Below are 72,089 nucleotides of genomic sequence, written 5' to 3' on the forward strand. Positions count from 1 at the left end.
CTGGCCCCGCCTCCCACGCTGCGTGGGAGGCGGGGCCAGGGCACGCTGGGCGGGGGGGCGGGGCCAGAGTTGGCCCCGCCTCCCACGCTACTCCCACTCGCCCGTCTGGCCTTCCTAGCAGGCCAGAAAGCAGCGGAGGTCCCTCCAGGCCGCAATCGCGGCCTGGAGGGACCTCCGCTGCTTTCTGGCCTTCTAGGAAGGCCAGACGGGCGAGCGGGAGTAGCGTGGGAGGCGGAGCCAGCTCTGACGCCGCTCCCCCCCCGCCCAGCGTGCCTTGGCCCTGCCTCCCACGCAGCGTGGGAGGCGGGGCCAAGGCACGCTGGGCGGGGGGGGGGAGCGGCGTCAGAGCTGGCCCCGCCTCCCACGCTACTCCCGCTCGCCCGTCTGGCCTTTTCAAGCAGGCCAGACGGGCCAGGGCGCACTGGGCGGGAGGCGGGGCACCGTCAGGGCGGTGCCCCGCCTCCCGCCCAGCCTGACGGCGCCCCCCCGGGCCTGCGCCCGAGGCGGCGGCGTCAGCTGCCGCATGAGTGGGGCCGGCCCTGGATGCCACCTGATCTTTTGTGAGCCCTGCTGCCCGCGTGGCATAAATGACTCAGTGCAGTTGAGCATTGGGAGTTGGAACTAAAGTCTTCACTGATGCCACCTGATCTTTTGTGAGCCCTGCTGCCCACGTGGCATAAATGACTCAATGACTCAGTTGCACAGGGTGTAGTAAAAAGAGGTTCAGTTCCATCTTTGGCTGCATACGTATCTGATGGGCAAAGCTTTTTATGTGAAAAATGAACTGTGAAGGCATGTCTTGGGATTCAAAGTCCAAACAATTTATGCCAGAAAGGAAAAAAGTAAAACCCTTGAATTAAAATGCATTACAGTCAATAGGAATATTCCAGAGAAACTGGCATAAGAACTGAGGTCTTAAGAATTTGTTTGTAACAGCAAATGATTATCTTCATCTCAATCCATGTCAGCATTTCTGCACCCCTAGCTCCTTGACCTCCAACCCTTAACTCATCAACTTAATTCTATACCTTAGCACTCATTTGTTTTCTAATAGCAAACTGACACAGGGTGAAGACATAAAGCATTTCACTAGCCCTTTCTCCCCATTGGATTTTATTAGGCCCAGCCCTTTGTGACCTAGGTTGACAAAGTTGATGATGCTTCAGTTCAGATTAATCCTATTAAAGCAAATGTGATGATCTCAGAGGAAGAGGGTTACAGCTGGCAGCCTGAAAATGAAGGGGGGAGTTTGTTGCGTTGATGCAAGGCACTGCATTGGGGCAGGGAAGGAAAACATGGCTATAAGAAACTGGAAGAAGTTGCATGCAAGGCTTCTTCCACCAGTATAATGTTGTGATTCATGTCCTAAAGATTTATGACAAGGTTTAACAATCTGAAAACCAAAACAGAAAATGTATCTTTGTACTGATAGAATTTAGTGTTTGATGTTATGTGGGGCAGGTTAAAAATGACCCATTTCTTAAGATCCATTAGTGGTTTCCTTAATCAAGCTGACAATGCAAACAGGTAAATAGGATAAAAAGCTTCAGCAGAAGCTAAGGTGAGTCATTAGTTAAGATGAGGGGTGCTGTGAAACATTTTTGCCAATAAACTGGCCATGGTTTTAGTGACCTTCTGATGTGGTTAGCAGTGATGCTGTTAGCACCTACTAAATGAAATACAAACCTAAAAACCAAGGAATGGAGTTCAGATCAGGACAAGTCAGTTTCTAGGCCCATACATGTTCCATAGGATAATTTGCCAAAATGACTCAACACAGTGAAGGTTAAGAGCACAGAGCACAGAATCCTGGAGTTTGAAGAGACCCCAAGGCCATCTAGTTCAACTCCCTGTCATGCAGGAAAATATGATCAAAGCACTCCTAACAGATGGCCATCCAGCCTTTGTTTAAGAACTCCCAGAGGAGACTCCGCCATGTTCCAAGGCAGCCTATTTCACTGCCGAACAGCTCTAGCTGTCAGGATGTTCTTCCTAATATTGAAGTGCAATTTTTTTCCTGCAATTTGAATCCATTGCTCTGTGTCATTAACAAGAGGATCCTGTGCCTTTTCTCATCTCTTTCCCATTACTTCTTCCTTCACCTCTCTCACTTCCACACATATATACCAGAGTGTTTAAAAAATGATGGCCCCAATTTCAAGGCAATGGTTTAATGGTTTCATAAGTTAACAAGTTATCTTAACCATGTTATAAATGTTCTATATGTCTTCCACCTGCCGTACGGACGTCAAGACTTTTTCCTCAGATGTGTTTGGTTTCACTGCTCTCTTCCCCTTCCATAAGTAGTCTGTTTCTTCAAACTGTTGGTATCAACAACAAATGCTCTTTGGCATTGGCAGATCAATGCCAAAACACCCTTGAAATGTATACTGTACTGTCAGCTCACCACAGCCGCTCCTGAATGAACACACAAGACTCTCTGTGATATCACCAGAAACTTTTACTGTAGGAAACATGAACATCAGAAAAGCCAAGAATGGGATACTACGGCCAACCCTCCTTTATATACCCTCCCCCTCATTTGAACAGTCTCTTCCCGCTCAGTAAAACCCCGCGCAAATTCCCCGCCAAGTCCAGCAGCCGTTTCTTCTCCAAGTCCTGAGCCGCAGGTGTCTTATCAATGTCAGTGACCCTGAAACTCAGAGCCACATCCAGGCTCTAGTAGCAGGGTTCTGACATGGCGTCCTCCTCCCCTTCATCCTGGAAGGAAAAGATTAAACACAACTATTGTTCTCCGCCGTCCAGAGTTCCTTTATACTTTTTTAACAGGCTGCAATGGAATACCGGGTGTATCTTTCCTAGGTCCTTGGGTAGCCTCAGCTCATAGGTCACTTCGTTTATTCTTTTTGCTACCCTGAATGGTCCTATATAGCGTGGAGCCAATTTCTTGGATGGGAATCCCAATTTTAGGTTTTTTGTGCTCAGCCAAACCAGATCTCCTTCGCCCAATTTGTCCCCCTCTCGGCGCCTACGATCCGCAAAGAGCTTGTACTTCTTTTGTGTTTCCCGCAATGCCTCTACCACGGTTTGCCACCCTTGCTTGATTTTGGCCGGCCATTCCTCGTCGGTCTGGCCCTCCCCTTCCTTCCACTCGGGTAGCCTGGGGAAAGGTGCCACCTCCTGTCCGTATACTATTTCGAATGGGGCACGACCTGTGGCCGAATGTACGGCCCCGTTAAAAGCCATCTCAGCAAACGGTAGAAGGTCCGCCCAATCATCCTGTCTATAATTGGTGTACATCCTTAAAAATTGGCACAGTGTCTGTTGGGTACGTTCGACCCCCCCGTTGGTCGCGGGATGAAAGGCCGAGCTCAGGTTCCTTTCTGCTCCTAACAGCTGTAAGAATTTTCCCCAAAATTTTGCAGTAAATTGGACTCCCCGGTCGCTAATTATTTTGTCGGGACACCCATGTAGGCGATATACATGCTTCACATACAAATCAGCAAGTTTTTCAGCTGAAGGGAGTTTTGGCAGGGCCACAAAGTGTGCCTGTTTTGAGAATAGGTCCAATATTGTCCAAATGTATCTGTGGCCTCTGCTGGGGGGTAGTTCGCCTACAAAATCCATGGCTACGCATTCCCATGGCCTCATGGGCTCCACCACCTTCTGCAATAGCCCCTGGGGCTTCCCCGGTGGTGTTTTTCCCTCTGCACATAATTCACACTGCGTGACGTACCCCCTGGCGTCTTTCCTCATTCCGGGCCACCAGCATTGTCTGGCCAACAGTTTAATAGTCCTGGTGGGGCCTAGATGACCCGCACCTTTGTTATCATGGTACTTCCTTAACATTTCTCGTCTTAAACATTCAGGGATATACAATTTCTTATTTACAAACACCAAATCCCCACACAATTCTCCCTTTTCTTTGTTAGTTTGTAACCATTTGTCCATTCCATACGCTCGCTTCAACTCTTCCTCCCATATTTCTCCTCCCCCCGTGGAAATGGCAGTACGTTTGTTTTCTTTGGCCGCTTGTGCTCGAGTTAGTACTGCCAGGCCCCATTGCTTATCTAGGAATAGGCTCCCTTCAGATTCCTGAATTCCTCCCCCGTGCTGAGGCATCCGAGAGAGAGCGTCAGCGAGTATGTTATGTTTCCCCTGGAAGAATCTGAGTCTGAAATCAAAACGGCTGAAATATTGGGCCCATCTAATTTGCTTCGCTGATAGTTTACGAGGGGATCTTAGATACTGTAAATTTCTATGATCAGTCCACACCTCAAACGGTGTTCCACTTCCTTCCAGAAAGTGTCTCCAGCACTCTAGTGCTTTTAGAATAGCTAAGGCTTCTCTCTCCCAAATTGGCCAGTTTTTTTCTGTATCGCTAAACTTTTTTGACAGATAGCCACATGGCTTCAGGTTCCCCCCCTCGTCTTTCTGTAGCAGAACTGCCCCATATGCCCGGTCTGATGCATCGCAATGTAATACAAAGGCTTTAGACATATCAGGGTGCTGTAGGACAGGCTCCTCAGTAAAACGCTTTTTAAGGGCTTCGAAAGCTTCCTGGCATTCTATTGTCCATGTCAGTTTGGCCCCTGGGGCCTTCACTTTGGCTGTTTCTCCCCTGCCTTTAGTCTTTAACAAATCCGTTAATGGCAAAGTGAGGCGCGCAAAGTCCTTGATAAATGTTCTATAGAAGTTTGCGAACCCTAGGAAGGATTGCAGCTGCTTCCGTGTTTTGGGGGCTTCCCACCCCCTCACGTCTTCTACCTTCGCAGGGTCCATCGCCACTCCCTGGGAGGAAATCCTATACCCCAGAAAGTCTATCTGGTCTTTATTGAACTCGCACTTGGCAAGCTTCGCATACAGTTTTGCTTCTCTCAACTTTTGCAGGACTTCCCTGACTAGTTCTATGTGTTGCTCCTTAGTCCGAGATATTATCAATATGTCATCTAAAAAAACAAAGACCCCCTTGTACAACAATGGATGCAACACTTCGTTGATTAATTGCATGAACGCGGCACCTCCGCCGCACAAACCGAAGGGGAGCACACGATAATTGAATAATCCGAATGCACAGGAGAAGGCCGTCTTCCACCTGTCCTCTGGTTTGATCTGCAATTTATGGTACGCTTCAATTAAGTCCAATTTAGTGAATATCTGTCCCTCCGATAACTGGGCGATCAAGTCCTTCACTAAGGGTAGGGGGTATTTATTTACAGAACTGATTGCATTCAGGCCCCTGTAGTCAATGCAGAGCCTCAGCGTTTGGTCCTTTTTCCGCCTGAACAACACAGGCGCCCCTAGAGGGGAATTTGAAGGCTCTATGAAACCCCTCGCTAGGTTTTTATCAATGTATTTTCTCAGTTCCTCCTTTTCCCTAGCCGACATTGGGTATATTTTTGCCTTGGGAAGCTCTGCTCCTGGGACTAGCTCTATCTTCACTTCAACTCTCCGCTTCGGTGGGAAACTGTCTGCTTCCTTCTCATCAAATACGTCCACAAAATCCCGATACTCTGGGAGTAATTTATCTGCCAGTTCTGCTATCCTGATAGAGTCTTCCTCCCCCCTTTTCCCCGGCTCTCTCTCCACTTCCTGGCTCCCTTCTTCCAACTTCATCCTGAAGATCATGCTCTTATCCTCCCAGTTGATTTGCGGGTTGGCCTGCCCCAGCCATGGCATGCCTAGTATAACATTATAGCTGGCTATTTGTGATATCACAAATGACACCTTTCCTTCCCAACTCCCTATCTTACACTTTACATCTTCGGCACTGTACTTAGCTAATGATCCCGATGCTGTGGATCCGTCCAACTGCGAGAAAGCTATTGGGGATTCTAGGTTCGTTCTTTCGCATCCCAATCCCTCGGCTAATTCAGGGGAGATGATGTTCCTGGAACATCCACAATCCACAAATGCTTTGCAGGTTGCTTGTTTGCTGCCACTTTCAAGCTGAATGGGGACCACTATCATGGCTTTGTCCTGACTTACCAACCCCCCCGAGTGGTGCCTCATCGGTGGTTCTTCCTCGGCGCGTTTCCCTGCCACGGCTCTTGGTTTGGGCGGGCCTCCGCCTTCCCCTTTTCTCTGCCAGCACTCGGCAGCCCTGTGGCCCAAACGGCCGCACACGAAGCAGCCCCTCCTGCTGGTGCTCACGTTCCCTGTCGGCTCCGTTCTCCTCCCGGCTGGGGTTGATCCCTCCTTCCGGCTCCCCTCTTTCATCTGCGGCCGCTGCTGTAGCCCTCCTCGGTGCCTCCTCGCCTGGGCCAGCGATGTCTCGATGCGCCCCGCCAGCTGAATCCATCCGCGCAGTGTGTCAGGCTCATCACGATGCACCGCCCAGGAGAGGATCTCCCGCCTGAGACCCTCTTTGAAGAGTTCTATCTTTGTTACTGCAGACCATTCCGGCACCTTTTCAGCGAGGCATTGGAACTCCTCCGCATACTCAGATACTGACCTCTGCCCCTGGGAGACGGTCTTCAACTTCTCCCTCGCCCGGATCTGCTCCAGTGGATCTCGGAAACGGGTCTCCAGGGCCCCCATAAAGCGTCGGAGTGACCCCAGACATGGGTCGCGCCGCGCGTGCAGTTGAACGTACCAGCTGGCCGCTCCCCTCTTCAACACTGCACCAATGGCCCGTACCCGGCTGGATTCCGTTCTAAAAGTGTGAGCATTGTCCTCCATATAGCCCCTCACCGTGGTCAGGAAAAAATCCAGTTCAGAGGACTCTCCCCCAAACTCGATCCTTAGTTCCTCTCGTCTCGGTAGGGGTCCCTGTGGTGGCAATCCCCAATTCTCCGCCCGTCGCAAGCCCCCTTGCGGACCAGTGGGCCCCGCTGCTGCTTCTCTTGGCCCTGTGCCACGCCCGGCATTCGCCAGGGGCACCAGGGTCTCAGTTGGGAGCGTAGCCGGGATTCTCGGAGGCTTTTCCCCTTCGTCGTCACTCTCCTCCACCCGCGTCAGGCTTGTTTGGATCTTGGGCCGGGCACCGGGCTCCTTTCGCATTTCCCTTCCCTTCGGTGCTGGGAGGTCTGCAAAGCCCTGGCTGCTTCCCACGCTCACGTCCCACATTGAGCTAGCCCGAAGTTCCCTTCCTCTCTCCGGCTCCGCCAAAACCGCCAGGCGCTCCATCGCCCTCGACATCACTGCCAGGGTGGTCTCCATCGCCGACATCCTCTCCTCCAGAAACACCATCCTTTGTGGGCCTGGGGAAGGTGAACCTTCCTCTCCTCCGGTGCTGTCTCCCCGCACCACTCCACGCCTCTGGGTTACCCCATTTGGCTGGGCATAAGCGGTGGATGACGCCAGGGCCGCCAGCTGGTGGAACTCAGCGTCCGGCTCGGGAGTGGCCCTTTCCGACCTTCCTCCTCCTGCGCCCAAGAGCTCTTCATCCTCCACTTGCATGTTACACCTCACCGCTACAGCGGGATGGTGTCCGTATTCTTGGCTTAGTGTCAGCTCACCACAGCCGCTCCTGAATGAACACACAAGACTCTCTGTGATATCACCAGAAACTTTTACTGTAGGAAACATGAACATCAGAAAAGCCAAGAATGGGATACTACGGCCAACCCTCCTTTATATACCCTCCCCCTCATTTGAACAGTCTCTTCCCGCTCAGTAAAACCCCGCGCAAATTCCCCGCCAAGTCCAGCAGCCGTTTCTTCTCCAAGTCCTGAGCCGCAGGTGTCTTATCAATGTCAGTGACCCTGAAACTCAGAGCCACATCCAGGCTCTAGTAGCAGGGTTCTGACACTGTACCACAATTCCGGATTCATTCTTGCTGAACTGCAGAACACAAAATGCCTTGTATTGCAGGCTCACCGTATTGTGAATGACTGACTCTAGGGGCTGTTTGTGTGCTAGGAGAGGTATTTAGCAATAATCATTTAAAACTCTATGCCCTACGTTTTCAAGTGGTAAGAGTTTCATTCAGAGGTGGTTCATGGTTGCAGAGATATAGCAATTTCAAATCAGGTCCATCTTCTTAAAACTCTCTCTACACATATGCAAATATATGCATGTACATATGTATTGTTTAAATATTCTTTTTATAAATTATATATGTGTTTGGTATTTTGTGATTGTACATTGGCTATGTGATTGTACTTTGTAAACAAATATATTAGGACAACAATTTTATTTTACTTTAGGGCAATAGGAATTTAGCACAATAGCCATTCCGTTTCACATGTATTGCCAGAGATTCTACATCAGCTAGATCAGTGGTTCTCAACGTGTGGGTCCCCAGATGTTTTTAGCCTTCAACTCCCAGAAATCCTAACAGCTAGTAAACTGGCTGGGATTTCTGGGAGTTGTAGGCCATAACAACCTGGGGACCCATAGGTTGAGAACCATTGACCTAGATGGAGTGTGATACTCCATCCACTTGCTTCAGTGTCTGTGCCACTCATATATAGTGCAAGATGCAATCATCTATCCCTTTGATCTCATCTTAAACTCTCCTCCGATTGCTATCAATCGCTAGAGGAAACCACTGCTTCTTATCAATGGGTGGGGGAGAAGGTAGGAAAGTAATTCAGACATTGACAAACTATTTTATCTTGGCTTGGAGGAAAAAGGAAATTTGAGTGTGCTCACAGGTAAGAGTGCATATTTTCCCTTGGAGATATGTTGTCCCCCACACCGAAGATGACTTCAGACACACTTAGGACTTTATCACATGAGGCATGCAAATCGACATTGCAGCTGGACCATCACACAATGCTATGTGAATGCCGCTACCAGTTTCCTCTCCCCCCGCCATGATTCTCTCATCCCTTGGTATTTACAGGCAAAATCTGTCATTAGTTCCTAATCCTGCAAAATGTCCATTAGCTACTGCTTCTGTGCTGGCATGTCAGCAGTAACATGATGTTAAAAGGCAGGATTCTCTTTCCCTTCCTTGCTAAATTGCTATTCCCAGCTTGTTGTTTTCATTTCTGTTTTATATTTAATTTATACTTACTTTTTTGTTTTTAAATGCTGAAATCATACAATTGCACTACAAATAATAATGATAATAATAATAATAATAATAATAATAATAATAATAATAATAATAATAATAATAAAGGAACCATCCTAGTGCAGGAAGAAGGATTTCCAAAGCTGTGAATAGGTATGATTGCTAAGCCATGGAGTGCTGAACTGCCACAACTGTGATAAGGATGGGAGCTGCGACATCGAAAGCGTTCAATGTATGTTTTTTGTTATCTTTGCTAACACAACTATACACATGCATGTCACCAACAGGACTCCAGCCTCTGTTTGACATGGAAAAATACCAGTTCTTGTACTATATGATTGGAGAAGAAGGGAATTTTGACAAAACTGAGGGCAAAGTAAATTATTCCAGAGGCAGAGGTAGCTATTTGTAATGGAGAAAGCAGAAAGCCACAAACACTTCAACTACGGAAGCTTTAATTGGAAATGATCTCCAACCTTGGTGTTGCTTATTGGAGATGATGATATCTTATTTCAGGCAGTCACTGCTCATCATCAAAGATCCTTTGTTTGAATCAGGCCAACTTAGTAAAGAACACACCTCCTATAATGGTAGCGTCCTTGAAGATGGGGAAGAAAAATGGGAAAATATCAGTACCTTGATGACCCTTCTAATTAACCTGCCTGTTAAGCATTTAGTTTTTTAAATTCATGAAGATTCAAATTCCATCTAAAAATGTGTATTTTCCTCCCAAAAAATATAATATAAATAAGAAAGTGCCATTATACTTGGTTTTACATGTTAAACATGCTCTTTGTAATTTCAAGTCATTAAGTTATATTATTATGATTATAATAATTCATATCCAATGAATTGAAATAATAAAGCCATCAGTATCATCATACAATTGCATCATCCCAAGCCCAACTTGGCCTTGTAGCAGAATGAGGTGACAGAATAATACATTGACATAAAAATAAATGGAGAGAAAAAGCAGGATATACATAAATATAAGAAGAAATATCCACAAGAGGTACATCCCTGAATCTACTATGGAAACAGGAAACGATGAGAAACACTTAACCTGATCGAAATGACCAACTTCTGCCAGAACTTACCATAGAGTCACCATGGAGGACAAAAAAAATTCCTAGAGAGGTCTCCTCTCTAGCTCTTTCATTGAGACTCTAAGTAACATCTGGTGGAAGCCTACCATAGATTCACCCGGAGGACCTAGAAAATTTCTAGAGAACACACATTTTTGGATGCAGAATTGCAGATAAATGAAATCATTGTGGGGGGGGGGGAGCTACAATGATACAAGACCCAAATTCACTTCAACGACAGAAGTAGAAAAAATATCCTCCCTGGAGCTTATTGACCTCTTTATACTAGCTTCAGTTATTAATTATCCAATCAGTTTGCCACAAAGGAAATCAAATACATGTTCAGAAGATTAGCACACCAATGTTATGGTGATGGGTAAAATTCCATGATAAAGCAGCAATCATATTCAAATCCTCATTAGTTTGTTGTTTCTCAGGTGCACAAGGAGTCTTGGAACATATCCCCAATGGGCTCATACTGTATAATTTTATACTTCTGTTTCTCCCTACCTTCACCCCAGAACTATGGGTCCCCTATATATATTTGGAATCATTTCAATTACTCTCTCAGGCCCCTTCTACTCTGCCATATAAAATCCAGATTATCTGCTTTGAACTGAATTATATGGCAGTGTAGATTCATACAATCTAGTTCAAAGCAAATAATGTGGATAATCTGATTTGATAATCTGGATTATTTGCCATATAAAATTCAGGCTATGTTTTTTGAACTGGATTATATGGCAGTGTAGATTCATATAACCCAGTTCAAAGCAGATAATGTGGGCTATCAACTTTGATAATCTGGATTATAAGGTTGTTGAGAAGGGATATAAATAATTTATTTATTTATTTGTTTATTTGTTTATTTATATCCCACCACCATCTCCCAGAGGGACTCAAGGCAGCTCACAGAACACTCAAGGTGTTACATACAAAATACAACAAGAGCAAAAGAAAACATAGACAATAAGCAGTTAAATACAACTTCATAAATTCAAGAGGATCTACTGAGTTCTATCAGAAGATACAGCCTATAACATGAATTCACTAACATGTTCTTACACTCCCAGTACAGCCCGTCACTTCAGTGTAATATTATAGCTAGACAATCACCTTGTCTTTTTGTGCACCGGCCTCCTCCTCCTCCATGTCTTTTTTTCTTACTTCTCTTCTTATTTTTTTTCCGAAGCGTTTTACGACATCCAGATTTTGCACTACGATGTCTGTGATATCGTCGTGATCTTGACATTTTCTTTTATCTTACATCTGTGTGCCAGATTTCTGCCCCAAATGGGGCCAGGTGCCTGATTTTTTACTGGTGATGATGATCTGCTTCAAGTGATGTGTGGGAGGTTAACATGGACTTGTATTCACAGGACAGTGATTATGACACAGCAGTGACTTTTCATTTTAAGCACTACATCATAATGCTTATCTCATGATGTACTACCTGTTGTGTTCTTCAGCCTTAGAAATATTTAAAATGATACAGGCAGCTTTTTCATTATCCTTACAACCTTTCAGCAATCTTCTCGGTAGTGACCCCGGCTCTGGAATGCCCTCCCAAGGGAAATTAGGCTCACCTCCACTTTCCAATGTTTTTGGTACAACCTAAAAACTTGGCTCTTTAACCAAGCTTTCCAATAGATATAGAGCCCAAAAGGTTCAAATTGTAGACCCATTGGTTTACTCTCACTGAAAGCACTTTATATGTCTGGTTGGTTGTTATTCATTTTATGTCTATAATTACCATAACATTTTATTGATGTGTATTTTAGGGTTGATTGATTTTACTATGGTATTGTTATGTATTGATGATGCGAATTATGCTTTCCTTTGATACTGATGTATCTATATTTATTGCACCATATGCATTGTCATTACGAGTGCTTTGTAAGCCACCCTGAGTCCCTTTGGGAGATGGGTGAGGTAGAAATAAAGTTTTATTATTATTATCATTTATTCTTCTGTGCACCCTAGGCAACAAATTATGGTCTTTTTAATCTCCATTTATTCTGATTAATTGGAATAATTTCAAGTGACTTTAATTAGACATTTGGCACATATTTCATCTCTAGCATCCTATAAAATGACATGGAAACTGTGAAACCTTTTGGTCTATTTTTTGTGACAATGTGCAGGGGTATCATAATACTTGGTTCAAATTAAAATGGTATCTATATAATCTTATATAGGCTCATTTCTCTCCACAAGCATTTGAATGTGGAGACACATCCATTCAAATGCAGCCGTGGAAATATAAATAAGCCTGTTTCAGCTTCATGTTTGCCTGTCTTACTTCTGAAACATTTTCATGAGGGATGCAGAAAGGGAGAAGATCTTTTTGCTAGTGAAAAATTTTGAATTATTTTCCTAAAAAGTCCATCTATTGCCCTCTCTGATGTCTTGTGGAAGTAGAAATCTCTCCATATTTCCAAACTTATAAATCTTTCAACATATTTGTTATTGAGTTAATTGTATGATTATGTAGTTTAGTCAGGTGAACTTGTTTGCATTTTAGGGTTTCCGTTTGCTATCCTTCTGTGAGACAATAGTTCTTTCTTGTGTATCAACCAAACCTTCCATGACCATTAATATTGTACTAAAAGCCACTCCAGTAGTGTATTCAATTAACAAAGTTTCTGTCAAAGAAACTCCTTTTTATGTATTCTTTTTACACAAACCTCTTTGTCCTCTGTGTAGCTGGAGGTTTTTCACCACAACTGGTATTGGTAAAGGAAGACTGGAGAAGTGCACCTTTCAGTGACTGGATTACAGCAGCATGTATACAATAAACAACATAATAAAGCTTGAGTAGAAAAAAGAGTAGGATTCTATACGATCATAGCTGCATGTATTGGACTAAAACAGGCAAATTAAACAGCAAGTGCCTCTGGAATTACTTACTGATCATGCATATTCAGCCAAACATAGAAAGGATGGGATAAATATATGTATCTCAGCAGCTACCCAACATGTTTTTTTAAAAAAATAATAATTTAAAAATATATTTTGTAAAAAAAAACCCTCAAAGTGTTCTCTAGTAGGTTCAGAATGTCATACTTTCCTGACCTGTTTATTTCATTTCAAGTGTGCATATTGTTAGCTTTATAATTAAAAAAAATGCTAAAAACATGGTGAACTGCTCGTCTTTTTATGGTGCAGGAATCTATTACTAATCTACTTTTTTCTGCCTCTAGTATCTAATTTTCTGTTAAAATGTGCTGCAACATATCTGTTTTGCTGAGATATACTTGTACATCCAAATGAGAATAATACATACATATGTTTATGGCATTCATGAATAAGTACTGCCCATCCGACATAGGTCCAGAACTTGTTTATCTACTGGGATCTTGGAAGTGATGAAGCTTCTCTTTGGACATCAAGATGTTGTGGTCCTGAGTATTGCAAACCTTAGAAAGTAGACCCCCAACATAGAAAATTTAATTTGTGAGGTAAATTGACATAAGTAAACAACCCATAGAGTCTGACTTGCTCTTCCAGAATCAAGCTTCTAATTGAGTATCTTATAAATTCTAAAAAAACAACCTTTGATTAATGGCTATCGTTGGGCCATTGAGTCTATTGCAACATTAAATTAAATGCTGATAACACAAGAGCTAAAAGAACACATGATCCCCAGAATTGTTTCCAAGTTGGGGTGTGTGTGTGTGTGTGTGCATTCTATATATATGTGTGCTGGGGAATTTGAATGGATGGAAGCCATTGAATTCATGTCTTGATAGAGAGACTTTTCATAGCCGTCCAGTTGGCCATGGCACAAACAAAATACTGGGATAGTTAATACTTCGATTCAATCTAGGAGTGATCTCATGTTCTCATATAGAAAGTACATTAAGAATACTTTGTATATTTTATTTTATTTATTCATTTATTTAATGTATGCTTGCCTTTCTCCCTGATCATTGTGCAGACAGAATACTGAACTAGGCCTGATCTAGCAGAATTCTTATGATGTTCTCATGGATACATGAATATCGCCATACCGTGTTTCCCCGAAAATAAGACAGTGTCTTATATTAATTTTTGCTCCCAATGTGCTAGGTCTTATTTTCAGGGGATGTCTTATTTTTCCATGAAGAAGAATTCACATTTATTATTGAACAAAAATGAACATTTATTATATACTGTACAGTAGTTGTTATCACAAATCAACATAACCAGACAAACTGTGAATCCTATCAAGAATTTCTGGTTACTACCATTATTTCCATGTACAGCTGATATGTACATTTACTAATCCTGCATGCTCTGGTGTTCTGTTTGGCAGGCGCCAGGCATGCTTCCAAACACAAACTTTGCTAGGTCTTACTTTAGGGGGAGGCCTTATATTTAGCAATTCAGCACAACGTCTACTAGGTCCTATTTTTTGGGGATATCTTATTTTTGGGGAAACAGGGTACCTGCTATTTATTCTGGAATTTGTAGCTTTCCTTAATTTCCTATTTGAATAGTACTACTCAAGACTTTTTCCCATACCTCATTTACTGAATTTTATGGGGAAATCAGATGGCAATCCATTTATAACATTTCCTTGTTTGTTTGTTTTTTACTTTTTCATTCAGCCATTTTTGTTCGTTTTGTTTGTTTATTCTTTAATTTGCAGCCCACCTTTTTCTTTGGATGATATCCAAGGTGGCGAGTGGGCGGGGATCTGCAAGGAGAAAAGAATGGAGTTAACTGCATGATTTTTCCCCCAGTTGTCAGTATGATGGGTGCTGCAGTTGAAATCACTCCTTCTGAAAAATCCAGATTGCTTCATGATCACTCCATCAGAACAAAGTATGCCACATGTTCCCTCTCCCTTCAAACCTGATTTGTGCCGCCATCACCCCAAAATAAAACAGCAGTACCAGTCTGTGCAACGTGCACTGTCGTCTAGACACTTTTGCAGTTCTTCGAGAGCTATTGTTCTGTGAATTAGAGATTTCCTCTTTGGGTGAAAACATTGTGTCCTCAACCTTGAATTGCTTCCTGTTCAGCACAGCCTGTAATGGATGGCCTGCCCCTTAATTAGTTTCTGGCTGCGTCCCAGGGAGGGGAGGACTACGTTAATTGGTGGTTTCCTCTAATTTTAAAATAGCTATAAAAGGCCGTTAAATCTAAAGGATCCTAATGCAGTGTTATTAAATATTAGATGTAGGAAAGAACAAAGTGATAGGACAGATGATGGATTTAGCCCAAGGGCTGCTTCAGAAGTATGCTGGAAAGATACAAGGAGACATTTATTTCCAAACCCTGAATAAAATCCCACATTATTTGCTTTGAACTGAAATATGTGACAGCGTGGACTCAGATAACCCAGTTCAAAGCAGATATTCTGGGATTTTCTGCCTTGATATTCTGAGTTATATGGCTGTGTGGAAGGGCCCCAGAGTTTTCTGTATCCCTCAGTATAATATAAGCAATCTGAATATATAGAGGCATGTATTGTCTTGCCTAATAGCTATTGATAACGATATGTGTAACCACCATAAATTCTAACCTTATAAAACACAAATGAACTGTTATCTTAAAATGCCATGTCAGTACTTCTAAATTATCCTTGTTTTCTAAATTGAAGTTTCAGACAGATCCAAACATGTTTGCTGCAAATGTATATGTGTCTTCTTAGGTCTTCTAAGTCAGGAAGTAATGTTACAAGATTAGGGATGAAAAAAATTACATTAAGAAATTTATTTTTAAAAGGTTTTATTAAATCTGTAGATCGCAAGACTATCAGTGGAAACAGGTACATCTTTTGGTCCCCATTATCTGAAGGAAACCATGAACATCATATTTGTCATATATTTTTGAATTATGCATAAATAAATATGCACTACTAAAACACATATCTTTGAAAAACACTGCAAACACTTTGGGCCACAGGAAAATATGTAAAATGTATATACGAGGAATGAATGTTGCTAAAAGTGTGAATATTAGAAAAATCTCCTATCAAGATATCGTTTTCACAAATTTCCCTGTAGGAGGAAACAAAATAAGCTTTTTCTGAAGCCTTCCTGCATCTTGTCAGGGGATGTATACATTTTGCAGAGTTATTATACATAAGGAATCTTCAATTGGAAAACAAAGACTGGGAAACATATCAGATTATGTAAAAAGATTTGCTGCATCAGTTCTTGGAACCACAGTTTTCAAAAGGACATCACGATGCTGGACTGTATCCAGAGGAGGACAGCCAAGATGGTCAAAGGTCTGGAAACCAAGCCCTAAGAGGATCAGTTGAGGGAGATGGGTATGTTTATCTTAATGCGATATCCATCTTCAAGGCTGTACATGGAAAATAAACCAAATTTGTTTTCTTCTGCTCCAGAGAGTAAAAGCTCAACTAATGGATTCAATTTTCAAGAAAGGGAATTTCAACTAAAAATTAAGAAGAACTTGAGAGAAAAACTGTTTGGATTATAGTTCCTAAAATCCCTTACTATCAAAGTAGAGCTGATGACCAAAGCATCTATAATGCAACTTAGACTCAACCTGAATATCTTTAGATCAGCGGAAGTGTATCAAAATGCCACCAACCTCCTGTGCAGCCTCCCTTTCAGTGTTTTATTCTTGTCTTCATAATTTCCCATTATTGCTCCTTACGCATGCTGTACATACTGGTGCACACATCCCAAAGTAGTGGTAAGCACTTGGCCTTTTATCTCATAAATGTGCTCAATCACACACAGTTATTAAAGAGGGGGCATTCACTTCTGCAGCCTTTGGCAATGCAGTCAGGCAGTCCCACCTGGCTTTCAAATGCTTGAATGCACTTTCAACCATATTTCTCACATTATTATTTTCCTATTATAGATTGGCATCCTTTTGTACCCGTTCCCTCCCCCCACCCTGCAATCCCCATAACCCTCCAGCCTCCCCCACCCCTCTCCAACAATAAAAGTGAAAGTGCAGTTGTAAAGTGCAGAGGGTGCATGAGCAACATAGGTATCGGGTCTAAACTAACTAAAGTGTAAGGCAGACGGAAGGGATTATGATGGTAAAAACTAATTCAATAAAGTACAATATAGATTTTATAAGGTGCCAAAACAGGACCAATTAAGGATGATAAACTTGATAGATTAATCAAGGGGACCAGGCTTCACAGCATGTAATAGTTGTCATAGCAGCATTTAAAGGTCATTATGACAGCAATATATACATAATAAGTGAAACTCAATAAACAGTCTCTCAGTACAGCTATAGCCTTAGTTGTTATGATGTTAACTCAGGAGAGGGGGATCAGAATGAAAGAACTTTCAAAGCCACTACGGTTTGCTGGTATTTGTTTGTTCATGTTATCCCCGCCACAACCAGCGCCAAAAGTTCTAGTAGTAGTCAAATAGGCCAGACAGCCAATCCCGCAGAGCGGCCCTCTCTGCCGATCACCACCGCCAGCGCCGCCCCAGGGCTCCCACTCCATGCTCCGGTCTCACAAACCAACCAGTCTCCTAGGCTGCAGAAGATCGAACAGACCCCAACAGTACCAAATGGGCCAGCTGGTTACCCCAGCTTGGCAGGGCTATCCAGCAGGAGTCAATGGCCCAGTGAACAAAGCGAGGGCCCAACGGGGGCACCAATCCACCCACCAGCGTAACAACACGAGCCCTGAGGCCCAGCGCAGGGCCTCACAAGCCAGACTACATGTGTGCAGTCTAATCACCCTTCTTCCACCTGTCCCACTTCCCCAGATGATAAATATAAGAAATAGCCTGTGATTCAGTTGTTGTTCCTCTTGTCACTTGGAGTCCTGCAAAGATTCAAAAAAGTCTTGTGAAGGGGAAATCAGATCTCAAATAGCATCTGGCTCCATCCCTTTCACATGCAGTATCTTAGTACACATCACCACATGCAACAATCCCTGATTTCCATCCCTGGAGGTCATTAAACACATACCCTTTTGCATAGTGACATTTACCATGCAGATACAGGAAAGTTCCATTTCACTTTCAGATGATGGTGCTGGAAACCACTCACCTGCAAAGTTCTCTGACTTCCTTTGCATCACCAATAATTGTGTTGGAGAATGCAAAAGCAAGAAGAAAATGAGAGGGTACAGAAAAGGTGAAATGAAATTTGGTATAGAGGGCTTTTTCCTACATGAAAGAGGAAAGTACATTTTAATTTCACACTTACAGCCTAAACCTATGTAGGTTTTGATGTGGTTTAATCATAAGCATGTTTAATCCTGCAGCCTTATTTTTCAGAATATGAGTCAAATATAATTTGCTTTTATGTGGTCATGTGAATCCATCAATAGGAAGACAATGCAAACTTTACTCTCCCTCTTGTATTACTTATATTTACCAAGATGTAATACAACAGTTCTTCCCAACCTTGTGGCCTATCAATGTGGTAGTGTACATGTCCCATCACTGTCCAGCAAGGACATCTAGCAACCATAATTTCTGGGAACTATAGGAGATGTAACTCAACACATCTGAGACCAGGTCAAGAGGGCCAGGATAAGATGATCTGAAGTACATGAAGGAACACTAGAGACTGGTGTCAAGTATCACTTTGCAGAATAGATCTTTTAGGGAAATCCAAAACTTTAACAGATAATATCTTCATTGAGAACAATTAGTCTCAAAATCATATGAACAAGCTTTGGAAATGTAGCTGTGTGTTAAATTAAAAGGACTGATGATGGACTTGAGTATGAAACTGTTCTACATATTCTATAGTATAGTCACACCAGATTTGCAAGGAAATTAATCACAAAAATGGACATGAATCTCAAGAATATGTGCATTAACGGATGCTACTTTTCACTGCTAAATAGTTTACAGCTTTGTGGTTTTATGGCATTCAAATAGTAAGCATCATAAGGGACCATAAGGATCTCACATTTATTTATTTTTTATAAACAGGGACTTTATTTTTAGATTTCCATGCAATGTTGACTTGATTAGATCAGAAGAAAAGGAAAGACATCAGCAACAATGAGGGATGAGGAGTTCAATGCTATTTTTGTCTGGAAGAGCTAACTTTGATTCTTCCTTGTGTTGGCCAAGTTATCAAGATGACCTATAAAAGCTATTGCAAGCAGCAGTTAATTCTTATCATACCCATCATGAAGAAAATAATTCTGCTGATGACTGTGGAATACAACAGAGCCAAAAATAAAGGAGGTCCTGGATAGCTCAAATTGCACCATAGGCCCTTTCCACACAGCTCCATAAAATCCACATTAAATTGGATTATATGGCAGTGTGGACACAGATTCAGTTCAAAACAGATATTGTGGACTATCTGCCTTGATGTTCTAAGTTATATGGCTATGTGGAAAGGCCTTTATAGAAGGCCCCCAACTTGCTTTCTTACAATGAATTGCTCACTTTATTAAAGTTTTTAAATTAAATCATGTGTTGTATTTAGGAATGTGGACAGTGACACAGAGGACCATGTAGTATCCATTTATTGATTTGTATCTGCATGTTTTTAAATAACAAGTGTGAAAGAGATGGAACCCTCAAAGCAGCATTAAAACCATAGAACCTCTTTTTAACAGGGGACAGAGAATAAGCAAAACAACTCAAGACCTTTTTGCCTCAGTCCTCTCTCAAAAGGTAAACAGTGCCCACTTTGGGGATAATGGAGCAGATGATGCAGCAAGGGAAATGCAGCACATAATAGGTAAACAGGCAGCAAATAAATATCTGGCTCCTCTAAATGAATTCAAATCTCCAGGACCAGATGAAATATATCCAAGGGCATTTTAAAAACTGGTAGACGTAGTTTCAGAACCACTGGCAATCATCATTGAGAATTCCTAAAGTACAGGAGAAAATCCAGCAACCAACAGGAGGGCAAATGTTGTCCCCATGTTGAAAAAGGTGGGAAAAGATAACCTTTTCCAGCTGACCTGACATCAATACCAGGAAAGAGTATGGAGCAGATAATTAAACAGACAGTCTGTAAGGACTTAGAAAAGGAATGCCATGCTCAACAAGTGTTTCTCAACAAGGGTTTATTTTTTTATATAGAGAGAGCTACAAGTTTGGTAGATAAAGGGAATGCTGTGGATATAGTACACTTGATTTCAGTAAGTCCTTCAGCAAGGATCCCATGACATAAAGAAGCTAGTACAATGTGGGCTAGACCACTGCTTCTTAAACTGTGGTCCTGATCCCAAATTGCCCCCCACCCACCCACCCATCCAAATATCATGCTGAGATCCTCAAAATTTTGGCAACAGTAAAGGTTTTCTGAACATCACCTAGTAGCTATTTCAGACATTTAAACAAATCTCTTGTGCAGTGTTTACAGTGGTCACTGCAGAAGATACTTCAGCTGTACTTAATAAAAAGGATGATGGCCGTCCAAGTGTAGTGTCGTTGTGGTGGATGTGTAGGTGGCTGTGGATACCTATTCTTGACCCGCATCTTCTTCCACAGTGAGAATATCAGTTTCCAAGTGGAAGGTAGTTCCGGTCAGGGACTTGATGCGCCTTCCTCTTGAGACGTTTCTCCCTTAAGCCCTCCATTCATGCCTCTCCAAATTCTACAGCACTGCTGATCACAGCTGACCTCCAGTTAGAGTGCACAAGGGCCAGGGCTTCCCAGTTGTCAGTATCTATGCTACAGTTTTTAAGGTTGGGTTTGAGCCCATCTTTAAATCTCTTTTTATGTCCACCAACATTACATTTCCCATTCTTGTGTTGGTAGTATAGCAACTGCTTTGGGAAATTGTGATCGGGCATTAAGACAACGTAACTAGTCTAGTGGAGTTGATAGCGTAGGAGTATTGCTTCAATGCTGGTGGTCGTTTCTTCTTTCAGCACACATTTGTCTACCTGTCTTCCCAAGAGATTTGCAGGATTTTTCGGAGGCAACACTGATGTAATCATTCCAGGAATTGAGTGTGATATCTGTAGACAGTCCACGTTTCACAGGGGTATAGCAGGGTTGGGAGAACCATAGCTTTATAAACAAGTACCTTGGTATCCCTACGGATGTCCCAAACACCAAATGCTCCCTGTTTCATTCGGAAAAATGCTGCACTCGCAGAGCTCAGGCGGTGTTGTATTTCAGTGTCAATGTTGACTTTTGTGGAGAGGTGGCTGCCAAGGTAGCAGAAATGGTCAACATTTTCTAATGTTACGCCATTAAGCTGTATTCCTGGCATTGCATCTTTACACACCCTTGTTTGGGCTCATCTGCCATGTATGGAATCTCCAGCAAGAAATAGAGCAAAAAGGGGAAATTTTGGTTTCCAAATGTTGCTGGACTGCACTCCCCATCAGCCTTCACCACTGACAGTCTTAGTGATAGCTGGTTGCAGTTACATTTCAACACATCTGGGAGGCATCAGATTTGCGAAAGCTGACTTCATAAATCAAAAGGCCCCAGTTTAGCCATTCAGTTTAGATCTTTTATCAGTCCAGTGTTCTCATCACATATTTCTACAAAGGCATACTTCCAGATGAGAAGCACTTTGATAATTCAGTGGATGTTGATATTCAGTATTCCAGCAGTTTGTCTTCAACCTCAATGTATTTTGTGTCTCTTTCTCTAAGAACACTTTACAGCTGCATTGCAGCATGTTTACAAAGTGTTGGAACATTTTGTGAAGCCTTCTGAGATATAAAGGGGGAAGGGAGAAAGAGAAAATAAGGAATGTGGAAGTACTTGTAAGACTAACTGGGTTTTTTTTATTTTAGTATGATTTTGTGTGGATATCAATCCACTTATTGCAGTACACAGTGATATTAAACCCTCAGGTATAAAGCATATGTCTACAGTTGTGGGAGTGGGACAGAGTGTGTTTGGTTCCAGAAAGATTAGAATCATATCTTTTGTCCTGAATTTTCAACAAGTCTTTCAGATCTTTACAATGGTCAGTTAGTGTTGATGTGTGAAAGCAATACATCTGTTAACCAAACGTCCATTTCTTTGGGTCCAGAACTCTTTCACAAAAGATCTTTTTCTTATATGTGCAGTATTGAGGGCTCTTATATTAATATATGCAATGCACTATGAAGCCATTTTCATGTGGATTACAATGTGTGAATACAATTCAAGACAGCTGTTTCTTTTCTTAGTCTCTGTTTATAATTTCCTTGCTCAAGGATCATTACCTGTAAATCCCTTACTGCAGTGGTTCTCAGGTGTTTTTGCCTACAACTCCCAGAAATCCCAGCCAGGTTACCAGCTGTTAGGATTTCTGGGAGTTGAAGGCCAAAACTTCTAGGGACCCACAGGTTGAGAACCACTGCCTTACTGTATGTCCAGGAAGGTTGAAATGTTTTACAATTGGTTGTGAGGTACTGCCATTTCTAATATCAGATTTGTGTCCATTTTTTCTTTTAGCAAAGAGATTGCCCTATTTGTCCAATGTAGAGTTTAAAGGGATATTATTGGCATTTAATGACATATATTACATATATTACATTGGAGGAAGAGCAAGTAAATCCATGCAATAGCTCCCTCCTATGGAATCTTGGAATTTGGTGTTGTGACACCAGAGCTATCTGACAAAGAAGGATCTGACCTCACAAAGGTACAGATCTCAGAATTCTGTAGCATTGAGCCATTACAGTTAGTGGCACAAAACTGCTATACTTCTGTTGTCTGAATAAAGCCCCAAGTAGAAATGTAATTCTCCACTTATTTTCTTCTTGAAAGGAGTAACAATTAATTTTAGAATTATTACTGAAATAAAGCCTCCAAAAAACATAGTTTTGAAAGCCTACATGGGAAGCAAAGCAATTTCCTGCATAGACAATCCATCTATGCAAAACAACCACAAATGAATTTTGCACAGAATATGTCAAAATCTGCGCAAATTCTCATCTGTCCAGGATTTTCCTCTTTACAAATTAAACTTACATACAATATTATATTATTACCATAGCACAATATTGGCATTAAATTACTATATCAATTAGGAGCCCCAGTGGCGAAGTGCGTTAAAGCACCTTTTCCTTTACCTACTATATCAATATGTTGTAATATTATTAGTAATATTACATGTAATATATAATTAATATTATTATATTGTATTAATTAGTATTATATCATATTACAATATAATATTATCAATATTATATGTATATGCAATATATTAGGAGCCCCGGTGGCGAAGTGCATTAAAGCACTGAGCTGGAGACCGAAAGGTCCCAGGTTCAAACCCCGGGAGCGGCGTGAGCGGCCGCTGTTAGCTCCAGCTTCTGCCAACCTAGCAGTTCGAAAACATGCCAATGTGAGTAGATCAATAGGTACCGCTCCGGTGGGAAGGTAACGGCACTCCATGCAGTCATGCCGGCCACATGACCTTGGAGGTGTCTATGGACAACGCCAGCTCTTCGGCTTAGAAATGGAGATGAGCACCAACCCCCAGAGTCAGACATGACTGGACTTAACGTCAGGGGAAACCTTTACTTTTACCTTTATGCAATAGACTATTATTATATATTATTGTAAATTATATTGTGTGTGTGTGTGTGTGTGTAGATATATATATATAGCATGTTACTGGGGGGAGGGGCCTCCAGCTGATGCAAAGGAGACAAGATGGAACTGTCTTCCTGGCTCATAGCAACCCCATGCATTAATCACAACTAAAGTAGAACAACTGTGTCACGTGTTGAATGCTGAGTCAACAGAAAAGAAAACCTAACAGATTCAATGTAGCTGCTTTAGCTAGAATTAGGAATTGGGTTTAGGACTTTGTGAAATGATTCCATACATATTGACCTATATTTATAGATACAGCACAGAATATAAATGTTTCAATGAAATATATAAAATAAACTCTGCTTACACAACTATGACCTGAATATAATTAGCCTTTAGTATTTATAGATTCTGTGTTCATGGATTCAACTTTTTTAAAAATCCAGAAATCAAACCTTGATTTTGCAATGTTATATAGTGAACACCATTTAACTATGCCATTGTATATAATGGGACTGGAGCTCTCTCAAATTGTGTTATCCACAAGGAGCCTTGGATACCAAGAGTCCACTGTACAGCCAATGTGTAACAGATAACAATGTACGACAAAGAGACATTTTTTAATATATACCAGCAGGGCTTTGGCCCATAATTATAGAGGAAAAATGTCTTATGTTGCTCTTAAGAGCAACCTGCACTTACAGTTTGCTACAGCTTCTACTTGGTAAGCTTTTAAAGCAAGCCCAGGGCACGTCATGTTGAACAAGACATGAATCAATGGTTGATGAAGATTGCTCCCAGAAATATTCCACATGCACATCCCATTTCCAGTTTGCTTGGCAAACCAGCAGCAGAAGCCAACTCCAATCACTTTTTTTCAGTTGTCAGAGAAGTGGGGAAGCAATTTAAATGAAAGGCCGGAAGAAAGAAACTCTGCGCCTCCTATTGCTTTCTTCTGTTGTTGAAATCAGGAGCATGTGTAGATGGCCATGTCAGTGCAGTTGGTTTTCAAAACCTTTGAAGTGTCACTAACTTCAAATGGGGGAGATGGTTCTATCTGACAGAAACTTGTATTTCTGCAAACCTCATTGACAGGAAGCTTGTTTCACACCCCTAATGACCTGACTTCAACCACAGCAACTTTCTGAACAGCTCGTCCACAAAGAACTTGGCAAGATTGTGATTGTGAAATGTGCTGATGCAAACACTATTGATGTGCTCAATGTGTTAATTTTTTTATAAAGCAGAATGGACTCATTTAAATAAAGAGGTTCTCTCTGGTAATCATTGCTTTCAGTTAGTGACATGCAAAGTTAGCTGTTTGGCTTTTCTGTAGCAAAAACTCTGTGGGCCATAGAGTCTAAGACAAAGCATAAGCGACCATCACTTATGTTTCAGAATTAGCGTGTCCGGGTGAGAGCAAGGACATGTCCTGAAGAAAACTGAGTTCTCTTCCATAGAAGCACAGCCTCTGTTCATTTACTATGGAACATCAATTCACAAAGCCATATAATCACTTTGCCAAGCTTGGGTCACATGGATCACTGTGGACTTAAGCTAGGGCTGTCAGATCCGCAATTGCTCATTTCCTGTGATTTTAGGCCTCAAATCAGGGACATAATTCCTTGTGAAACAATTTGTAATGTTAAAAAATGTAAATAGCCTTAGCTTAAAAATGGTAATTAACAGTGTCAGTGATGAATGTTATCCCAAGACAAATACCTGGTAGACAATCCTTTTGTAAATACATGTAGTTGACTTTTGACATCTTCAGAGGAGTCGTTCTATGTTGCCATGTGGCATTTCAAAAGCATATCTTTTCAATAGTGCAGTGGTTCCCAACCTTTTTTTGATCAGGGACCACTTTGACCAGAGACCACTCTCCAACATTAGTACCACAAGGGTTACAAATCAGCTTTTGGTCAACTTTAGATTTGGTTTAGTTATTTGGGGTGCTGATTCAGAAAATTGCAATGGATAGACCACATCAGCTCTAGTTTCTGATACAGAACACGTGCCATCTAGTACTCGCCATCTGCCTGCCCACAGAAAACTATATCTAATAATCTAGAACTGATTTTCCCTGCATGTCTCATGAACCTTATTTTAGGTCTCGTAGCCCACAGGTTGAGAACCGCTGCAATAATGGCACCCACCTTCAGCATGCTGGCTGAGGTGAGACATGGAAATTGTGATGGGGTTGTAAAAGCCATCAGAAAAAAAAACTATATGGGTTTATCTTCATGGAGTTAGAAGGGACTGCAGTGGTCATTTAGTCCAACATACTACCATGCAAAAAATGCACATTTTATTAGTTAACTAAAGGAATACACAACTAAAGCACTCTCAAAAGATGGCTATCCAAGGTCTGTTTAAAGATCTCCAAAAAAGGACAGTCCAGTGTTTTTCAAGACAACCTATGCCAATTTTGAATAGTTCTTGCCAGCAGCAAGTCCTTTATATTGTTTAGGTAGAATCTTTATAAGGAGTTTTATTGCTCTGTATTATTGATTTCACGTAAACATTTCATTATATTTATATTGTATTGTATATTGCTGGAGTCCTAGTTTGACTTCTTAGCTGTGTCTGTATAATTACATAATTTATTCTAGCCTAACCACCCTCCCCCCCCCCCCCGACCACTTTAAGAGGCAGATCAAATGGAAAAGGTGAAATCAGCTTACTATTGACACACAATAGAAAACTGTCTATTTTCCCACTTTCTTCCCATCAACAAACATGCCAAAGACAAGGACTTGAGACGGGTCATGCATCTGATTTTTACTGGTGCGAGGAAGTGGAAACATGCTCTTCTTTGTGCCCCAGTTGGAAGTTGAATGCTGAACAGACCTCCTTCAACCAATCCAGCAGCTGGGTCTTAAATTAGGCTGGAGTTATATTTTTGTAGGCTTACAGTAAGACTATATAGTTGTACTGAGTTACCAGCCTATGTATTTTAATTATGATTTTACAACTGATTGTAAATAAATTGTTTCAAGATGTTATTACAGGCATATATATAAATGTGATGGGTAAACCAGTTCCTTCCTGTGAAATATATCATACAGCATCAGATATTACATCCAAGTCCTAATCAATGTGTTATGTGATTTCAGTTTCCACAAGAACTGCAAATTTGGAGCCAGGTGTGTGTAGCATTCCAGAAAGCCAGATGAGACATAGATGGGTTAAAGGCAAAATCAGAGGTTTATTTCTCAATGGCCAGAGAGGATGTCAGCGGAGACAGCACTTCAAAAAACTAATCGCAATAGCAAATACATAGCATTTTACTGTATTTTGACAGCTATTCAAGATTACTGCACCAGTTTCTGATTGGTCCAGAAAGGGTTAAGCTTGGATCCGTTCTCTGGTTGGTCCAGGATTCCCTCTGATGTCACCACTGGTAGGTCTCCATTGTGGTGGGAAATTTCTATGGCTAGCCCACACTGGGTCAATTCCCCTTTTCTCTTATTCCTCTATTTGCATTTTTAAAAAATAAAACTGCATATCAAAGATACATTTAATATTATGTCTAGCTTATCCTTCATATTGTTGAATGCATCCCTGTTGGATGAGTTCAGCAAAGAAACATTTTATATCAAGAATATCCCTTTTTAATCAAAAAATTCAAATTACATAGTTTTCTACCTCCATGTAAATGAACAGTATTATAGCTTCTCCCTCAAATACAGCAGGCTCCATTACCATCCACCCATTTGTTGAATAGAATTTAATGTCCTTGACTGAATAAATACTGTAATGGATGGATTATCTAAGTGATGCCCATAAAAGTCTTGGCAAGGGTTTTATCTTTTTTACTCTTCTTCATAAACTTCTTAAATTATAGTTCATCACTGGAATCTCCCTAATCAGAGATCAACAGAAATTTGGTTTATTGTGGTAAAGAAAAGAAAAGTAGAAAGAAAAGAGATTTTGGCTTAATGGCCATGCTTTCTTCTTTTTTAATGGCAATCTGACAGCTGGAGCTGATGGGACCAGATAGCTTTGAGAATTTTTATAGGAATTGAAGAAGGGGAAGGGGAACTTTTTCATTATAGCATATTCATGTATTTTCTTAAGAACCCAAACTTGAACGTGTTGACTCAGGATTCCTAAATTCATGGAACTCAAGTCTAGAAATCTCCAGATTAACAGATGTGTGGCTCTTGAAATGACATTTCAGTGGAAGAAAATTGTGTGTATATTGGGAGTGTGGTAATCTGATGCCACTTAAACACCAAAGACTTTTTAAAATAAAAAGGCAAACAATAGATTACATATGAACCCAACTAAGCCTTCTTTGGGATAATCCCCCCTGTCTTGGTGATGAATGATCCTGTTCTATCACCAGTACTGTAGGAAGATTCAATTGCCAAGCCAGTTAATTTCTTTAAGCAAAATTCAGAGAACATGTTTTATACTTTGCCTCAGGCAGCAACAAAGTACCTTGGGCCATACTTTCAACTTTAAGAGTGAGCCGGCATCTATATTTTCCTGGAGTATCAGATGCAGCCTGATAGTAGGGAAAGTAATTAAGAATTCATAAACATAGTTCATAAGTTGGGACAGAGGAATTCTCTATTATTTCTCTCCATCCTCCCTGCTCGGTAGTGCCTCTTTCACAATCATGTTCAGCAGACTTCAGCCCCAGCAGATCTTGTGAGAGGAAGAGATGCATTACAGGCAAATAATAGTTACTAAACAAACTTGTGTATATGTCTAGAAATTTTAATCAAAAATTATTATGCAATGCTTTTGACACAAAATCAAAAAAAATCAAAAATTGACCCTAAAAAACTGGGTTGACTTATCCATGGGTCAATCTACTGTACCTTAACCATTACCAAAAGAAAAAGAAACCATCCTCTTCTCTGACTAAAGGGGCAAAAGGTGAGAGCTGAGTCTGTCCACGGTGATATCTCTTCAGCCCTTTTAAAATACTTGATGAGAAAATGGTGATGGCAGGCAGGAGTGGCTCTGGCCCTTTTTCCTCTCTGCAGAATAACTCTCGACTTATCCATGGGTCATATCAACATCCACAGTTTTGATCCCCAAACGTTCCCTATACTTATACATGAGGCAGATTTGGGACATTATCCAATGCACCCCATCCCCAATTTCTTAACTTTTCTAAAACAGTTCTCTGATAAAGCATCACTGAGCCGCCCAGCAAATGATGCAGACAGACTTCCGCCTGTCAGACCATGATGTATCATCAGGGAACTGTAGAATCATAGAATCATAGAATAGTAGAGTTGGAAGAGACCTCACGGGCCATCCAGTCCAACCCCCTGCCAAGAAGCAGGAAATCGCATTCAAAGCACCCCCGACAGATGGCCATCCATCTGTTTTAGAAGTGTAAGGAAATGAGGGGGACTGGAGATGGGGAGAAATCATCTTTTGAGCTCACAATTCAAGTGGAAATGGGAGAAAGAAGGGGAAAACATGTGGGTGGGATCTGTCAAATTCCCCTTGTTGAATGACTTCAGTGAAGTAGAGTAATAGCCATTCCTATGGGCAGTCTCATACCAAGCATGAACATTTATCTCCCAAAATCCTGCTTGATGAGCCTGGCATGGTAATTTTTTAAAAAATTAATTAAATAATCAGAAATACCAAATTTTCAAGATATCACCACTTTGTTTGTCCAGTCATTTGTCCTTCATAATAATTTGGCTTTCGAAATTACGCTACTGCAAATATTTTAAATCTTGTTCCAGACTTCCACAATGGAGAGTAATGAGATTGAGAAGAAAAGAGAGGAGCCCAGAGAAGGGGGCTCTGCTTTATGAACGAGCCTCCAGTCTCCACAAGAATAATGGGATTGGAAGGGAAAGTAAAGTATCCCAGAAGTGATGTCTGTCATAAGAACAGTGCCTCAGATCTCCTCTAGAGTAATGAGATTGGAGGGGAAAGTGAAGTATTCCAAAAGGTTTTTTTTATCATGCATTTTTAAATGGAATATGGGGGAACTAGATGTGGCAGTATAGTGCTTCTGTGAGCTGTCCTGAGTCCTCCTGGGGAGATGGTGGTGGGGTACAAATAAAGATGTATTATTATTATTATTATTATTATTATTATTTATTAACTGGACTTGCACTTGATGATTTTGAGAGAAAAAACAAGAAAGAACAAAGTGTGATAGAATCTGAAAATTAATACAATTTTATTTTAAATACAACGGGATGAAATGCCAAGATAAGATGATACTTCCAACTCACCCCACCCATCTATCCCATTTTTATTACGATTTTACCATTTATGTGTTTTAAATGCAATTTTTTATCCTGTATTGTTGTTTTAATTGATATATTGTATTACTGTGTTATCTTTTTATAGTGTGATTTGTATTTGTTGCCTATGTTTTGTTTTATGTTGTTTGGGCCTCTGTCCCATGTAAGCCGCCCCGAGTCCCCACGGGGAGATGGTGGTGGGGTATAAATAAAGATTATTATTATTATTATTATTATTATTATTATTATTATTATTATTATTATGAGGTTCTTATACACAAGTATACACAGTATGTCTCAGTATGTCACAGTATTATACACTTTTAAACAGAGGCTGGATGGCCATCTGTCAGAGATACTTTGATTGTACTTTTTGGGTATGGCAGGGGATTAGACTAGATGGCCCATGTGGTCTCTTCCAATTCTATTATTCTATGGAAAAAAAAATTCAGTCTCCCAATTTCTATCCTTATAGAAAGTGGGACCCTTAGGCTTATACCTTGGTCACTTTACTTGGCCCTTTTCTTTGGATATTTCAGTTGACATTTTAGGTCATTGCAATGCTAGAATATTGGGGAAAGAAGGGCTTTGGAAGACATCAGGGTCTAGGTTAGTTTTTATGGGCCTACACCATTTAGAAGAGTCAGCATGGCATAATGATTTGAGGACTGGACTATGATTCTGGACATCAGTGTTTGATTGCCCATTCAGCCTATTGCGTGAGTTTGGGCAAGTTACCCTTTCTTAGCTTCAGAAGAAGGCAATGGCAAATCCACTCTGAACAAAAAGCTAAAAAGCTCCCATTATAAGGTGGTTCCCTTAAGGTTGCCATAACCTCGAAATTACTTGAAGACAATGATAATGAAGCCTAAAGTTCTATAGGTCAAAACCAGTACCTTGAACTATGATGAGAATCAGCCCAGTAGCCAGTAGAGTTGTTTAAGCAAGTATTTAAGCAACATGTGCCAACCTTCATCCACCGCCATCCACACATTTGAAAGCCCTCAAAAAGCATTTCAACAAAGCTGTGCAGCAACCCAACTGTTGAGTGATTTGAACAGATAGTGGCTGGTGAGCACTTTAAATGTGCATTTGAATGAGTGCTAATTGACTTGGGAATCTTAGAGAAGTCACCAAGAGAGCAGCCAAATCTATGATAATGGATAGCCGGAGGAGAATCCCTCCTTCAAGCACATGTAGATGAAGGCTGATCATACAACACCTTTGAGCTCAGCTGCTCTGTGTTTGTTTCTATCAGCAGTCACTATTAATAGCCATGTTTTAAAATGCTACTAATACTGATAACAACATACTGGAAATGAACAGCCTACCTGATTAAAGGATTGTCTGTTGGTTGCTGTGTGGAAAAGAAGTGAGCAAAAATCTGAATTGAGGTGATTATAAAATGAACAATTAAGTCCAGATAGGACAAATGTGGTGTAGTGATTTAAACACTACCCTACAACTCTGGAGACCAGGGTTCAAATCTGCACTAGGCCATGGAAATCCACTAGATGACATTGGGCATCTCTCTCAGCCTCAGAGGAAGGCAAAGGCAATCCCCCTCTGAATGAGAAAATCCCATAAAAGGGTCACCTTAGGCTCACCATATCTTGCAAATGATATGAAGGAACAACACAACAGCAATATAGCACCACAGAGCTTTGTAGGTCATAACCAGCACCAAGAATCAGCCCAGTAACCAGCGAAAGTGACTAGAAAGTACACAAGTTGGAAAAGACTCGAAGGCACACAACAACTACAAGCTATGGGTGCATCCCCAATGCTCTAACTTCCAGGGTTCCCTCTATGGAACCCTTTGATTTGTTGTTTGGTTAATTCTTGGGTGGGAGATAGCCAATGAACCCCAGCTATTAGAGGCTATATTTCAGAGGAAAGCTGGCAAAATCACCTCTGTGTAATGTGGGCCGGGCTGTGGCGCAGGCTGTTGAGCAACCAGCTGCAACAAATCACTCTGACCAAGAGGTCATGAGTTCGAGGCCAGCTCGGAGCCCCGCGTTTGTCTTGTCTTTGTTCTATGTTAAGGCATTGAATGTTTGCCTTATATGTGTAATGTGATCCGCCCTGAGTCCCCTTCAGGGTGAGAAGGGCGGAATATAAATGCTGTAAATAAATAAATAAATAATTATTCATTTGTTAACCCTGCAAAATTTATGGAGTCACCATAAATTGGCAGATAACCTGAAAACACATATCTAACCAATAGACAGAAATTCATAAGATGCAGCTTTTCTAAACATGGAGGTACACTGGTGTTTAAGTTTCACTTCTCATTCTGATGTTCACCACCCAGAATCCCTACCAGAAAAGGAGTGTATCAGTCCTAGTTTAGAGTTAGAAAAGTTAGGCAATGAGCTGAATCCAACAATGTATCCCAACTGGAAGAGACCCACTGATTTAGAAGAATTTGAACAAGTGCTGATTTACCAATCTCCCATTGATTCATTGGGCCAATTCTAATTGAGACTAACAGCTGTATTTAGTCCCTTAATGGTAAAATGTGCACACCCAAGACAGTTACTAACAACTGTTTCGGAATTGGATCACATGTCTGGTAGCTGCAACTAATTTACATGGATTTTCTTACCTGATGCAGAATTTTCTAAAGAGTAGAGCTAAGGTATTGCTGTGGGGGCCAGGAAACAGATCTCTGCCCCCCACCCCCACCCCACCCCCGGCCCCTATCATTGCACTAAGGTGGAGGCTATTGCATTGTAGTGGTTGGAGCAGTGGTAGTAATTATAAGACCTTGCAGCAGATTTTTGGGGATACTATTCGCAACAGATCTAGCCACCATGATCAACAGTCAGAAAAACTGAGAGGCACTATTCAAAAACATCTGAAAGCCCACACAGTTCCCATCCTCAAGATAATTAACCTGGGACTTTGGAGATTTGAGCTATTGTTCCCAGGAAGGTGTAAGGCTCATGAGGGCACACTGGGCAAGTCTCTTCCTCCTTCTTCTCTCTCTCGATCTCTTTTTCTCTTTCTCTCAGCTTAAACTATCATCAGAGCTTCCCCAACCTAGTTTGGGACTTCAGCTCCAGAATTCCTGACAATTGGCCAAGTTGACTGAGGCTTCTGGGAGTTGAAATCCAAAACATCTAGAGGGCCAAAGTTTGAGAACCACAAATTGATTGCAAAAATAAAATGAGGAGGAAGTGACATTTTTTGTCACCTTGAGGTCCCTGGGAAACAAAACAGGATATAGATTGAATTGATAAAACATAAACTTTAAAGAAAACACTAGATAGAAAATGCATAGTCAGAAACTAACCACATAATTTCCCAACTGAAAAATCAAATGTAAAATGTATGTTTGCATCTTTGAATATATCATTTTAAATCTCCTTCTCTCATAATGCTTTTTTAGACGTATTGGCTTGGAAACAACTCTTAAGACATAAATAGCTACATCCACTAACTCTCTCTCACACACACACTTGAAGTTGCAAGCATGACTTCTCCAGAGATTCCCCCAAGAGATAAGCAATTGTTGATGCAGACAAAGTACCATTGCCTGAACTAATGTATCCTGGTCACTGAGTCCATGTAGGAGATGAGAAGCTTGATAACACAGAAATGGTTCCACAAGCAGAGGCAAATGCCAGCATCCTGAAGAAGTGCAACGGAAATGCTGACATTTATGAATGTGTGCATTCATAAACAATAAACCTTACAGCCCTGGTGGAGAAAGGAAAGATGAGAAACAGAAATGTCCCATCTGAAGTCATGAGAAAAAGGAAAGAAGGAAAGACAAAACAGAATGGAAAAGCCATTTAGGCCTACTTGTGGCATTCCTATAGCAAATAGAGAAGTGCATGCTCGCTGTTCTTGACATTATTCAACTGGGCTGAAATATCACTGGGAATCAACTAAGAACCACAAATCAAAATACGCCGTGTTTATTCTACATATTTTGTCATGATAAAGTCACACGATCCACTTTAGTGTGATGAACATACTGTTTGCATGGGACTCAGAAAAGTTGATATCAAGTTCTAGTTAAAATGTGTGTGCTACTCTTGTAGCTGGAACCCAGTACCTTTGACAGGTAAACATTCCAAATGAAGCATGTGACCTTTCCTATCACTGTATCCCCAGGCTTCAAGATGCTTCAACCTCTTAGCCAATATTGCAGTCAGTGAGCACAGGTCCGAAAAATAATACAGTAACTTATCAGCATTCTGTCTCAGTGCCATGCTGCAATGAAAGAACAGTATTATCAGAAAAGTAAGAGTATAAGCAGGGAGGGAAAAGGGAAAATAGCTTATCATTTGTGGAATAATTTTGCTTGGGTCACTGTGCCTCAATCTCATTTTCATAATGAATAAAAATGGGTCAAGTAGGGGTTTATCTCACAGGAAAGATAAATTAATAAGGGTGTGCAAAAAGTTGTATCAGAGTTGTATGACGGATTTATTTCTTAAAATTTGAACATATGACTCGATATTAAGAAACATAGGTGGCAAACATGCCAAAACCTTAAGAATCAAAAATCTTACCCAGTACTTTTTTGTAAGTTGTGTAAGTATCGTAACTCTCTCTGTAACGCAGTTTTAGTTTTCAGAGCAAGCAAACTGTATCAGGAGGCAAAGTCAAACTTGATATGCCTTATCACAGCTGGGTGAGGGGGAGAGGCAGAGGCGAGGCCACAGCCATTCCCCTTTAAATTAAGAAGCAGCATGAGTCTTCTGCCATTGCAAGCTGGGAGAGGAAAGCAAGCCAGCAGGCGAGGCTTAGACTAGGCATGCAGTAGGCTACATTGAGAGAGGCTAAGAGGACATAGTGACTGACTGCTATTTGGAGGAATTCAGACTGCTGGGAGTCTTCTATTTTATTTTCCTTCTATAATTTAATTTATTATTGATTCTGCTAAGGAGTGACTATTGGGAACAAAAGAGTTTTTTTTTCTACCGAAAACCATTCTGTGAGTGGGAAACTCTTTTCAGTTATTGTATCTGATCCTGCATCTGCTGGGGTGACCGGGGAAACAGTCCCAAAGCTTTAGTAGTTTTCAAAAACCATCCTGTGTTTGGGAAATCTAGTTCAATTAAAGTACAGCAGTTTAAAGGGGAAAAAAATCTTCTCAGTTATTGCATCTGATACCGCATCTGCTGTGGTAACTGGGGAAACAGTCCGAAAGCCTCAGAGGCCGTGATGCCTCACAGCCTCTGAGGATGCCTGCCATAGATGTGGGCGAAATGTCAGGAGAGAATACTTCTGGAACATGGCCACACAGTCTGAAAGACATACAACAACCCTGTGATCCTGGCCATGAAACCCTTCGACAACACAGCTTTAGTAGTGTTTACCCGAATTGCACACCCCTGACTACCACCTTTGTTGGGGGATAGCCACCAGCAAACCACTCCACCCCAGTACACTCCAGCCAGCCATAGCAGCTAAGATACATTATAGAGAAATGCAAGGCTTTTAAAAAAAATTGACAGCAATATAAAAATTCCCCACAAATCAGTAGATGTGCAATTTTTTCAGAAACTTGGGGAAAATAGTGCCCTAGTTATGTTGTGTAATTGTAGAAAAATTAAAGGAGATAAGTCTTGTATTTTTTTAAGTGTACATAAAATTTTAAACATACCCAAAAAAATCAGTGGATGAGTAAAATGTTCTGAAACTTGGGGGGGGGGGTTAACAGTGATAAATGTGTTCTATAATGTAGCACGTTTCATCCTGATAGGTTTTAAAATGAGGGAGAAAGGAGCCCCGGAAACTTCTCCACTTATGCAATTACATAACAAAATAATAACAAAATATTATTATTTTGTAATAGTTTTGACACTTATAGTTTTGACCTCTTATGATATTTTAGAAATGAATCCCCCCCCCTAATATTGGGTATTGAACCATATTTTTTTCATTGATCACACACCCCTATAAATTAAATTGTTCTTGCCTGAATACTATATTATACATATATTATATATCTATAGAACATACTTTGGTTTTTATTTAAAAAAAAAAAAAAACACCAGCCAGCTGAATTCTCATTTCAATAGCCTGGCCAAAGACACACATTAACAGAGATACTCAGAAAGTGCAGGAGAATCCTGCGGGATATAGGATTCTTATATCTTATATATTGGCCAACCCTTTCCGAGCCAGTTTCCATGGGGACTGAGGGACAATGAATCGTCATTCCCAAAAGGGCATCTTTCCATCCACACCCAGTTAAAATTTATAAGGAACAAGAGATGGAGCCATCCCAAGTTTAAACTGAGAATAAAGTATAAGCTTTTAATGAGGAAGGCTGCCAGGAAATGCAAATGTTTCCTCATTGTTCCTGCTCTTGTGTGGGCAACAATCCAGGGCAAATTAGTCATACCTATGCCCTTTTAAAATCATTCAGATGCCCCATCTGAAGCCATGAGAACTGAATACAACCCCCACATTACAGGGTTTACCAGGGCCTGGGGAGAAAGCAACCTGGGTGGCCTGTTCATTGCAACTCCTGTGTGCAGGCCAGTTCATGCATTATTATTATTTCTTGAGTGCCTTCCAAGATCTCCCATGGAGGATTCTGGGAGATGCAATTCAAAAATGATAACTTAACTCTAGCTAAAAACTGCATGTTTGACTGAAACATTTGCTGTCTTCCAGCAAGGCTCTTCTGTTTGTTACCACTAGCTGTAAGCAGCTTGTGCTGTTGTTCCCAGCAGGACCCAGCTAACATTTGTTGTTTAGAGGCAACGGGGGCTGTGAGATTCTATTCCATGCAAAAAGTTTCAGTATTCCAACAGAAACTGAGTCTGGGTTTCAGAACAAGTGCATTATGACATCACCAGCTGTTAAATGCCAAGTGATACTTGTGGATAATGGCTGTAAAGCTAAGGTCTTGACTCTCAGGGCCTGGCCTCTCTTCTTCAAACTATATGGCAAGGGGTAGGGATCTCATGGTAGGAGCATGCCTTGAAAATATGTGTGCACATATATACCTACATAAACAGGTTTATAATCTTCTGAAAAAGTAGATTTACTCTTCTTCTTCTCCATTCACTCAGTCATTTCTGACTCTTTGTGACCTCATGGACCAGTCCACGCCAGAGCTCCCTGTCAGCTGTCACCGCCCCCAGCTCCCTCAAGGTCAAACCAGTCACTTCAAGGATACCGTCCATCCATCTCGCCCTTGGTCAGCCCCTCTTCCTTTTTTCTTCCATTTTCCCCAGCATCATGATATTTTCCAAGCTTTCCTGTCTTCTCATGATGTGGCCAAAATACTTCATCTTTGCCTCTAATATCCTTCCCTCCAGTGAGCAGCCATTGGGCATTGTTTCCTGGAGGATGGACTGGTTGGATCTTCTTGCGGTCCAAGGCACTCTCGGGATTTTCTTCCAACACCACAGTTCAAAAGCATCTATCTTCCTTCACTCAGCCTTCCTCATGGTCCAGCTCTTGCATCCATAGGTTACTATGGGGAATAGCATTGCTTTCACTATGCAGACCTTCGTTGCCAGTGTGATGTCTCTGCTTTTCACCATTTTATCGAGGTTGGCCATTGCTTTCCTCCCAAGAAGTAAATGTCTTCTGATTTCCTAGCTGCAGTCTGCATCTGCAGTGATCTTTGCGCCTAGAAATATAAAGTCTGTCACTGCCTCCATGTTCTCTCCCTCTATTTGCCAGTTATCAATCAGTCTGGTTGCCATAATCTTGGTTTTCTTGATGTTTAACTGCAACCCAGCTTTTGCACTTTCTTCTTTCACTTTGGTGATAAGGCTCCATAGCTTCTCCTTGCTTTCAGCCATCAGAGTGGTATCATCTGCATACCTAAGGTAATGTTTCTTCCAGCAATTTTAACTCCAGCCTTGGATTTGTCAAATACACAAGAAGCATGTGGACAATTTCAACAGAAAGGAGAAAATGAACAAAATAAAAATGAACAAAATCTGGCTACCAGTGTTAAAAAACTCTAAAATGGGAACAGTAAATAAAGAACAGCACTCTGAAAATAGAGGAATTCCAGACATGACTCAATCAGGGCCAGCTAACACCTCCGAACAAAGAATTTCCCCAGGCAGGAAGAAACCAGGCCTTGAAGCTGACAAGGCCATTAATGCTAATCAAGGTGATTAATTACAACATTCACACTGGCCTCCAACAGACAAGAGGTTTTTTTCTCCCATCTGTGGACCTTCCACAGATATATAAAACTCCCTTACTTAGTTTCCAATATACCTCACAACCTCTGAGGATGCCTGCCAAAAATGTGGACGAAACATCAGGAGAGAATGCTTCTGGAACATGGCCATACAACCCAGAAAACTCACAACAACCCAATATCCTTTTGCATATCCTTCATTTCTAAGACTTTTTTTATTTGAAGGAAACATTCTCTGCAACTGTGCTGCCTTCCAATATTCTAATGTTGGCTTTTGACATCACAATGCCTGTCCCTTGTGTCCTGGACAGAAATAATTTTCATATCCCCCAACATTTCACCACTACTGCCCAGAGAATTATTGGTTGCTCTCTCCTTTCTTTGGAAGAACTGTATAATTCCCGCTGCCTTAAGAAAGCTCAAAATATTCTTAAGGGTTAAAATATTCTCAAGGATCCATCTCACCCTGGATATTATAATAATAATAATAATAATAATAATAATAATAATAATAATAATAATAATAACAACAACAACAACAACAACAACTTTATTTTTATATCCCGCCCCATCTCCCCGAGGGGACTCGGGGAGGCTCACTTGGGGCCAAGCCCAACAACATACAATAAAATACAGCAGTATAAAATACACAATATAAAACACAACAATATAAAATACATAACATATTCTTCTGACAAAAAGCTTTTATCCTAGAGTGGTGGCTACATTGAATTCTGTGGTTTCAGACTGATGTGTCATTAGGGATTATGCAACAGCAATTAAAATGTGGAAGGATGGGTGCTTTGTTTCTTAATTTGTACATACAGTAGTCTCTCACTTATCCAACATAAACGGGCCAGCAGAATGTTGGATAAGCGAATATGTTGGATAATAAGGAGGCATTAAGGAAAAGCCTATTAAACATCAAATTAAGTTATGATTTTACAAATGAAGCACCAAAACATCATGTTAGACAACAAATTTGCCAGAAAAAGTAGTTCACTACGCAGTAATGCTATGTAGTAATTACTGTATTTATGAATTTAGCACCAAAATATCACGATATATTGAAAACAATGACTACAAAAATGTGTTGGATAATCCAGAACATTGGATAAGCGAGTGTTGGATAAGTGAGACTCTACTGTATATGATGTGATTGGGGATGGCATTTAATGTCATTGTATAATGTACAATGACAATAGAGTTATTCTATCTCCTATGAAAACTGGAACATATGTGGTCAAAATGGCAAGAGTTATTTATGAGGAAGGACAGACAAGCTAGCGGCGGCAAAGAGGGTGGAATCTTGCCCATCCCAGTCAGCTTACCCCCCGCTATAGAGTTAATTGATACAAACTACTTTTGCACATTGAACTCTGGGAGGAGCAACTTTAAAAGTTGGGCAACAAGAGATAAATTGGAACTGTCCCAGCTAAATGGGGACATTTCAGGTGTATACACCCTCCATGTTTTGGGTTTTGGCATTAAAATCTCCAGACCTGAAGTAATTCTAGCTTGTCAACCCTATCCAAAGCCCAAAAATGGCTAGTATTAAGCCTGTGGTACAAAGGGCCAGAAATAAAAATAGGCAAGGTCATTTCTTTTCCATTTTTCATAACTATTTTCCCACTCTGTTGTCCCTTCTCCCACTTGACTGCCTCTGCCTCTACGTCTAGTGAGCAGCTGAAGAAGAAATGAATTAAGAATATGGTGAAGTGATGACTTGTGCAGGGCTTTTGATATTTTTTCAAGGGCCACATAAAGTCAGATGGAGAGCTGACCAAGTTAGTCACTCCGCATTATATTAAAACCCATTAGTGCTGAATGTAATAAGCGATCATGAGGGAGGTGTGGGGAAGGCAATTGTTTGAATTTTTTGGCCCTTCTTGTTCTCAACCTTCACTGGAAGTGTGTGTGGGCAGGATATGTGGGGGTGGCAGAAGGAGCAAAACAGTCAAATAAATGTTTGTATTGGAGTAAACTGTCTGAGCAAGGATGATGCAGTTTCTTGCAGGAGGTTTACTAAAGGCCACAAGATCCATGGATGGGAATAGAAAGAGAGGCTTTGGACAAAACCCAAATAGCGGGGGAAAGGCTTTGATGTATTATCAGTATCTAGGCTCCAGATTTTCTTTCTGTAAACAGAGAGAGGGAAAAAATAAAACTGGGTATTAGGCAGAAATTATGGTAGTATTTTGTCTTCTAGAAATGCCTTTCCACACATTTAAAAGAGTGAGTTACCAATTCCCACATATGTTTTAGAGCAAACATCTCAATTATGGGAAGTTCCCAGGTTATGAACAAGATCGTCCTGCACATTTGTTCTTAAATTGAATTTGTATGTCAGAAGAAGTACATATTTAAGTGTAACCCCGGCCATTTTTTAAAAAAAAAATTGGATAGCATAGGGAAGGTTTAACACCCTTGTAAACATTTGTTTTGCTGTCTGTGCCTCTGTTCAGAAGATTTCACCTCACTTTTTGGCTTGTTGTGGAAACAAGGATTGGTGATAAAGGTTCACTGGAGACCCCTTTTCCCTATTTACTCTCACTTCCTGTTGTCTCAGCCCCATTTGTAACTAGGAGTGATATGTAAGTCAGATGTTTGGAACTCGGGAACTGCCAAAAATGTGAAATATGGCTTGGACCAGTGATTTATAGCTCGACGAGTACTAGTGATTCCATGCAAACTACTAGCCACTGACTTTTCTTGTTGCCTAGATTTTTGCAGAGCTTAGTTAATCAGAAATATAGACACTCCAGTTCACATATTTATTCTGTCCCATGAGCCTCCTCACCTCAGGCTGCAGAACTTTGTAAAGCAGGCAGAGCATATTTCTCCACCCATGTCAATTTGCTGGGGAGAAAAAATATTCTGTTTTTTCTTGATAGCCAGAAGAAGACCTGTGATTTTCTCACATGTTATATGACCTGTTCTGATTTCAGGTGCCATTATGGAAATGTTCTGCTTTTTTGCAACATTATGGTCTGTTACATTTCCAAAGCTACCTGAGATACAATAGCAACATTGCTTTGAAGGACCCCATCCCCACCAACTCACAGTGGCTCACACCCACACATTTGTTCTCTATCTTTCTTTAGCCAAGTTTCTGCCCGCGCATGCAGCTATCAATTTATGAGAATTGGCCCTCTGCAAGGACATTGCCCAGGAGACACCCGGATGTTTTGAAGTTTTTACCATCCTTGTGGGAGGCTTCTCTCATGTCCCCGCATGGAGCTGGAGCTGATGGAGGGAGCTCATCTGCACTCTCCCCTGGTGGGATTCGAACCTGGCAGCTTTCAGGTCAGCAACCCAACCTTCAAGTCACTTAGTCCACTACGTCATTTGGGGTCTCCAAGTTACAGCTGTTCAATTGACTGGCTTTCATATCAGTGGAGTGGTAAACCTGCCTTGTGTTTTGGTTGCAGATTTTAAAAGAACAATTCAAATTGTGTATGTGCGTGCCTTCAAATCACGTATCCAATTATGGAAAACCCATGCATTTCATATGCATTTATTAGGCAAGGAATATTCAGAGGCATTGTCATTCCTTCCTCTGAAATATAGCCAAGAGTAACTGATATCCCTTAGCTGAACTCAATTCCTAAAATAGGTTCAGCACCTTGTAAAGCTCTTTTAAAATTCAGATTAAAATTTGGAGTGGATTCATTAGCCAATAATATGAGAGCCATCAGCTAGTGATCCATCCAGACTTCTGGGAGGTCTAGTTTATCTTTCTCCGAGCAGTTCCCTGACCAGGGAGGAAAATGTTGTTTGGGAGAAGGGAAGAGATTAATAAAAGGAGACACCTGGTAGGAGAATAACAGAGAAAATAGTAATGCCTCTTTTAATTTTGCTCCATCTACCTTTGATTTTAGTCACATCTCCAACTAGCAGGGCAATTACTCACAAAGTGGCTATAAAAAAGCTGCTCATTATTGCCCTAGCATCTCCTAGGAGATCACAATTACACATTTATCACATCACAATTACACATTTATAGGAAAGTGCAAAAGGTGTGTTGCAGAAAAAGACCAAGATTATGGCAGCCAGACTGACTGATAACTGGCAAATAGAGAGAAAAAATGTTTAGAATACTTTTTGACTTATTTTTTACTTTACAGCAACAGTCTTCTTTTCTTCTCCCCGGCCATTTTGTCAATTACTTTTTCTGGTTTGATAGTGATGTCCCGATGGATGGAAATCATTGCTAGTCCACTAAGTCTCTGGTCTGTCATTAAATTTCTACATACACTTTTCACTCTCTTCATGGTTGAAAACGATATTTCCACACTGCATGTCATTACTGGTAGAGTAGCTAACACCGTCAAAAGGAAATTTATTGACTGATAGTAGGTTTTGTCACACAGTTCCAATACTTTAAGTACCTCAGTATCTTTCTTAATTGATGGTGTAATATTACACCACATTATGTACTCAGCCTTGACGGGAGCAAGTGCTGCGTCATTTTCAAAGTATTCTGACAGTTGTTCCATATGGTGAACTTTGTCTAGACCTGAAAACCCAGGGAGGAGAACCTGGTTAAAATGTCTTCATTTGACATGAACCTTTAAATAATGTTCTGTATGAATTAATCGACACATGGTATGAACACTGCAACTCTGAAATAATCTTCTACAGAATTAGTCCCTGGATTTGCCTGATGCATCTGTCTTGAACTTTGCCTTGGAATAGTCAAGTTACTTTGAAATATATTTTTTTCCAGATGTTGTTCCTTCTAAGTGACTTAGTGCATACAGGCAGAGGTTGGGGATGATTGCACTTTTGAAATGATAGTTGTTGTTTACCTGGATCCAGAAAGCACTGAAGGCAGCCAACATCATATCTGGACCAAACATGGCCAACTGTGCATACAGGACAGGCGGGGATTGGGGGTGATTGACCTTGGATCTGGGAGTTGCAGTGCACCCTTATCCAGAGGGCATTGAACCAAGCCAATGTGGGATCTGGACTAAATTGTGCCCAACTGTGCATAGAGGCAGGGATTGGGGAATGATTGCCCTTTTTCGAATGGGAGTTGTTGTTTACCTAGATCCAGAGAGTCTCAGAAGGCAGCTGATGGGCTCAATGCACTCCACTCCCAGCCATGAGAGTGGCGAGACTTCAATGCACAGGCGCAAAGGCCTGTCAAGTGCATGGGTGCGAAGGCCTATTGCAGCCTCCAAATGGTTTGTGGTGTGGCGGCATCCTTTTTGGTGCCTGGGCTGTCAGCGCACTCCCCTTCCTCTCCCGACACCGAAAACTGAAACCAGGGGCACCGAAAAGCAAAGAGAGTGCACCGAGGGCCCAGGAATGGACAAGGACGCCACCATGCCACGTACCAGTAAGGTCTTCTTGCGGACCACCCTGAGAATTCATGGGGGTCACTGAAGCCCCTCAACCCCCCCCCCTTCCCGATTACATGCCTGCATACGACTTTTGAAATCCTAACATGGCGTACATTGAGGACAGCCATCTGAAAAAGAGGGCAGTGCTGTTATACCCTACATGGTTGTGTGGGGGAAAGGATTTTGCCAGATCTAGCATGGCAAATGATAAGCTGCACTTGTTGATCTCCCTTCTTTCACACAGCTATTAATAGCATTAATTTTTTAGGTGGCCACTCCAGCTAATGAATTCAAGAAGACTTGGTCAACTGAGTATAGGACATCATCTACCAAGTTTTTGAGAAATGCATGCCAGTTATTCTCATAGTATTTGGACTGATACTTGAATAAAGCTTATTTTATATCTGCAGGCACATGTTGCATTTTATGGATTTAAAGTCTTCTTAATAAGGGTAGGACTTCCAGTGAGCATTGATGGCGGCAGGACGGAATTTCTGAGGAGTCCCAGAGACTCAACTACAACCTCAAATAGTTAGGGCAAATCTCCCCCCCCCCCCCCCCCAGGGATTGAGATGCCAATAGAGCAACGGAAATGATGGATCTCTACAAGGAAACATAGAGAATAGATAGGAGAGACAGAGTGGCAGTAAACCATACAGAAAAGACAAGAGAAAAAATGCCAAATTTGAAACTTGAAAGACCAGAAGATCGAACACACATTAAAAATACATATTACAATATACAAAACAAAAAAAGGACATGAGTTTAAAAATCATGCTTAAAAACTAACCTTTTCATCACCTTCCACTTCACACTGAGAAGGATTGGAGATCTGTCGATTCCTATTTTGCATCAGGTTGGGCTTAAAAGACATGGATACATCTAAAAAAAATTGACCAGTATGATAGAACAATTGAATATTGGACTCAGTTCAAATCTACTGCCAGAATAATTTATACAATCATTATATCCTAGAAATATATGCTTATTTTGGCAGGTGTGTTGTGTGTGGAGAGGCAGGCGGGAAACAAAATGAAACTTTCTAAGGGCTAAGTTGAAAAAAAAACAGCACTTGGTTCCAGGCCTGAAGTCTATCTCCTTTGGATCAGGTTGACAGAGCTCAGATTTGTGGGCTGGAGTGCCGTCGACAGAAGAAAATAATTTAAAAATAAAATAGCAGTATTCATTCGAAGTGAGATGTTTTTGTGTTAACCTGCATGTTAAGTCCATTGGGTGTTAAAAGAATTAGCCTGTACATGTTCTCCTGTGTACTTAGGGTTTCAAAATAGTTTTGAAATATTCCTGTTTCTTAAAAGCTAAAATCATTTAAAGGGAAATACTTCCATATGATCCTGTCCAGATGTGATGCTCTTCTTCTATGGTTCTTCTCTGATCTTTCGAAATGAGTCGAATGGTGCTTTGAAACAGGGCTTTTTCAATGGCGGTAACTCATATTTAGAATGATCTATCCAAGAATTTTTTTCCCTTAAGTTCACATTGACATCCCACTTGAATCAGGCATTTCAGCATTCTGCGTCTAGTTAGAACTAGCTGGATAAAAGCAGACCACAAAAAGCATATCTAGCTTTTTGTTAGTGAAGTGCCTAACAGAGACTGCTATTGTTTCTGCAGTTGATATCATGTATCCTATTCCTCCAGCTTGTGATGATAGAAAGCTACTCCAAAGTATGACTATATATAAATAGTCACAAAATTAATTATATTTAGCAACTGAGTTTTTGTTCCTCTCCCCCCCCCCTTTTTTTTTCTTTTTTTTTAGTACCCGCCACAGTTTATGAAGGAGGGAATCTCTGTATAGGACAGAATCCAAGTTGATATTTAATTCGGTGCAAGGCATCTTTTTCTGTAGGGAATGTGTGTTTTATCTATGGAGATTGAAGGAATGACCATCTATGTGTAATAGTTTAATAACTACAGTTGATTCTTAAGTCCAAACTAGATGCTATATTTTAAATGACCATTTCAGTGCTGTTTTCTTTCCTTTTTTCTCTCTTTTTAGACTAAATATATTCAATGCATTAATTCCATAAATGTAACAAGATGGGTTTTGTTTTCTTTTGCAATTAGTTGCCTGTGGAACCATGCTTTTACCCAACTATTAGCCTGGCTTGTTATCAGCTAATTGCCTTAATGCTGGTTTGCACAATAAAAGCTACATAGCCATTTCAGCAATATTATACATTCATTCCACCAAGGAGTTTGAAGCAGCATACACTTTTCTTTTCATTCTGATGATTGTGTGAGGTAGTTAAAATTGAGAGACTTGACCTGATTTATTCAGTGAGCTCCATGACTGGGAGGATATTTGAAGTCAAATCTCTTCAGTCATAGTCCAATTTTAGTCTAACAAAAAGCTTGTGCAGCTCCATCTCTTGCCAGTTTACAAGTTTGCCCCATAGACAAGGTTGCCTTGGGTTCCGTATGGAAAAGGTGGGTTATAAATTAAGCAAACAAACGAATGAAATCCTATATCTTTGGCCCACTTTATCATGCATTCTTTGACTTCTTCCTCTTCCGTTGCCCATTGTAATAATTGTTGGTAAAGCAATTTTATTAGTTTCTTTTCTCAAAGATATAGGACATAATTTAAATTTGGATCATTGGGAAGAAATTTGGAAGAAAAAGTTAAAATATATGGCCGCAATCAATATTAGAAAAAACTGGTACAAAATGCAGTGTAGATGGTATTATACACCAGCAAAATTTAATAAAAATAATTCCAATTTATGCTGGAAATGTGGGGGAAAAAATGGGACCTTCTATCACCAATGGTGGACCTGCAGGAAAATCAAAGAATACTGGATAACAATACACCAAATGACACAAGAGATAATGAAAGTCCAATTTAAACTAGAACCAGAAATGTACTTATTAGGATTTTAAAACTCTAAACTAAACAAAAACCAAGATAGGTTATTCTTCCACATAAGTACGATGACCAGACTCACACTGGCAAGAGTATGGAAAGGGGAAAAGTTATAGAAGATTGGATATTCAAAATAGTAGACATAATACAAATGGACAACTTAACGCAAAAAATAAGAGACAGAAAAAAAAACAAAACGGACTGGACAAATTTTATAGAATTTATAAAGAAAAAAGGAATGGAATTTAAGATAGATCTGTCTTATATATAAAGATTGTCATAAAGAAGGAGAGTTGGAAAAACAAGAAAAGGAGGATAGAAGAATGAAAGAAGATTCCCTAAAGTATAGATGGGAAGTCAATCCACCTTTTTTTTCTCTCTTTCTGTATCTTCCCTCTATTTCTTTTCTATACTTCCATATGTTCTATTACTTTCACTGTATTTTTAATGAACAAAATAAAGAAAAAATATATTAAAAAAAGAATGAAATAAGTAGGCCTTGGAAGAAAGCATAGAATCACAGAGTTCTAAGAAACCACAAGGGCCGCATGGAATACCCCATTCAAAGTACTCCCAATAGATGGCAATTCAGCCTCTGTTTAGAAACCACCAGAGGAGGATACGCCACACAGTCTGCCAGAACAAGAAATACAAAATACGCATGCATACCACCGGATTACATGATACCCTTGGTTAGGGTATAGCTAGATTGCTCTGAATTCAGTGGTGATCTCACTATGCAACCTAATGTTGAAGTAGAAACTACCACAAAATAAAATTGACATACTCAAGTGACAGATGGTATAAAACCCCACAAAAATTAGGAAAATTCTAAAAAAATATATCCAAAATAGTTGCTGGAAATGTGAAACTCAAGAGGGCACCTTCTACCATATTTGGCAGATGTGTGATAAGGCAAAGAAATACTGGAAAAATATCCATGAAATATCTCAGAAAATACTAAAAGTAAAATTGCAAATGAAACCCAAATATTTCCTTTTAGGAATTTTGGACGAAAGAATGGAAGCAAATGAAGAAGTACTATTTAACTAAGTAACCACAGCAACTAGGATAACATACGCAAGGTATTGGAGACAAAAAGAAACACCAACTATGGAAATTAATGGCAACACTTTAAATAAATGGCAACACTTTAAAGACTACCTCACATGGGAGAATATAAAAATATTTATTTAATCAAAATAATGAAGGTAAAATTACCACTAAGAGACACTAAGAATTGGTGAAGCAACTGTACCGAAAATGAAAAACAGACTCAGACAATATACACATCCAGTGGTGACAAAGATAGGAAGGACAAACTTCCCATTTCCCCTGACCCCTTCATTTCCTTTTCCCTTTTTCCTTTTCTGCCAGTTCCTTCCCTCCAATCCTAAATCCACTTCCCATCTTCCTCTCCCTTGATCTTCGCCTATCTTTCCCTATTTCCCCTTCTTTTTTATGTTATGTAAAGAAGCCTTTAATAAAAACATTTAAAAAAGAAAACAAAGGCCAACAGCCTCAGAAGGAATCAATTAGGATATAATTGTTTGTAGGTATCCTACAAACCATGGAAACAGGATATAATCAGAAAGGAGTGCTCTTTATTTAAACTGTTGGTAGGTCAAAGTGTAGGTTGATCTCTCCGTTTCACTTTCTCCCACATTTTTTTTCAAAAACCTCAACTTCTCTTTGCTTATGGACAGTTTTCCTTGCATCTCATTGAACATTATGTGACTGGATAAAATGCATTTTCTTTCTCACATTCTCAGTAAAAGGGCTACATTCCAACCACCAGAGCCTTGCCTATTAAATAAAAGTCATAGCCCAAAATCCTGTTGGGGAGTTACAAATACATATCCTAGATTTATAAATTCAATTTGTATTTTGAGCTAAATTCCCTCATTATGAACAAGGATAAATCCAAAATTATGGTCTTTGGAAAAAACAGGAAGCAGTACACTTGGACCCTAAATGGTGTACACTTGGAATAAACTAATAGCTACAAATATCTAGGCATTAAGTTTTCCTCATCTGGTGCTTGGTCTAACCATATTACTCATAGTATACAAAGAGCAACAAAAGCAGCAGGTTCCATTTACAAGCTGTACCATCATAGATACCCAGGCACAATTAGACCTGCCCTGGAAGTCTTTAAGGAAAAAATAATGCCAACACTTATATTTGGGGCTGATATTTGGGGGCACATCAATTTAGCCAAGATCGAAGCCTTCCAAGTTAAGCAGCTTCGCATTCTCCTAGGCCTTTCCAGAACAACGCTGATGGCTGCAGTAAGGGCAGAGCTAGGAATGCTCCCAGTAAAAGCTCAAATTTTAATGAGACAATTCAATTACTGGTCAAAGGTAAATCGGATGCATTCCAGTAGACTTCCTCGTCTATATTTAGAGGATCAAGACCAGCGTACCCACAAGTCATCATGGGTGGTGGCCTTAAACAATGAGATGACTAAAATTGGCCTTCCTTTACAATTTTTGAATGATCTAGGACCTAGGGCAAAACAAGTGCTCATGCAACGCACTCATGATATCTATGCTCAATTAGGTAGGTCTTCTGCCACAAAGTTTTTAGCCTCCCACGAAATGAATATTCATTTAGAACACTATCTGACTATTCCAGTTCCGTTACCCTTAAGAAGAATATATACCAGGGCCAGGTTTGAACAACTCGGTATTATGATGCAAACTGGTCGCTACGGTAACATCCCAAGAAATGAGAGATTTTGTGTCTGGGGAGAACAAATAGTGGAAGATATCGAACATTTTTTGATTGACTGCCCAGCATATGCTGAACTTCGACACAGATATTTTCATCCATTACTATCTAATTTTAGGTCCCCCAACAGAAATGATCTTCTGACAGTCCTCTTGCAAGGACAAGAAAGATCTACCATAATCAGAGTAAACCTTTTTATCCTGAAAGTTATCAAAAAAAGAGCACATTTCCTGAAAGAAGAATTGGGAAAATAAGATTTTGACGGCAAACAGAAGGTCAGCTGCTGTCCTCCCATCCTTTTTGCCTTGTTTTTATTTATGTTGCACTTTGTAATGGTCATATGACTAGTCAAACAATAATTATTATTATTATTATTATTATTATTATTATTATTATTATTATTATTATTATATCCTAGATTTATGCATTTGTTACTTTTTAAAATTTACAATCCCTATATATTATCTGGTTTAAAGGGCACATTGGGATTGAAAATAAATTCCAATCTCCACTTACTAGGAAACAACCATTGCAATCAATGGAGGTCCTTTCCACGGTCATTCAGGAGGCAACAGCCTCTTGTTCCTAACTCACACTCCCCCTAAGTGATCTCCAATGTGAAGGGGAATTGACAGGGGTCCTGTTTTTACATGTCACAATGGAGATCACTCATAGGAAGGCATGAGAATGTCCGTCAACTGCATCCCAAAAGATGGAGAATGGGTCCCTGTCAGTTGCAGTAGCTCCTTCCAGTCATGTGGATTAGGGGATTGGACCAGGAGGCACTGCACTGTTCTGGCCATGGTTCATGGTTCACTCATTGTACCAAATTTTGCATTTCAAATCTGCAACTGATTAAAACAAACTGTTAATAAACTATTAAATGTTCCTCTTATCTCAGGGTGTGGCAGTCTGACTAGCAGATGTTAGAGTTCAGTAGTGCAAAGACACATTTAAAGCTGTCTAGATAATTTAATGACCAGTAACAAGATTTGCAGAGCTGCTGCTCTGCTGTTACCTGATAGGGATAATTATTTTTCATGCCTTGGGGTCCCAAGTCATGATAATATTTAGCACTTATGGGAGACATTGGGATCTTCCAGCACTATGTGCACACTTGCATGCACCCATTAATAGGCTGATGATTACTCAAAGGAAAACACTCTGTTTTGTCTCTCAGAAATACTACATCACTGCCCAAGTATAATCAAAATAAGAGACAACATTATATATTATGATATATCTAAACAGTAAATGTGGCATATAATGTATATTTCTATAAGTCCCCACTGTTGGAGTTACTATGATAATATATGGTTTTTAACAGATATATTGGACTTGGACATAAAGAGTCTGAAAAAATGGGTATACTCAGAACTAGCAAGAAGGAGCAATGGTTCGATCGTACCTTGTAGAATTGTCACAGTAATTCAAGAAGAAAGGAGTTCATGAAATAATCCACACATTATAATCCATACCTCACAACCTCTGAGGATGCCTGCCATAGATGTGGGTGAGACGTCAGGAGAGAATACTTCTGGAACATGGCCATACAGCCCGGAAAACATACAACCACCCAATTCACACGTTAACACACTCAATCACTCATACACATGATTTGTTTCACTGTTCCATTTTACTGATTTTTTAAGTTTCAGTTAACCTCCATGTTCCTTATTTTTAGCTAAATATATTAGATAGGATTATAGCATTGATATTTTTATTCCCGAAAGAATGGATGGATGGTTCAATAATGGGATTTTAGATGTTGTTACACAACTATTCCTGGCACTCTTTGCCACTGAGCATGCTATCAAAGAAGGTTGGAAGTTGTAGTACAACAACATTTAGTGGGGGACAATTGCTATCCCTAACATAACAGGGCTTCCTTCATGAATTTATGTATGCAGTCAAACAAATGCTTCTTGGGTTGCTTTTGAGAGTTTTGCCGTTTTAATAATACACTCACACTAATATCTCAGTTATTCATAACAGCCTCTTTTAATATAAATGAAGCAACCCTGAAAAAATAGTTGTCATTTCAAACCAACCTTACCTTGTAATTCAGCCTATATTTAAATCTGAAATTGCATAGCTGAAAAAAAAGACAAGAAAGTCCAGTTGCCCCTGAATGTATGTGTATAACTGTCTTCAAGTCACTTGTCAACATATGGCAACTTTATGAATTTCACAGGGGGTTCTTAGGCAAAGTATACTCAGGTGGTTTTGCCAGTTCCTTCCTCTGAAATATGGCCTACAGCACATGAGAGATTCATTGGTGGTCTCCCATCTAATTACTAACCAGGGCTGTCAAGTTCACGTTCGCTTTATTACGGTCAATGACCAGCTCATAAGAAGAGGGACACAGTCTCGCACAAACACATCAGGTCCAAGGGTCAGGAAATTTAAAGCTTAAAATTTTAATACTTTAATACTTTAAAACCATAATAAAGTGAACTTGAACTAACTAATGCTGACCTTGCTTAACTTCCAAGACCAGATGAGAGCTGGTGCTGTTGGGTTATTCAGGCCCACCCCCACTTGAACACTTCTAAAATAATTGTAATAGTGAAAGACATAGGTAAAAGTATCAATAGAAATCACACTGCAATTCCAAGATTAATCAATGCAATAGGTTTCAATAGCTTTTCCGAGCCAAGATTCAAGAGCAGAAGTCAGCTACTGCTCTTTGTCAGAAAGTAAGCATGGGACAAGATCACAAGACAGGACATGTCTAGATATTTCTGGGATGTTGCTTTAGCTACCACAGTGGTCTTGTTGCCAGTCAGTTCATAACAATAACCGTTGAAGATGTAAACAGTGTGTTTGAATTGTGACCACATTATGATGAGAAAGACCCAGTATATACCTCACAACCTCTGAGGATGCCTGCCATAGATGTGGGTGAAACATCAGGAGAGAATACTTCTGGAACAAGACCATACAGTCCAGAAAACACACAACAACCCTGTGATTCTGGCCATGAAAGCCTTTGACAACACAAGACCCAGAAAAATAAACATATGAAGAGGGAGTGAAAGGCAGCACATGAATAATAATAGTAATAAACCAGCAACAATTAGGGAGCATTACAGAATCACCCTAGAAGAGTTTATCAGAGCTGCAAACCTTGAGAGTTTAAGACATACCCATATTAAGAACTGCAAAGGATTGAAGTAGCTTGCCAAATGTTTGCTAAAAGTATCTGGTATGTAGCAATTGTAGAAAAAGCAAGCCACTATCATTTTCATCTCCATTGCATTACCTAATGAATTACACCATGAGAACATTTTCAGAATAGACAAACTATTCTTTTTTTATCTGTAACTCTTAAGGTCTTCAAAGTCCCACACTCCAGGCCAGAAAAATAGCTAGAGGAATGCAGGTAGCTAACAACACAAAGAATTTCCTTAAAGCTCATCTATGATCTTCCTGTCAAAACAGATGTGGTGTTAAATGTACCATTACAGTTAACATTCATGCTTTAAAATTCTGAGAAGTTTTCATTATAGAGAAAGCAAGACGAAGGAAAGGTTGATGAGAAGATTAACCCTTTACTTCCATGCAGCCTCCCATAGAGCATATTTTCTCCCCCATTCTGTTCTTTGCATTCCTAGGGAAAGCTCCCTCTGGTATTAATGTGAGGCAGCAAGATTTAGAAAATATCGAGTTAACGGAAAGGTAATTTCAATGAGAGCAGAGTTTGGAAATTTACTTCTAAAAATTGGCTATCTATTATTAGAACCCAAGGTTGAGCATTGGGTTGAGCTCACCTGAGATACCAGGTTTGCTTTTTGATGGTTCAATGTACACGAACCTGATTTCATGCACAAATTTATTAAACATATTTTATATAAAATTACTTTCAGACAATGTGTGTAGGGTTTAGAAACAAACTGAAAGGGTTTATATGAAACAAAATGGAGCCCCTGGAGGCACAATGGGTTAAACCCTTGTGCCGGCAGGACAGGTTAGCGGTTTGAATCTGGGGACAGTGGGTGAGCTCCCTCTGTCAGCTCCAGCTCCACATGCGGGGACATGAGAGAAGCCTCCCACAAGGATGGTAAAACATCAAACATCCAGATGTCCCCTGGGCAACATCCTTGCAGACGACCAATTCTCTCACACCAGAAGTGACTTGCAGTTTCTTAAGTTACTCCTGACACACACACAAAAATATGAAACAAAGATGAATGCTGAATTGAAACTTGAGTACCATCTCCAAGATATCTCACTATATACATACAGTAGAGTCTCACTTATCCAACATTCGCTTATCCAATGTTCTGGATTATCCAACGCATTTTTGTAGTCAATGCTTTCAATCCATCGTGATATTTTGGTGCTAAATTCGTAAATACAGTAATTACTATGTAGCATTACTGCATATTGAACTACTTTTTCTGTCAAATTTGTTGTTAAGCATGATGTTTTGGTGCTTAATTTGTAAAATCATAACCTAATTTGATATCTAATAAGCTTCTCCTTAATCTCTCCTTCTTATCCAACATATTTGCTTATCCAACGTTCTGCCGGCCCGTTTATGTTGGATAAGTGAGACTCTACTATATATGCAAATACAGGTATTCCAAAATCTGAGGGGGGGGGGGTGAAAGCCAAAACGCTTTCAGATGAGGGATACTCAACCTGGCCATTGAGTGGGAGGGAGGCAGCCAACAAGACACAGCTACATCATATCTTATATATTACATAGAATGATACGAGGAAGTCTTTATCAGTAGAACAGGTGGATAATAACATGGGATATGTTGTGGCTGTGAAGATAGATGAAGGTTGCAACAGAGAAGAAGCTATCAATCATCATTGTATCCATGCCATTGAATTAGAACCTTTCTGTGACTATTTTGTTTTGGTCACTGTGCATCAATCCCCAACCCCACATATAAAACAAATTCATGCACAGGCATCTTCCAATCAAACCAAAACCCACAAAAGACTGGAAGACAGTCACGAGTGATCATCTATGGTGAGGATAACTCAACCTGGACCATAAGCTTCCAGCCTGGAAAACATTGCATGCTACTTTTCTCCCTCTCTGCTTTGCACAGCAAGACAGAACGCAAGGCACTGACATAGAGCAAAGAACAAGACAGCACTAGAAGCCTTCAATCTTTTCCTGCACCACTGAGCCACCACTGTAACAATAATTTCATCCCTGTAATTATAAAAATCACTAAAAGTTAGAATTGCACCATGAATAGAGTAACACTATCATTTGTTAAATTACTAATTTATTGAGATAAGGTCAGCCTTAGTTATCAGAGGAAAGGAACTAACCACAAGTCACTAACGGTAACAAAATACATCCATGCTCTGAAAGTGTATAATAATTAATGTGCCCCACACAGTCATTCCCCTTTCAGATCTGATAACCAGATTTTAACATTATTTTGTCTACATACAAAAGGGGAACAAAATCATGTGCACCTGGAAAAATGTATACAAGTCAGGTTGATACTGTCAAGGGATGCTGGGATAGGGAGTTAAATCGATCATCCGTCGCCCTGACTGTTTTGATGAGCCAGTTCTCTCTGCTCACCCGAAGGACCACTTGATGCAGCAGCAAAAGTGGCACCAACAAAACGACAGCTCAGTCGTTGTTTTACTGCTGATCCCAGCAGGTCTAATTACTTTAATTTACTCAAGCCATAACTCTCCAGACACATGGCGTGTCTTCTCCGCTCACCTAGGCTGTTATCAGTAGAAGCAGGCACCTCCTGCATTCCTCAGTTCATGATGAAAGTTCCGGTCTGACAGTTCAAATGGAAGCCCTGACCTATTGGTCCTGTGGGCAATCAATCAAGCTGGTTTGTGCTTAACCCATGCGCTGCCGGAATGCTCTGCCAGAAACGCACAGTTGCAAACACCCAACAGCATAACTTGATATAACATTTCACTCTAACAACAAAATACACTAACAGATACTTGACTTGAAAGATTCACGTGTGCAAAGGTTCTAGGGGTCTTAGTCCAATGTATTACAAGTCAAACATGAACCAATAGTGCGATGTCACAGCAAATGCCAACAGAAGGCTGCATCGCCAGGAGCAGAGTGTCCAGATCAAGGGAAGTAGTAGTATCACTTTATTCAGGTTTGGTCAGACCTTAACTAAAATATAATGTTTAGTTACAAGCACTACAGTTCAAGAAAAATATTAACAAACTAGAATGTGTTCAGAGAGGGGTTACCAACATGATCAAATGTCTGGAAATCAAGCCTTATGAGAAACAATTTAGGGTGCTCGATATGTTTACCATGGAAAAAAGAAGACTTCATATCTATCTTTAAATATCTGAAGGGATATCATGTTGGTGCCTCCAAAAAACAAACCCTTTCTTATTAAGATGTGCTCAGAAGATCCATGCTAGATTCCATCATTTGGGGTGGTGCTATTATCATCCACTAGGAACAGGGCTTCACCTAGAGGAAATTCAAATAGACTCCTTCATGAGGCAAGGGTCCATCCAGACTATTCCACATGTTCTGTAATTTCATTTGTCATTATCCTAGCACTTATATTTGCATGTTTGTGATGTTCATGTTCTTTCTTACAACTGAAGGATCAGGTTTTTTTTTGATAATATATTTAAATCGACACTTAACGTGTGGAAACACCCTAGTATAGATACACACATGTGTGTGCATGTGTGCCCACAGTGGAGACACTGAGGAGAAACCATATTGAAGTTGCCTTCTGGAAGCATGAACTAAGCAAGATTCTGTTAAAAATAAATCAACAAGATCAACAACTACAGGGCAAGTATACAAAGTTAAACTATTGTTCTATCTAGACCACCATTCCTAACCTTACTTGGAAAGACCAGGGATTCAACCAGAGTTGCCAAATGTGCTTTACCACTGAACTCTAATTGCTCAAGTTCTCTCAAAAGAGAGGAACAATTTTGTTTTGTTTTCAAAAGAGCAAAGAAAGCAACTCCCAAAAAATCAACATTTGGAAAACTTACCTTTCTGAACAACTCCCAAAACCTTGCAAAGAGCCCTACTGGGAGATTCTGAGAACTTTAGTCCAAACAAGTAACTTTTCCAAGTTTTTCAAAGAAAGTGGTGTTGACTCTTCTACCTCCTAACATGTTCTTCTTTACTAGTTTGCCCCTCTCACTTTAAAATGTGATTCATATTGTAATTCTATGTACCTCCAATATATAGAGCCTGGAATTCATGCAGAGTTGAAAAGGCATGGAAGCATGCCAGATTGTTGTTACCTTCAAACATGTATTTGGTTTTCAGGATAGGACCTTAAACGGAAAAAATAAGCATACAATAAGATTGTAAGTAGAATGCTAAGTTAACCATGGCAGAGTGGGAAAATTGATTGATTGATTAACTGATTTGCTATCCTACCTTTCACCCAACATGGGACACAAGGCAGCATGAGACAGCTCAAGCAAGACAAAGCTAAAACCCCAATGTGTACAATGGGACTTACTCCAAATGGGTCACCATAAGTCAACAAATGACTTGAAGGCTTGTACACACACAAAAGTGTGCAGAAGATTGCAATCATTAATAAGCTAGCAGTGTATTTTCAATACAAGATGATTCCTGAGTAATCTAGCCAGGCCTCTTTCTACATAATACAGAAGGACAGGGAAGCATTACCCAACTTTAAATATTCTGCAGAAGCTTAATCATCATAGTTCTTGGAAAGTAGCAATATTTTGCCTAAATTCTCCCTATAGACTTCAGTGGTTTTCTTCTCTTTCCCCAGTATTGTTCATGATTTCTTTCTATGATTATGAAATTTACCCACAAGACATTTGTTGTTTGAAGCTGGAGTGAATCCCAAGCATAAATGTTTCTAAGATCTTTATCTGGAGCACTCAGTGAGGAAACATAACAGGCCACATATTAGCTGATCACATGGAAGCTATCAATTCAAATAAATGCTATAATTCACACTGACAGTGTTCTCTGCATCCAGGGACAGTGTGTGTGTGTGTGTGTGTGTGTGTGTGTGTGTGTGTTTCGGAGGGAAGAGACAATGGGTCAAGACAAATGGGATAAAGACACCAAAGAAGCCTTATGTTGTTAATTTCATATTCTTATTTCTGTGAAAAAGAATTGAAATACATGTATTGCTCTTCCACATGTGTGTATGTAAAGTAAACTGCATTATGTTACATTCAAGTTTATAAATGAATGTAGGATTGCAATTTTAATTTTATCACTGTAATCCCATGAGGAGTGCAACTATTCAGGCAGCATGACGGTATTCCTTATCCGGGTAAGAATTTGGCCACCTCCAAATTCATTGAAATGTTGCTTCACTCCCCAGATGTCTAACATGACAGAGAGCGAGGCACTAAAAACCATCCATAGCTAGAATTCTTCAGTTTGCTGTGTTTGCATTCTCTTGGTCACTTTGCCTGCACCCTGCCCTCATTTGTTGATTAAACGGCATATCTAATCAACGGCATAGTTGATTAAACACTTGATTGAAGTTTTAAAAAATTGCAATGCAAAATATTCAGGGACCATTGAGAAGCAGAATTCTTATCTGCGGGGCCATTGACCATGTGTTTTCCCCTTCCACAGAACTCGGAGTTCAATGAAACATTGCAAAAGTCTTAAATTAGAATATCTCAATGTTTTTTATAATAACCTAACCATCAAGCCTCAGGACAGCTTTGTTGCACATTCTTTGGCACATCTAATATTTGTAAGATATTCTCCCAGCTGCAGTGCACAGTTATTGTAGTTTCCAAACAATAATAGTGAGTGGGTAGTTGTGCATTTTCCGGGCTGCATGGCCGTGTTCCAGAAGCATTCTCTCCTGATGTTTTGCCCACATCTATGGCAGGAATCCTGCCATAGATGTGAGGTATATTGAAAAAACTAAGCAAGGAAGGTTTATATATCTGCTGAAGGCCAGTGTGAATGTTGTAATTAATCACCTTGATTAGCATTAATGGCTTTGCCAGCTTCATGTCCTGGCTTCTTCTTGCCTGGGGGAATCCTTTGTTGGGAAGTGTTAGCTGCCCCTGATTGATTCATGTCTGGAATTCCTCTGTTTTCAGAATTTTGTTCCTTATTTACTGTCCTGATTTTAGAATTTTAAAAATACTTTTAGCCAGATTTTGTTCATTTTCATGGTTTCCTCCTTTCTGTTGAAATTGTCCACATTTTTGTGGATTTCAGTGGCTTCTCTGTGTAGTCTGACATGACAGTTGTTAGAGTGGTCCAGTAATAATAGTGAGGCCAAAATTGTACCAGTAAATCTATTGCTTCCTCCTAGCTGAGATACTGCTATCTCTACCTATGTGACATGTTGGGTGGGGTGTTTCATCCCAAATTTTTGGTGAAGCATGATGAACTGAATCAAGGTGCCTTGTAGCCTGTGGGCTGTCCCCATCTCTGAGAAATGGAAATGTTTCCCAGTGAAGTACCTAGGATTTCTCATTGGGAGCAGAAAAAACAAGGGTTTTATTCATATTATACCATCATGCAGGACCGGCCCGAGGAAATTCGAAGGGGTACGCAAAAATTATTTTGCGCCCCCTCCCCTGCGCCGCAGGAGGCGTGGCCAGGACTGGCCCCGCCCCCACACCCTAACCCCGCCTCCAACGCGGGCGGCCACGCCTCCCGTGGCGCGGGCGGCATGGGAGGCGGGGCCAGGGTGCGCAGCGCGGGAGGCGGGGCCAAACGTGGCCCCGCCTCCTGCGGGGTGCGCCCTGGCGCAGCCAAGCTGCGGCAGGAGTTCTTCCAGGCCGCAGCCTGAAAGGACTCCTGCTGCAGTGGGCGCGCGCCGTGGGAGGCATGGCTGGTCCCGCCTCCCGCGGGGTGCGCCCTGGCCTGGCTGCGCCATGGCGCGCCCCGCGGGAGGCGGGGCCAGAGCTGGCCATGCCTCCACGTCACATGGCCCCGCCTCCGCCAGGTGTGGCCCCGCCTCCCAGGGGTTCAATAGCGCCCCTGGGAAGGTGGCGCCCAACGCAGGGGCGTGGCCAGCGTGCCGTGTTGGGCCGGGCCTGCCATCATGATACGACTTTAATTTCCATGACTCCTTCTTGTAGAATCCTGTGATTTGTCAGGGGTACCAGAAGAACTCATTAGATGAGAATTGCTAGGATTGTACAGAATAGCAATGTGGCTGTTCAAGTGGAATCATAGTGCCATAATTCTGTGGTATGAAAATGTCAAAAAGTACACATTAAACTCTAGACCCAACCATAACTCAAATTTCCAAATGTAAGCCTCAAAATACTGGAATTCTCAACTGAGTCAGAAGATACCCCACAGCTTTCAGTCTAACTGTTGTTTTTTATCTAGAGCATGAGGAAGGTCTTGGCAGTGTAAATATAATAGTGCCCGAATGTATTAAATGTCATTATAGAGTGGAAGTGTGAAAAGAAGAAAGAAGCTGGAGGGGGGAAACACAAGGATTTTACAAGGAAATGTAACGACAAGGAAAGGGTTAAGCTCTGATTCTCACCCTTTTCTTGAAGCACTTTGCACAGTAAAAGCATCATGGGACTGACATTGCAAGAAAGCTCCATTCAGTTTGATCTTCCTCTGTGTATGTATTGCTAAAAGACTGAATTTCATTTGGCATGTCTGTGGTCTACTGTTGTCTTTGTCTTCTTGAATCATTTCCTATCTTATCATGTATTCATCTTTACCCACCCTTTTCTCCAACTTAATATAAAATCCAAACATAATCTGTTGGGCATCTGCCAAATAGCGGACACACTTCAAAGCATCCCGCATCCTTTGGGAGAAGCGATTCCTCTCCTACTGCCTTGTATGACATCCTGTGGTATTGCCAGATGATAAGCCCCCATGTGGATAGCCATATGCATCCCCACTCATTCCTCAACCACTAACTATCCACTTTTTCCTCTTGTGAAATTGGTTCTTCAGCCTTGATGTGGAAAACGACTCTTCCCATCTTCTCTGCAGAGATATTCTCTAAGAAATCTGACAAGGTATTGGAAAAATCTTTAAGTGAACAGTAGTGAGCCTTCCATTTTCATTTTTGACCAGCCCTACTGCGCCCGTCTTTAATACTAGTTAAATCCAATGATATGTAATAAGGAAAGTGGCAAAGAATCTATGCTTAGCCTGAAGGAGGTTCCTTCTCTAGTCTTAAAAATCAGATTGGAAATGATTCTGCCATTCAACGTTTTGACCTGAAGAAGATCAAAAGCAAGACTCAGGAAAGTTCCTTTTAGGATAAAATTTTCCCAAATCTTACAGTGAGCGTAAAGGCTGGAGATTTAGAAAGCTTTTGTCTCAAAAAAGAGCATGTTCTAGCTCAAGGTCAGAGCCTCCGGTGGCCTAGGGGATAAAAGCCTCATGACTTGAAGGTTGGATTGCTGACCTTAAAGCTGCCAGGTTCGAATCCCACCCGGGGAGAGCGCGGATGAGCTCCTTCTTTCAGCTCCAGCTCCATGCGGGGACATGAGAGAAGCCTCCCACAAGGATGGTAAAAACATCAAAACATCCGGGCATCCCCTGGGCAACATCCTTGCAGACAGCCAATTCTCTCACTCCAGAAGCAACTCCGGTTGCTGACATGAAAAAAAAAAAAGCTCAAGGTCAGAGGGTGATTTTCAGGCAACCAGCAAAGATTTATGACACAAAATATTGGCAACATTCCCGCCATATTTCACCCTTTAATGATATTCCTAAACTGGAATGATGTTCAGGCTAACTAGTGATGGATCTTTTACAAGGAGGAATTCCGAGTCTAATTATTTTATTTAAAATAAATTTGTGGATTAAGTATTCTTTAATTCTAAATAATTTAATTTAGAATTAAATTGGGAGCCCCTGACAGTGCAGCGGATTAAACCGCTGAGCTGTTGAACTTGCCGGCCAAAAGGTCGGCAGTTCAAATCCGGGGAGCTGGATGAGCTCCCACTGTTAGCCCCAGCTTCTGTCAACCTATCAGTTCAAAAACATGCAAATATGAGTAGATCAATGGGGTGGAAGGTAATGGCGCTCCATGCAGTCATGCCAGCCACATGACCTTGGAGGTATCTACGGACCATGCCGGCTCTTCAGCTTTGAAATGGAGATGAGACCAACCTCCAGAGGTAGACACAACTAGACTTAATGTCAGGGGAAAACCTTTACCTTTACCTAATTCTAATTCTAAATTTATCCTGTCTCCTCCTCCACCTCCAGTTCAAGGCTATCAAAGTTTGAGTAAGAAATAATGGGGGAAATGCGATCTATTCATTGTACTGGTTTTGATAGTTGAATTGGAAGCTTGGTATCAGGCTGTTTCTTATGGTAGTAGAAATTGGTTTTTTGTCCACTGCTTACATCTATACAGTTGGCCCTCCACACTCACTGGTTTGGCATTCACAGTTATTTTTATTCTTGAGTATCTGCCCTTCCCCTGAGGCCCAAGGCCACCACATGCTTCTCTGTTCCCTGCAGCTTCAGGAAGAGGATCAGTGGCAGTCTGAATTACCAGGACCCTGAAAATCTTCTCCCTTATAGATGTGGGGGATGACAACCCAGATTGTTTCTGCTATGCTCCCTGCAGTTTCAAGGGGTGAAGTGGTGATGATCTGAGATGTCAGCCTCCTCTAAATCTGCTCCTTTATAGACTTTGAGGGGGGAACAGCCATCACTGCTACTCTACTCCCCAGGGCTTCGGGTGATGGGTTAGCAATCTGGGTTATTGGCCACCTTCCACTCCTCCCAAAGTCTGCTGCCTTGTAGATGGGGGAGAGGGGAATGGCATTCATTGGCACTGCTCTGGTCCCCATAGCTTTGCAGGAGCTGTCTCTGGACCTCATCCCATGAGCAAGGAAAGCAGAGAAAAACTGAGGGAACCATCCCTACTGCTGAGATCCATCTTCTGTGATGGCCATCCTTTCCCATCTTTCCCCTGTCTTTCCATGTTTTCTCCCATTTTCCTCAACTTGGTAGCACCTGAAGATGCATTATGGGCTCCATTTCCTTTTGAATCAATTGCTAAATAGTGAACCATCAAGGATATTTATCCAATGAATTCCGTGGCTGTACTCTAATTGAGTCTTACTCTAGAATTTAGCCCAGTGACTGGAATAATGTCATTTGATAAACCAGCTTGAGACCTGCGAAGAATTTATAAACGACTGCCACCAATTTGTAAAGGACTAAGGTTCTTTCAGGCAGGGGGAATCTTTTTATCCACCCGCTGCCACCAATTTGTAATGTGGCAGCCCCAATTGACAAGGAAGTGCCTCCTATTTCAGCAATGCGCGACCACCAAAGACTCAGGGAGGAGACCTTTTACTTTTTTTTCTTTCTTCTTCTTCACTTTAGAGGTAGCGTAACTTGGTTAAGAATATATGCGACAGAGGCTTGGATGTTGAAAGAACAATAACAAGTTTATTCAGGCACAGAGCTTAGTGGTTACAATGTTGTTTCTCACTTTAGAGGTACACTTTCTTCAACAGTTGCAATAATAACATATGGTGAATTCCCTCTCAAAAGACTTTCTCCTTTCCTTGAGCAGTTTAAACCCTTTTCTTCTCTTACAACCGATGCTATCAACTGATCACTTTGGATCTAACTGGGATTGTTTCCCATTATCACTCAGACTCCACTACTAACTCAAATAAGTCACTTGACCTATTTAAAATGACTCAAACTAGAGATCTGAACTTCCCTGGTTCTCACAACCTTAGAACCAGTCTTTCCCTGTGATTCCTTGATCACAGACTGAGATTTAAACTTCCCTGGTTTCCCTAAACCTGGAATCAGTCTATTCCCTGGGATCACAGACTGAACTCTCTTCAAAACATTCCCTCCTTTTTCATCCAGCTAGCTCCGCCCCTTTCTTGCTAGCTTCGAAATAGTTACATTTCTACAGAAGCAGTTACGTTTCTATGGCAACCTGCCTCAGAATGCTGAGGTGGCTACCATCCCCGACACACTGATAACTCTAATACTTACCCTTTTAAAACATATACACACAATTAAACATAACATCTGTAAACCAAAATTCATACTTCATTACAAGACCTTTTTCATATAAGCTGGAGTAGAAGTTTTAATATGTTTTAATAAATAAGAGCTATGACCAAGATGAGATTTGGACCTGGCTTTTCCTGTTCTAGGCCCCACCCTCTAAACATGACATATAATTGTTGTGCCTGTTCTAATTAGACAAACATGATCAAGAGTTAAACACAGCTGTTGGGGGGGCATACAACATTCTGCTTAAGTTGCATAACAGTAAGATCTGGAATATAAGAAGTAAGAACTGGAATATAGCAACCTTACTAAGAAGAGTTTAAAAAATCCAACAAACGTTTTGTTAAAGTGTGGAAACATCTCTAGTTCATAAGAAACAATTCTTGAAACTCTCACTAAGAAAAACCAGGCACTTTCAGATTTCTGTTTTTGTTGTTGTTGCTTTCTTTTTCTAGAAAGATTTCATCTGAGAGCTATGAACTTCTATAATGCCAAGATGCAGCTTGTTCCAAATACAGCCTTAGTTGTTAACAAAAGGAACATGGCATTGGCAGAGACTGCATAAAACACAGCCCTGGGATATATGACAGCAAAGTCAGCATGGACTAAAGCAGAAGATGAAAAGGTTGTTTTTATAGAAGACATGTTCCCATCCCAAAATTCAGGTCACAGTAACATTGTAACCACAAAGTCCTTTCTCCCTGCTATAGGAAAAACATCCAGTACAGTTAACTGTAACTTAATAATGTAAGTCAATGGCTAGGAATCCAAAAACCTCAAGTGGAAATCAAATTATGCACCGAGAATGGGTTGGTCAGAAGTTTGCAAAATGTTGTGTTTATTCACAGTCGCAAGACTTGCCATTAGGGATTGTGAGTGTTAATTGAAATTAGTATTTATTAATTTAATCTGCCAGGATGCACTTTATGAAAATCATGATCCTGATGAAAGTCACATGTGCTTACACACACACACACAAAGAGAGATGTTTCAGCAAAAAAGGGAGGACGTAAAATGACGACAGCCATAAACAGACCATAATCGTTCTCTTGAGTTGATCAAAGTTAACTGACTACTTATAAATCAGTGTGTGCATTCAATTCCAACCAGTAATGCTTAAATATGCTTGATTAGCATTGGATTGGGATGAAAGATTTTTTTTTCTCATTAGTCATGGACAATAAAATTCTGTGCAGCCAAACAAGGAACATCTTCCCAGTTCCCTGAGTGAGGAGATTCCAAGAGACGATACTGGCTTTAGTTGTTTGCCAGCAGACATAAACTACAATCACAATGGTTTGTTGTTGGCTTACAAATTCTACGTTCTTTTAACATGGCTTTTCCACAGTGAGAGATTATCACTGGTGGGCTTTCCCAGTTAGCCAGTCTGAAATAGCAGTGAGCAAAAAGCAAGGGAAAAGCAGAGAGGAAAATAGAAATAGAAATAGAAATATTTCTAGAAATAGAAATAAAGACACTAAGCAATAGTTTATTTCATCATTTGGAGAGAATTTATGACTTAAGCAGAAAGCCATGGTTAACACAAACCAAAGTTAATTGTGACACACCAACTGATACACCAACTGAGAGGGAATTGGTTATGCATCATATTGCCATCTGATTGGTTACATGACATTGTGATATCACTGGTGTTTGCTGTGGGACTGAATTGTTGGAAATAGCAACCTCCCAAGCCTTTCACTATTTATTTGTTAATGTATATATTTGCTAACCTGTATTCTATGTGTATTTATTTATTTATTTATTTACTATACTTCTCACCTCAGAGGGGACTCAGGGCAGCTTAACAACATGGCCAATTATTCGGTGCCATTTAAAACAATTACAAAGAAATTACAGAAAAGTCATTTAAAAATACATATTAAATTACAATAAAACACAGTTAAAACCATTAATATCACGTGATCCAAAAGCAAGGTCCGGGCCCTTCCATTGGTCAAATTCCGAGTCTTTTATGTCTATTGCTGCACCAGCTTTTCAAAAGCTTGGTCGAAGAGCCATGTCTTTACTTTCTTTCAAGAGGGAGGGTGCTGATCTGATCTCCCCGGGGAGAGAGTTCCATAGTCACGGGGCCACCACCGTGAAGGCCCTGTCTCTCGTTCCTGCCAGCTGCGCCTGCAAGGCAGGCGGGACCAAGAACAGGGCCTCCCCAGACGATTTTAAACTCCGAGATGGTTGATAGAAGATAAGTTCGAACAGGTAAATTGGGCCAGAACCATTAAGGGCTTTATAGGCTAAAGCCAGCATAGCAAACTGGCAGCCAGTGGAGCTGGTGCCGCAGGGGGTTTGTGTGTTCCCTGTACGCATCTCCGGTGAGTAATCTGGCTGCAGCCCGTTGGACCAGTTGCAGCTTCCGAGCAGTCTTCAAAGGTAACACCACATAGAGTGTGTTACAGTAATCTATTCGGGATGCAACCAGAGCGTGGACTATCATGGCCAAGTCAGAATTCCCAAATCTGGCAAAATTCAGACTTCCCAAAACTGACAGTTTACAAATCTGGCAAAATTCAATGCCAATAAAGAACAATACAATAAAACATAGGAGCCCCGGTGGCGAAGTGCGTTTAAGCGCTGAGCTGCTGAACTTGCAGACCGAAAGGTCCAAGGTTCAAATCCCGGGAACGGCTTGAGCGCCCGCTGTTAGCTCCAGCTCCTGCCAACCTAGCACTTCGAAAACATGCAAATGTGAGTAGGTCAATAGGTACCACTCCGGCGGGAAGGTAACGGCGCTCCATGCAGTCATGCCGGCCACATGACCTTGGAGGTGTCTATGGACAACACCGGCTCTTTGGCTTAGAAATGGAGATGAGCACCAACCCCCATCGTCGGTCACGACTGGACTTAACGTCAGGGGAAAACCTTAACCTTACCTTAAAATAAAACATAGAGCAATTAAAACAACTGGGCATTAATCAATTAAAAACAATATACAAAACTTAAAACATGTAAAGTGCTTAAATCCGTTCATCTGAAAGCCTTGCACATAATTCTTGGTCCAGACCATATCAAGCTGTAACAGTTTAATCATTAAATGTTTGCGCGCATAGCCATGTCTTTAATTTCTTTCTAAATCCCAAAAGGGATGGAGCCTGCCGGAAGCGGCATGTGGGGCGAAGGAATTGCCTCACTGCCCCTTTGTTCAGTGGTTAAGAAGAACGCTTTGCCTGGCTTATGTGATAGGGCTGATAATCAAACACTCCAACCACAAGTAACTGATTCTATCAGTTACTTTCTGGCTGAATATCAGTTTTCACAAAAATCAAAGCAGTTTAAGTCAGAAAAGCACATGTTCAGAAATAAAAGCTAGGATTTTTAAAGAATTGCTAAGAGTTTGAGAATATTTTAAATGGGTTTGGTTTTCAACAGTCATCTCAGGAAAATAATTACCTTCCAAATTTCTGAGTCTGGCTATCTAGAAGTCAGAAAGCTGGGTTGTTTAGCTATAACAACAGGCTCCCTCGGAATTTCCCAGGCATATCATTATTTCTGATCTGGCTCATTCTACCAATGACCAAATACTGTTCCTGTTACTTCTGTGTACATCATTTACAGACCATGCAAAACCAAGCAAATTGGAAGTATAATAAAAAAAAATCAGTGTATCCAAACAAGGAAGAGGGCAGTTGAAATATACAGTGTCTCTAAAATGAGACATGTTTGGCTAGAAAGAATGTCTTCTACTTAGAATTCCTAAACAAGATTGCCATTGTAAAGATTTAATGTTACTGATGAAGAAAAGTTACTCCTATCATAATACTTACTGCAACAGTTGAAACGTTAATTGGGTAGAGGTAATGTGGTTAAGATATTATGATTATGACCAATAATGAAATGTTGAAAATGTGGGAAGAATAAGAGAGTGTAAGAGAGGAAAATCTCCTTCATAATATGCAAGTTGAAAATAATGTGAAGCAATGCCATTTTAGTTGTTATTTTTCCTGCCAGGGTGGGTAGAAGTGGTAAATAATAGGGCTGTGCGATTGATGAAGAAATGTTTCAAAACTCATTACAAAATTTGTTTTAGTAATTGCTTGGGCTTGTCCCGATGTTAGCCACCCCAAGCCCCTTCATGGAAATGGAGGCAGGGTACAAAAATAAAGTTATTATTATTATTTGAAACACAACAAGATGCGTCCACAGCAGACACTCTGCTGGCTGTTGTTTTGGATCACACGTCGGACACTTCCCAAATGTCTAGGACTGTGTGATGTATCAGCGAATATTATTATTATTATTATTATTATTATTATTATTATTATTATATTATTATTATTATTATTATTGAAGGGCACTGGCATTTTGTTTCTAAAGTGCTTCTAAAGCGTCATCAGTGAAAATTTAGTTACTATACTCAGAGTAACAAATTTTGTTACTTTTTCATTATAGTAATTGCACAAGTGGGTTCTTTTCTCCCTCATTTTTATAACTATTGGGGTGAAACCTGCTAGAATGGTAGACCACATTTACCACTGTTAGTTCATCAAGTTTCAGAATATATCACTTATCCATGGAATTTTGGGGATTTTTCAAAGTTTTTATAAAAAACATTTTTTTAAAAAAACTACAAGAGCTATCTCCTTGGATTTTCTGTAAAATGACACAAGATAACAGGGAATTATTCCCTCCAACTTTCAGAAATATTCATCTACTGAATTTAGGGAATATTTAAAGTTTTGACAAAAACTTTTTTAAAAAGCCACAACGGCTATCTCATTGAATGCCTCTTATATTATTTATTTATTTATTTACATCACTTTTACCCCATCCTTCTCACCTGGAGGGACTCAGGGATTTCTTCCCTATCCAGCACAGAGATTTCCTTACTAGAAGTATCAGAAAGTCCTCCTCTTTGCAAATTCAACAATTTATTGAAACTCTGGCTGGCTGCTGCTGGTCTGGAGGAACAAATCTCTCCCCTTTCCTGATTGGGGCTTTTTGATGCTAAGCAGAATTTTGGGAAATGTAGTTTAGAACAGGGCCTTTTGAATTCTCTGGCATAGGGCTCCTCGCTTTCCCAAACTACATTTCCCAGAATTCTGTGCTTTCTCAGTCTCTTTCCCGGCAAAGTCTGCTTTCTCCCCTAATGGTGAGAGACCATTAATTTAAAGAGGAATGGCAGCCTTTTAGCCTTTGCTTTCCTTGCTTGTGTTGAAAATGAAACTGACTTTGGGAGACTTCCAAGGTTTACAAAATTCAAATGAAAAAGTATTGGGTAAGTTTCAATTCTTAAGTTTTTGGCATAGGCCATGCCCATGTGTCTGATATTTCATCACAAATATGAATTTTACAAATTTGATCTGATTATGAAGACTAACAATTTTGCACGGCCCTTATGATGATGATGATGATCATCATCATCATCATCATCATGCTTTTTCCCATTTCTGGGCTTGCGGTAGTCCCTTCTAAGAAGGCATCTACACAATTTCAGACAGATAGGGAGATGTTGACAAGCTAGAATGTGTCCAGAGGAAGGCGACTAAAATGATCAAGGGTCTGGAGAATAAGCCCTATGAGAAGCGGTGTAAAGAGCTGGGCATGTTTAGCCTGCAGAAGAGAAGGCTGAGAGGAGACATGATAGCCATGTATAAATATGTGAGGGGAAGTCATAAGGGAGGAGGAAGCAAGCTTGTTTTCTGCTGCCCTGGAGACTAGGACGCGGAACAATGGCTTTAAACTACAGGAAAGGAGATTCCACTTAAACATCAGGAAGAACTTCCTCACTCCAACCTTGTTAGAGAAAGAAAACCACTTTACAGAAATGTCTTTGCCTGATCTGCAACACGAGTGGTGTTATTCAGGCAAACTGGTCATTTAAAATTTTGATTTTGCAAAAAGCTAAGAAAAAGGGAAATGGAGAATTGATCACCACTTTGCAAGCAGCCCCTGTTTGTAAAGAAAGGCAGTCAGAAAAGGAGAGAGTCATCTAAAGAGCACCAGGCCCTGGTCCTTCTCCTTTCCTTGGCTGCAAGCAAGGACACATCTACTCACATTTATCCAATAATGAATCTTAAAACAATTGAACATTTTAAGTTATTATGTACACATTTTAGCGACAAAATTAGATATAACCATTTGCAGATTACAGTTAGCTGTAGATCCAGCTTTTGCAAGTTTCACTACTCATGGATTTTATTAGTATGGTCTCTCTAGGTCCTTCAATGAACATCTATGGTCAACATCTGGCAAAAATTGGCCATAGCATTGGGCTGGAGGAGCTAGAGATTCCTAGAGAGGTATTATGTGAGATTTTAATGTCATTTTTATTCATGATTTTTCTACCTTCAAGGGGAATTTTTCATCTCTAATGCTTAGCAAATTTGGAGGGCTCACTGTATTTTAAATAACATCAACATGAAACACAGGTTTGTTTGTTTTTCTCAACCACCTGAATCCCATTCTGGGAGAAAGATGGCATGTAAATCTAATCAATCAATCAATCAATCAATTTGCTGCCGTCAAAAAGAACAGCCTGATTTCTACATCAGTGGGATTGAAAATTTCAGCCCAACCTGAAATGCCAAGAGAACTGTGGAGGATACTGACTGGAGCCCAAACTGTCAACTCAGACCCCTTCTACACTGCCATATAATCCAGATTATCAAAGCAGATAATCCACTTTATTTGCCTTGAACTGGATTATATGAGTGTAGACTGCCATATAATCCAGTTCAAAGCAGATAATTTGGATTTTATGTGACAGTGTAGAAGGAGCCACTGTTGCCTTGAAGGGGGAGTATTTGAAACTCAGGAACAAGTTGCATTGCTGTCTTTGCTAATGGCAAATCCCTCATCTCCAAGAAACTGTTAGAGAATGACTCTTCCTCCTGAATATGGTTCTTTCCTCTTTATTTCTTTGCTCGGAAATAGGGTAGAGAATTTGGAAAGGCCAGTTCTGCATATATTTATTCAGTTACTGACAAGAATGCAGCACTTAAAAGCAGAGGGGGAGTATTGCCAGGAAAGAAAAGGGCTTGTTTGGAAAAGCAGTATATAAATATTTGTAATAAATAAGTTACAGTAAAATTTTAAGCACAATCCAAAACAATAAGCTATTGCAGGATGTCTAAAAAGACAGGATTTGTGATCAGACATGTACTTTGATGAAATGGTCAACAAATCTATGTTTTTAATCAGCAATAGCAACGATAGCCAAGAAAAATGCACTGTGTTATTCCAAACTACTATATGCATAAAATGAAAAGAAAATGAAGGGAGGTTGGAAGGAAGCTTGATAAAGCAAAGCCCCAAAGCCAAGCTAAGACACATTCAAATGGCCATTTTCCTTTAACATTTCATAGATGAAAATTAGGACACATGAATCCAAGGAACATCAGAGTTTGAGCATGATGGCAAAAATTTATTTTAAATTTTTAGATCATTTTAAAAGCCAATGTTTGCTGGATAATGGAGGAAGGCAGGGAGTTTCAGAAAAACATCTATTTCTGTTTTATTGACTATTCTAAAGCCTTTGTCTCCTGAGAAATCTGTATAACGACCAAGTAGCAATAGTCAGAACAGACCACAGAACAACAGACTGGTTCATGATTGGGAATGTTGTAGCCCAGCCTCCATCTGAGCTGTCAGGTGAGCCTGAGATTGGCCCCATCCAGCCTGTGATTGTCCCTGCACCTGCCTTGACAGAGGACTCTGTTTTGGGCCTGAGATGGAGCCACAGTTTGTCCCAGTGGATTCTGGGACCAGAGACACAGTGGTTGCAAGCAGGCAGTTTGAATCGCATTCCTCACAGCAATCAAGGTCAGATCTCCAGGTGCCAGGTGGACATTCTAGTTTGGATGTAGGAGCTGATAAAGTGGAGAGGGATAATGAGTTTTAAAGGAAGAATGCGATAATTCACCAAAGGAGGGAACAGAAGTTTGTGAGAAGAAGTAGACAGTTGCTTTTGAAGCAAAATAATGAGCATTCTTCTCAAGGAAAAAAAGACCTTGAATTTCCCTTAAAAAGGTTTGCTTTCTCTGACACAGCCAGAGGCGGTAACATAGCTAATCCAAGAGAGAAAGATCTTTGCTCTGTGTTCCTGTGCAGCCTTGTATCTTGCTTCAAGTTCCAATCTCGCTTCTGCCTGTGAATCCAGTTGAATGTTCCAGTGACTTTGCCGTCTGGATCTCTATTCTAGCCAAGACTGTTGCCTTGTGTTCCAGGATTGGCTTTGTACCTTGGACTACCTTGGAGTTTGATCCTGCATTTTAGCCTTGTTTCCTGTGTTTCCAGTTTGTCTTGTGCCTTGGAATTAATCCTTGATATCTGGTTTGGATTATTCTTGATACCTTTCTTAGGACTTACTTTGATATCAGTTTGGACTATGTTCTTTGAGTGACTTTTATAGATTCTTGCTTCAAGATTTTTAAGTACGTTGTTCTTGTGGATTCAACCCCATTTTATTGACTTTGAACTTTGATTTTGCTATTGCTTGCATATAATCTTCAATAAACAGTTTGTTTGCTATATTCTGAGCTTCAGTGATTTTGAGGTGCCTATGCAGCCTAGGTGCAACAGGGAAAGGAGTATGGCAGGGCTGTATACTCTCACCCTACCTATTCAACTTGTATGCAGAACACATTGTACTATGGGCAGGGCTTGATGAATCCAAGGCTGGAATTAAAATTGCTGGAAGAAACATTAACAACCTTAGGCATACAGAGGAGGAGCTCAGGAGCCTTATAACCAAGATGAAAGAAGAAAGTGCAAAAGCTGGGTTGCAGTTAAACATCAAGAAAACCAAGATCATGGCAACCAGACTGATTGATAACTGGCAAATAGAGGGAGAGAATATGGAGGGAGTAACAGACTTTATATTAGTTCCAGGGTTTTTTGTAAGAAATACTGAACCTGAAAAACAAACATTTATGATCAGTTGCTTAGGTGGGTGGTTTAAAAGTCTATTTAACCAGACCCAGTGTTGGTACAAGGGTGCCTCTACATTGTAGAATTAATCCAGTTTGACACCACATTAACTGCCATGGTTGAATACTATGGATCTTGGAAGATGTAGTTTGATTGAGACACCAGCATGCTTTGACAGAGAATGTTAAAGACCTTATAAAGCTGTAACACCCAGGATTTTATAGCATAGAGCCATGGCAGTTAAAGTGGTGTCAAACTCACCACAGTTTAGATGCATTCCAAAACTTGTTTCTGCGGCCTTGGATTCTTCTTAATTTATCTTATTTGGTTTTCAGATAGGGTGAATTGCCTCTTGTAGAAGATCTCAGGAGTGCTGGTTATTTTTAATGTAGGTTGCAGGTCCCTACGAGCACTATTTAACATAAACATACTGTTTTTTGAAAACAAAAGTTTGAAAACTTTTTTCCCCATTTTTGGAGCAA

General features: G+C 40.5%; 2 long non-coding RNA genes across 2 annotated transcripts; both read right to left on the reverse strand.

Moving 5' to 3' along the window:
* Nucleotides 1–9,364: 9,364 nt before the first annotated feature.
* Nucleotides 9,365–11,779, reverse strand: LOC103278826 (uncharacterized). Its single transcript, XR_506355.3, has 2 exons — nucleotides 11,128–11,779; nucleotides 9,365–9,524 (listed from the first exon to the last, which is right to left on the reverse strand). It is a non-coding gene; the product is annotated as an uncharacterized LOC103278826 (long non-coding RNA).
* Nucleotides 11,780–13,055: 1,276 nt separating this feature from the next.
* Nucleotides 13,056–54,700, reverse strand: LOC134295300 (uncharacterized). Its single transcript, XR_010001827.1, has 4 exons — nucleotides 54,213–54,700; nucleotides 43,935–44,026; nucleotides 14,650–14,692; nucleotides 13,056–13,430 (listed from the first exon to the last, which is right to left on the reverse strand). It is a non-coding gene; the product is annotated as an uncharacterized LOC134295300 (long non-coding RNA).
* Nucleotides 54,701–72,089: the final 17,389 nt, after the last annotated feature.

Source organism: Anolis carolinensis, chromosome 1 (assembly GCF_035594765.1).
Source record: "Anolis carolinensis isolate JA03-04 chromosome 1, rAnoCar3.1.pri, whole genome shotgun sequence".
NCBI classification, from domain to species: Eukaryota; Metazoa; Chordata; class Lepidosauria; order Squamata; family Dactyloidae; genus Anolis; species Anolis carolinensis.